Here is a 71,299-nt window from a genome sequence, read left to right as displayed (position 1 = left end):
AAATCTGTGGAGGGAGCTGAAGGTTCGAGTTGCCAAACGTCAGTCTCGAAACCTTAATGACTTGGAGAAGATCTGCAAAGAGGAGTGGGACAAAATCCCTCCTGAGATGTGTGCAAACGAGTACTATGTTGCCACCAAGTACTAAGTCATGTTTTGCAGAGGGGTCAAATACTTATTTCCCTCATTAAAATGCAAATACATTTATAACATTTTTGACATGCATTTTTCTGGATTTTTTTGTTGTTATTCTGTCTCTCACTGTTCAAATAAACCTACCATTAAAATCATAGACTGATCATGTCTTTGTCAGTGGGCAAACGTTCTGTGACGAGGTGTAGAAGGAGTCAGGCGCAGGAGATAAAATACCGAAGTCCAGAGTTTAATCCGTTTGCATAAATCAAACGCCCCAAGCGTCAAACAAAACTGAACAAGGGAAAACATCCACCTTGGTAATAACACAGTGAAATGTAGCTCAACCGGGCTACACGCTCTCACAACAAAACAATCACTAACAAAGAAAAGGGGAACACTTATACACATACTAATTAGGGGAATGAGCACCAGGTGTGTGTGATTGACAAGACATGACAAGTGGAGTGATAAGAATGGGATCGGCAGTAACTAGTACTCCGGTGACGACGAACGGCGAAGCCTGCCCGAACCAGGAGGGGGGGCAGCCTCGGCAGAAGTCGTGACAGTACCCCCCCACCCCCCCCGACGCGCGGCTCCAGCAGTGCGTAGACCCCGGCCTCGGGGACGACCAGGAGGACGCAGAGCAGGGCGAGTCGGGTGGCGATGGTGGAAATCCCTCAACAGGGAGGGATCGAGGATGTCCCACCTTGGGACCCAGCACCGTTCCTCCGGACCGTACCCCTCCCACTCCACGAGATACTGAAGGCCCCCCACCCGACAGCTCGAATCCAGGATGGAACGGACCGAGTACGCCGGGGCCACCTCAATGTCCAGAGGAGGTGGAGGAACCTCCCGTACCTCAGACTCCTGGAGCGGACCAGCTACCACCGGCCTGAGGAGAGACACATGAAACGAGGGGTTAATATGGTAATCAGGGGGGAGTAACAACCTGTATGTCACCTCGTTTATTCTCCTCAGGACTTTAAACGGCCCCACAAACCGCAGGCTCAGCTTCCGGCAGGGCAGGCGGAGGGGCAGATTCCGGGTCGAAAGCCAGACCCGATCCCCCGGTACGAACACCGGGGCCTCCCTGCGTGGGCAGTGTCCCAAGTCTCCTCCGCGCGCCTACAGCTTCTACCCGAAGGTTTATCACGCAATCCCCCTCCCGATGAGGTGGTAATTTAGTCGCTTGCGTCTTGGGAAACGCGAGTGCCAGATCATGGTATTCGGGGGGAATGCACACGGTGGGGGTACCGTCTGGACTTTCCACCGTGGTCGCACCAACGGAACTCACGCGACCACCCCGTAAAAACCCTCTGCGGCCATGAGAAATTGGGGTTGTGAAGGGCTAACCACGGGATACCCAAGACTACAGGGTAAGCAGGAGACTCAATAATCATAAAGGTGATCTGCTCAACATGTGTCTCCTGCATAATCATGGTGACTGGTACCGTAACTTCCTTAACCAACCCGGACCCTAATGGTCGACTATCTAGTGCTCTGATGGGGAGTGGAATGGTTAGGGGAACCAATGAAATGCCTTGACAGTGTGCAAATGCCCTGTCAATAAAGTTCCCAGCTGCGCCTGAATCGACTAGCGCCTTACACTGGGAACCTACCAAGTGATCGGGAAAGGAGATAGATAAAGTACAGTGCGCCGCAAAGGGCTCTGAACACGTTTGGGTGTTCGTTACCTGGGGTGATGTGTGAGTACCCTGCCTACCGCCTCCAGACCCAAAAGAACGTTGACTGCGACGTGAGGTGGATTGTCTCTTCGTGCCACCAGAGTGGCACTGTCGCTGTCCTCCTGTGCTCTCTCGACCAGCGGCTCCCCCAAGCTCCATCTGCTCCGGGTCAGAGTCGTCCGGAGTGGGAAAGGGCAGACCCCTACCAGGACGTCCTCTGGCTGCTAGCAGATTGTCCAGCCAGATGGCCATGTCCACCAGTTGGGAGAACGATAGCATGGCATCCCGGCAGGCTAGCTCCCGTCGGACGTCCTCCCTTAGGTGGCACCGGAAATGGTCTATCAGGGCCCGCTCGTTCCACCCGGACCCCGCTGCCAGCATCCGGAACTCCAGCGCGTAGTCCTGAGCGGTCCTCGTCCCCTGCCTCAGATGAACCAGTCGTTCGCCCGCCTCCTGACCCTCAGGCGGGTGATCAAAAACGGCCCGAAAGAGGCGAGCAAACTTCTCCAACGTGGTACCTCCCTCGTTCCACACCGCGTTGGCCCACTCCAGGGCTCTCCCACAAAGGCAGGAAACGAGGACGGATACCTTCTCCCGCTCCCGGGGCTCCGGCCTGATGCTGGAGAAATACAACTCCAGTTGGAGTAGGAATCCCTTACATTGCGCTGCAGTCCCGTCAAACGCCGGTGGCCGGGATATCTGGATCCCTCCAGGGGCTGGGGTGTAGGTGGCTGGATCCGGTTGACCAGCTGGTCTCGATAGATCGGATCCTGTCCTCTCCAGGCGTTCTACCACCTGAAGAACCCGATCCATTGCTTCCCCCGAGCTGGCCAACATCGAGGAATGCTCCTGGAACCTTGCCACAACTCCAGGCATGTGGTCTTCTCCTGCTGACTCCATATCAGATCAGGTGAGTGATTCTGTGACGAGGTGTGAAAGAAGGAGTCAGGCGCAGGAGGTAAAATACCGAAGTCCAGAGAATCTGTTTGCATAAATCAAACACCCCAAGCGTCAAACGAAACTGTACAAGGGAAAACATCCACCTTGGCAATAACACAGTGAAACGTAGCTCAACCGGGCTACACGCTCTCACAACAAAACAATCACTCACAAAGACAAGGGGAACAGAGGGAACACTTATACACATACTAATTAGGGGAATGAGCACCAGGTGTGTGTGATTGATAAGACATGACAAGTGGAGTGATGAGAATGGGATCGGCAGTTGCTAGTACTCCGGTGACGACGAACGCCGAAGCCTGCCCGAACCAGGAGGGGGGGGCAGCCTCTGCGGAAGTCGTGACACGTACAAAATCAGCAAGGGATCAAATACTTTTTTCCCTCACTGTAACTATCCAGTTGGACGATAGATGAGATTGCTCAATTGGACTAATTGTGACATTACAATGCAGTGCAGTGTCATGTAGTGCCGGTCCTCTCCTCCCTTTCTCTATACAGTACCTGTGTCACCACACCTTCGCTGCAGCACACACTCTTGGGGCGTTGCGCTTGATAAATCACAATGTTCCCAGGAGTCAGCCACTGGGAGGAGACAAACATTAATTATCCGAATGTCTCTGACTTCCATTCCCCTCTGCTGCAGGTGGCTCCCATTCCTCTATTCCTCACCACGTCTTAGCATTTCTCTAATGAGCTGTCTCCCACATTACAGCGGAAGTCTCTAATGAGCTGCCTCCCATATTACAGGGGAAATCTCTAACGAGCTGCCTCCCACATTACAGGGGAAGTCTTCAGCTCAGAGAGTGGGCGTATCAATATTCCTGAAAGAGAAAGGGATGCTGAAAGAGGCTGGAGTGAGTGTACTGTAGGTGCCTAAACCAAAGCCAAGAGTAGAGGAATTGGTAGTGCTTTGGGTCTGTGCTTTTGTTTAGCACTAACTGTTGTCAGTTTAGTTTCAATTAAGTTTTGATGCATCACCTTCAGTGCAAGAACCAGTGTTCTTGGGAAGATCATAGCTCATTCAGAGATTACATTTCCGAGTGCAACATTATGTCAAACTGCCTTTTCCCTTGACATACAGAGTGTTTGTACCAGTTTTCTTCAGTAAGGGATAAAATAACAAAAACAAAGCTAAAACATGACTTCATTTGACCTTTTTCTTTATTCCCTTTTGGAGAAAAAAAACTGGTGCTCAAACGCTTAGTAAATCTGTGTCACAGTGTCACTTATTCCTATACCAAGGAGTTGCCTGCCAATGAATACCAATTATGATGATGCACTTGTAAATGTAATTGCATTTATCAACAATTGCATAAGTACCACTGCCTTTGAAATACATTCAGATTATTATTTTACTTGCTACAAATTCAGTTGCCTTGAATACTTTCAAACCAGGTGCAGTTCAAAAGGATTCTGACCATACTCACTAGGCCATGGGTTAAGAGGGGAGTGATTGATAGGGAAATACGCCTTAACAGTAAGCTGAGCCCCTTCAATAAGACAAAGCGACAACCCCATCAAACCTGTTTAATCCAGTCGCTAAAATCAGTTAATGCTAGCGACATCACCTGTGCAAATCCAAAAGAGAGAAACTGGGCTCTGCTATGTGGATAGAGATCCCAGACGCTCAATAACGCTCTGGATAAGAGCGTCTGCTAAATGACGTAAATGTAAATGTAAAATAACGGTGGGGCACAGGTTCTGTTATTGAGAGCCTAGTTGAGAAATGACTGTCTGCACAGGAGAGTCAGGGTGCATTGGCACCGGTCCATAATATAACTCTCTCATTCTCTCACTTTCTCGCATTCACACTAAGACTGGCGTTCTACTGACAACAGGAGAGGCGGTGGGGGATGGTGCATTAGTCCTACCCGCCAATGGTATACACAATTCCATTATAAGACACCATCTCCACTCTTCGCAGGGAGGAGAAATATACCGCCAACACTGGCTACAATGGTTGGTGAACAAAGCGACTTGCTGGAATTGAAAGGCTGGAGAAAACGCATGCTCACATGCACACACAGACACTCTATTACATACCCACACATACACACACACATTTCTCTGTACCCACACACACACACATTTCTTTGTACCTTATCATGACATACATGGGCCTTCCCGTTTGAGGGTTCAGGATTTCCACCTCCATGTATCCCAACTTGTTTCCCCGCCCGAGGTGCAGTCCTTGGGGGCCTCCACTGTTGGCCACAACCTGTGGGAGTCCATGAAAGGTCCCGCTTGCATGCCATTGTATTGGAGGCAGGTTATTGGTCCTTTTTATCCACAGAAAGAACAAAAGGATATTATCCCCTTTAGCCGTCTTGTCCACTTATTGAGTATGTGTACGGACACTGTACGAGCTTGCAAACGAAAAGTAATTATCTTCAAAGCTTGGTGGTCCAAACTGTCTCAGGGGACGCAAAGTGACATGCCACGTTAAGTGGCATAATCGTAGCTGCCTAAACAGAGACAAATGTGCGGCTATATTTAAACCTCTCTGGTGGAACGCCTGTTTTTCTTTTCCACGCCTCAGTGTTTAGTTTTGCTACGAGGGAAACATGGCTGTCTGCTTATCTTGTTTGGCTGTTGAGGGCTTGGAGTGTTGGCAGTGGGAACTACCTCTCACAAACTGTCCCAAATGTTGGCAGGGGAGAGTTTATAAATGCATAACCCCTCTAATAAGAATGAATGTTGTGGTAGCAAATGGATGGATGGATGGATGGATGGATGACTTGTCTCAGAAATTGTGGAAAGCGTAAACGAGGTCATTATACAAACATTGGGCACGTGTAGAACATCATTGATCAGCGTGAGGCATCCATTGCCACAGGCAATATGTATTGATCAGAGAACCCAGTCAAACCTGAGGGCTTTCTTGGCAAACTCTTTTACAGTGCTGACATCAGATCAGAGACAGATCAGCAGTACAGAACAGAAGAGCCCAGGGTCTTAGTGAGGGCCTCATCTGGGTTTAAATTGTTTTTAAAACTAGGGCTTGTTATTGGGTTTATTTTTACGCCAAATGAGTTCTAGTGATGAATCAGGAGTACACTTACCTTAGCATCAGACTTGAGACTAAATTAAAGGGGAACTGCACAAGCTCATTTGGCCTCGTTTTTTTTGGCTTGCTCCTTAAGAAATGCTGGCGGCCATGACAGAGGCCAAGCGTGAGTTGGCTTGTTGGTGTGGTTTGATGTGGGTGTTTCTTGGGTGTGTCCTTGCCACCACCAAGAAACACCCATCTGTCAGAACCTTGCACATAGCCGTTTCCCCCCACCCAATCATAACAAACCTCCTGCAGGTCGATGCCACACATGCCGTTTTCAAAGGGATTAGTTGCTTTTTAGGGGCACTCGATCCCTAAAAGTCGAGTTAATAGCTCATAAGCACCCAAGGTTTGTTTTCAAGCTCTCTACAGTATGTGCCTAATTTGGTGAGTGTGAATAGTACTGCAGGCTCAGATTCTCCCGCAATAATAAAATGGCTTAAGTCATCAAGGTTAAGAAGTATTACATGATTTAACATTGATGTCACATCTTATGGCATTTCTCCACAGCAGACCTTACATTCAGAGCATGAACTGACTTTACAGAACTATCATGTGGTTGAGAATGGTCCAGGACTCTCCACCCTTGAAACACACAACTGATGATTGTGTTTTTTGCCGCTGCATGGATTCCAAATGCTTTGACCCTTCCTCAGCGCTAGCTCCACACAGTCTTAAGGAGGTGTTATTCACACACACACAGGAGCAGATGTTGCAAAGAAAACACAGTGTGACATGATTGTGATCGATGCACGCTGTCTCACCGAAATCTCAGCATAATTTGGCGGATGGCATCAGGATAAGAAAATGCATTAGCCAGAGACAGCTGTCGTCGTGGCGCCCGGGCAAAGGGGCTGCTACATTCTCCGCTTCTTATTTCAGATAGAGGTAGGACAGACAATTAGAGTGATTTACAGCTGGTGCCGAGACCACATTGAAGCCCATTCCCACACATGCAAAAACAAAGGCTAACTGGGGCATACGTGGGGATCCTATAGTATATGAAGACACTGTGAGAGATGTTAAGTCTTTGAGTCTGACAAACCTGTTAGTGGTAGCACCATGGTAGACATTTAAAAGTGTATGGGGTTTTCCTTTAATGAGCAAATGTAGCCTAACAGTGGTTATTTGCCACTGTCAGCTGTTGTTCCCATTGTTTCCTTTTGGAGATAGAGGTACAAGATCAAATAATATAATCTATACTAGATCTATAATAAACAATAGTAAACATAACGAATTGATCATTGGGTCATTCCACAAAAAGAGTGCCCTTTGATATTTTAAATAGAAATTGCGCACCAATATTGAATTTTAAAAGCCTGTTACATTAAATGAAGTGCCATTTAATATAGACCACATGGAGAATTCAATCAATCAGATTTGTAATATAAATAAAGTCTTGCTAAAGTGCCCTCCGTCAACCCTCTGTCAGTTGTTGTGATGGGTGATTTGAAGGAGTCAGGCGCAGGAGGGTAAATCACAGAATAACAGGATTTATTCCGGAATACAGAGTTACGCAGTAATGCGTCAAAACAGTCCAGTGCGCAAAACAGGTGCACTGGAACCAACAAGGCACACAGGGAAAATAACCCGGCAATACAAAATACAAGGAGCTGCACCGAGCTTCACTATCCTCACAATAAACAATCACACACAAAGACAAGGGGGCAGAGGGAACACTTATACAGGTACTGATGAGGGGATATGAACCAGGTGTGTGTAATAAACAAGACAAAACAAATGGAATGATGAGATGAGGAGCGGCAGTGGCTAGAAGGCCGGTGACGACGAACGCCGAAGCCTGCCCGAACCAGGAGAGGAGGCAGCTTCGGAGGAAGTCGTGACAGTACCCCTAATTGTCGACTGTCAAGTGCTCTGATGGGAAGTGGAATGGATAGGGGAACCAATGGAATGCCTAGACTATGTGAAAATGACCTGTCCATAAAGTTCCCAGCTGCGCCTGAATCGACCAGCGCCTTACACTGGGGAACTACATGTAATCAGGAAAGTGGATGGGTAGGGTACAGTGCGCAGCAGAGGGCTCTGAACGAGTGTGGGTGTTCGATACCTGGGGTGACGCGAGAGTGCCCTGTCTGCCGCCTACAGACCCAAAAGAGCGTTGATGACAGCGTGCCGTGAAATGTCCTCTCGTGCCACCAGAGTGACACTGGCACTGTCGTCCTCCGCTCTCCCGGATCGCCGCTCCATCAGCTTGTGATCCCGGTTTGGGGGGGTGGTACGGGCAGGCCTCCTCCAGGACGTCCTCTGGCCATGTCACCAGTTGAGTGAAGGACAACATGGTGTCCCGGCAGGCTAGCTCCCTTCGGACGTCCTCCCGTAGATGGCACCGGAAGTGGTCGATGAGGGGCCGCTCATTCCACCCGGATCCAGCTGCTAGAGTCTGGAACTCCTGCGCAGTCCTCGTCCCCTGCCTCAGGTGGACCAGCCGCTCACCAGCCTCTCTACCCTCGGGCGGGTGATCGAAGACAGCCCGAAAGAAGCGAGCAAACTCTCCGTAGTTGTCCAACGCAGCTCCTCCTTCATTCCAGACCGCGTTGGCCCACTCCAGGGCTTTCCCCGAGAGGCAGGAGATGAGGGCGGACACCTTCTCCCGCTCCGATGGGGCCGGGCTGATGTTAGAATAGTATAGCTCCAGTAGGAGGAGGAATCCCTGGCAGAGAGCAGCTGTCCCGTCGAAATCCCGTGGTCGGGATATATGGATCCCTCTGGGTGCTGGGGTGTGGGTTTCTGGATCCCGTTGCCCAGCTGGTGCCGACAGATCGAGTCCTCTCCTCTCCAGGCGTTGAACGACCTGGAGAACCCGATCCATCGCTTCTCCCAAGCTGGCTAGCATCGTTGAATGCTCCCGGACCCGTGCCACAACTCCAGGCATGTGCTCCTCTCCTGCTGACTCCATGGTGGGTGTGTGACTCTGTGATGGGTGATTTGAAGGAGTCAGGCGCAGGAGGGTAAATCACAGAATAACAGGATTTATTCCGGAATACAGAGTTACGCAGTAATGCGTCAAAACAGTCCAGTGCGCAAAAAAGGTGCACTGGAACCAACAAGGCACACAGGGAAAATAACCCGGCAATACAAAATACAAGGAGCTCAACCGAGCTTCACTATCCTCACAATAAACAATCACACACAAAGGCAAGGGGGCAGAGGGAACACTTATACAGGTACTGATGAGGGGATATGAACCAGGTGTGTGTAATAAACAAGACAAAACAAATGGAATGATGAGATGAGGAGCGGCAGTGGCAAGAAGGCCAGTGACGACGAACGCCGAAGCCTACCCGAACCAGGAGAGGAGGCAGCTTCGGAGGAAGTCATGACACTTGTAGCGAGATTTTAACCCACTTAATCCCAAAATGTCTCCAAATTTCACCATCATGGTAAAGCCCTATTTATTGTGTTGCTTTGACAAAGCCATTTCTGAAAATTATCATTTATTTCATGTGATAAGTGATTCATTTACATCTGTCCCTCATTTTAAGGTCAACCCGGTTATGTGAACGGAACTCTCGTTTTAATATGGTGAAACAATTCCTTTTAAATATTTTTTTTCAAAAGAAACATTAAACTAAAGATAACTAATGGTAAGTGCATGCAGCCAAGCAATCCCTTTTGCTTCAGAGCGTGTGTTCACTACAAGACATGAATAAGCATGCAGATCTCCTGCACTAAATGATGCCAGGTTAGAATGTGCCTTTCTCCACTGGGAGAGGACTGCAGATGGTTTATTATCAATGTATGAGCCATACATTGACATGTCGAGTCCAAAACGGGAGGTTTAACAAATAACGAGGTCATTTTCAATCTTCCATAGTTTCGCTTTAAGGTTAGAAGTATAGAGCTCCACAGTAGATGTGCCATAACACCCATAAAACCTAGCGGTCAAACAAGGAAATGGTTTCAATCGTTTTTCCACCATTCATTTTTCCCATAGGGAATTCTAGAAACACTTAAAATAAGGTCTGTGTTTCGTGTAGGCTTATCCTGGCATGACGTTTTGATAACCATGTAAATCTCTCGGTGACTCTCAAGGTGACTTTTATCAATATATTTGGCTCTATTTACTCTCAAATTCTAAAAGGCTAATTAGCATCAACATAGACATCATGCAAAACTACAAATCCCTGCAAGCTCCTGCACGTCATCTCTAGCTGACACCTTTGCTAGCAGGTATTGTGTCAATTTAAAACTTGCACAAAACAGTTCACAGAATTGTCAATTTAAAAGAAATGTAGCCAATGTATTCATTTCTAAATTTAGCTAACAATAGATCATTCTTACCTTTGCCTCAATTCGGCAGTCTCGTCGAAATCATAATGGCATTTGTAGTTCTTTATGATAGCCACATTAGCAGATAATTAGCTTTTCATTTTTGGGGGGTAAATACATGCAAAAATATTGATAAAAGTCACCTTGTCCTAGAGAGATTTACACAGTTATCAAAACATCACATCAAGGTAAGCCTACACGAAACACAGCCCTTGCTTTAAATGTTTCTAAAATCCCCTATGGGATTTTAAAAAAAAACAACATTTTAGTCATTTAGCAGACGCTCTTATCCAGAGCAACTTACAGTTAGTGAGTGCATACATTTTTCATACTGGTGTATGGTATGGTGGAAAAACTATTGGAACCATTTCCTTTTTTGACCGCTAGGTTTTATGGGTATTATGATTCATACTGTGTTACTCTATTAGAAAAGACAAAAGCAGTGGTCAAAAATTGTGAGAGTAGGATAGCACTAGATGGCAGCAAACAAGGACTACAGTAGATAAAACAGCAGAGGGCAACAGGGGAATATGTTCATTAGAAGACAGCAAAGGGACCACTAAAACTCAACAGGAATGGTGAGAAATCAATCTATTCATTTAAACTAGGGTAGCCTTCCTAGTTGCTAGCAGTTTGTAAATCCCAAAACTTTCCCTTTGGGAAACAAAGACTACCAGATGGCAAGGCACTACAAGTCCTTACACCATGGCAACCCTGCCTCCCTACAGGATATGGGTATTGATCATGCTCTGGCCTCAATAAGAAAAGGTGACAGCCTTAAACAGTTAAACCCCCAAAACATGTGACTGCACTGCACTGTACTGTCAGGCATAGTGGAGTCCTACAGACTGATATAACAACATTTCATTGTAAAAGTTTACCACAGACATCCAAAAGATACATGTAATTTATTTTCTTGATATTATTTCTTAATTATCCAAATGTTTTGTCTTCTCCATTCTGTTGAAGAATTATATTTCTAAATTGGTGTCCAAAGGTCATAGGCTATTTTTAGACTATGCAAGTGTAGAGACATTATCCTACTCATTGCAACTGTAGGAAATCGTAACTAGCAGACTATGATGACAGGGCACGACTCCATGACCCGACCCTTATGAACGGGGCATCCTCGTTTTACACTTTAAGATCAAAGTGACAGTGGAGATCTAGCACTTGTAGTCATCTTGTAGTCATTGCTAACTGAGTATAACCTGATTATTAACGCTTCACTTGCCTGCCAAGCCAAAGCCCATAGGCATTGACTCCAAAACAACTTTTCAGGTCTCAGGCAAGGTTACGCATCACACAAGCGTGGTCAGTCACCAAACCACCTCAGTTACAGTAACACAGTCATACGGCTGATTGATTGAGTCACCACGGGCCTGTTCATAATAATAATAATATAATATGCCATTTAGCAGACGCTTTTATCCAAAGCGACTTACAGTCGTGCGTGCACACATTTTTGTGTATGGGTGGTCCCGGGGATCGAACCCACTACCTTGGCGTTACAAGCGCCGTGCTCTACCAGCTGAGCTACAGAGGACCACCTGTTCAGGGGGATGTTACATTACAGAATGTTCAGATAGAAATGTATTGTGTAGATCAAATATGAGTGTCTGTGAGATAGAATAGGGAATCGTGTCTGTTCTATACATTATACTGGACTTATATCATAGATGCAGTGGGCATATAAATCATTTTCAATCAACTTGCGCCATTTAGTTCATAGAACCGCATTACGTGAGTAACCTCCGATAACTGCTAAATGCGGTTGTGTCAAACAGAGCGGGTTCAGTTTTCTTTGGCTCTAACTATTGGAGTTATCATTCGCTGTTATTGCCCGATCTTTGAACACCCATGTCTTCATTTTCCGTCTATGACGCTCACAAGCTGCGCAGGACACGTTAGAATGGACTGTGACAAAAAACGCATTTAAAAGCATTATGCACGCACACACTTATTACCAGATGAAACCATTAGCATTCTGACGCATTTAAGTCACTACAAACCATAACCCTTCAGATAAGGGCTATTTTACCAAGAAGGAGAGTGATGGAGTGCTGCATCAGATGACCTGGCCTCCACAATCACCCGACTTCAACCAAATTGAGATGGTTTGGGATGAGTGAAGGAAGAGCAGCCAACAAGTGCTAAGCATTTGTGGGAACTCCTTCAAGACTGTAGGAAAAGCATTCCAGGTGAAGCTGGTTGAGAGAATTCCAAGAGTGTGCAAAGCTGTCATCAAGGCAAAGGGTGGTTATTTGAAGAATCTCAAATATAAAATATATTTTGATTTGTTTAACACTTTTTTGGTTTCTACATGATTCCATATGTGTTATTTCATAGTTTTGATGTCTTCACTATTATTCTACAATGTAGAAAATAGTTTTAAAAAATAAGAAAAACCCTTGAATGAGTAGGAGTTCTAAAACTTTTGACCGGTAGTGTAGATCAACTGGCTTCATGCTACAGAAACGGAAGATAGGCTCCTTCCACTATGGACTGTTCTGCCTAGGACAAGTCTTACTTACTTAATGGATGCCTGGGCCATGTTATGTATAAGAGCAATTACAAACAGACTGCTGTAAGATGTCTGCTTGACAAGATGATAGGATGACCAACAGAGCATATTTGAATAGTCCTCTTCATGTAGAACTCAAAAAACAAAGAAGGGGTTTTTATGTTTTAATCTTATGTGTTGTATATAACGTGTAATATTGGGATGTAAACAAAAACGTAAATACATTTCAACTCGATATCTGACATGGTACGGGTGTGTTCTTCAATTTGAGCCAATAACCATATACAGTGGGGAGAACAAGTATTTGATACACTGCCGATTTTGCAGGTTTTCCTACTTACAAAGCATGTAGAGGTCTGTAATTTTTATCATAGGTACACTTCAACTGTGAGAGACGGAATATAAAACAAAAATCCAGAAAATCACATTGTATGATTTTTAAGTAATTAATTTGCATTTTATTGCATGACATAAGTATTTGATCACCTACCAACCAGTAAGAATTCCGGCTCTCACAGACCTGTTAGTTTTTCTTTAAGAAGCCCTCCTGTTCTCCACTCATTACCTGTATTAACTGCACCTGTTTGAACTCGTTACCTGTATAAAAGACACCTGTCCACACACTCAATCAAACAGACTCCAACCTCTCCACAATGGCCAAGACCAGAGAGCTGTGTAAGGACATCAGGGATAAAATTGTAGACCTGCACAAGGCTGGGATTGGCTACAGGACAATAGGCAAGCAGCTTGGTGAGAAGGCAACAACTGTTGGCGCAATTATTAGAAAACTGTATGTGTGAGGCGTATACTTTTGATACCATGAAGATTTGTAAGACTACCAAAATGAAACCTGTGTGACCCTGTTTTAGCCCATTGTGACGCAGTGGGTAAACACTATTTGGCAGTGGATACTATTTGGCATGACAGGAAACTGTGGGTGGCAAGTCAACAGAATGGAGGGTCCTTTAAAGGCTCTATGAAATGTAATTGGTAAATAAAATTCACAGCCGTTGTCTTTCCTATATTGTCCTTAAAAGTATACTTTTACTTATTAACTACATTGGCTATTATAATGAATGAGTAAACCACTTAAAGGTAAACTTGACTAAATAAGGCATCCTCTCAGTCACTTTTACAATAGGCCTTCCACAAAGCACTTGTGGCTGGAGTGGCAATTTTAATGTAAAGTTTGATAATTGTGCACCAGTGGCATTTTGCACTTCAGTTGTGTACACTTTCGATAAACTTAGGTACAAATATACTTAAAGTATACTAAATGCATACTGATTATACTTGCGATATGCTTAAGTATACTTAAATAATACTATAATTATATATGTAATACATTTAAAGTATACTTGTAACACATTCCAAGTACACTTTCAGTCAATATGAAGAAAGTGTCATACAATACAATATATGTCATTTAGCAGACACTTTTATCCAAAGCGATCTACAGTTATGCATGCATAATTTTTTTATGTATAGGTGTCTCTTAGTCGATTGAACTTGAGTGGAGTTGAGTGGCGTCTAGTGTGGGCGGACTGGAGCGCCAACATCACATAAAATGAACTTTTTATCAAAAACGACTGATGTCAGCACCCAAAGAATAGCCCACAATTACACTGTGTTCATGGCTTGAGTGAGGTCAGAGGAGGGAGGAGGTGGTCAAACGGGGAGAGCCGAGAGCAGGCATGCAGCAGGCAGCACGTTGTCATCACGGTGTCTCACCATCCACGCCATCTGTGGCTTCGTAGTAGGACTCAGTCAGATGAAGTTAGAGTTCCATACTAGCCACTGGACTTGCCGGTACTCTTCACTACTACCGAAATGCAGCACCCACAAGGCGCCAGAAAGCACATCACACAATAGTAATTCAGGATTAGCCTTATAACTTAGTCCATGACTCCATACATTCATGGTCATCTGTCATCTCTTTACACCTTTGCCTTCAGGCTTCTCTCCATCCTCAACCTCCGGACAGTTGGCATAATCAAATCGAAACATTGCTAGACAGCTAACATTAGTTAGCTAGCTAGCTAGCTAGCTAGCCAAAAACAAACCGCCAACTTCAGTCTTGAAAACACTCTGATTCAAACTATTCAGACTATAATAATAAGCTAAATCAATAGTTCATTCATAAAACAAAAAAATTGTAGGGGAAAAATGCTATAAAGACAATTCATTATTAGAAATATTTACAAAATGTACAGCAGCTCTCTAACTAGACGACCTCACAGTGCCATGGCAACCACGGAACTCATTAGGCCCCTCCTCTCTGGTGGATTGATCCACAGTCTAACAGTGTAATTAATACATTTTATATATGCTATCACAAAAATACTCATTTGGCTGTGTTTATGAAGGTCTTAGGTAACATTAGAATTTGAAAAAATATATATTTCAAATAACACAATAGCATTTTCATTAGTTTATGTTACTGTAGGCTAGATGTACAAAACAAAAAACACAAAAAAAACACAAATATTCAAGTGTTCAATCAATTTTATTCATGGAGAGTTTTTGTTACAACTATGAAACAGAAACAAGGTAACAGATTATTTTTATAACGACAAAATAAAAAAAATACCCCAGCAAGAAGTGCAGTTCAATTATGAAAACATCAGTAGCCTAAACATCATTATAAGAGCCAAGTGTGCTTGATAAATAGTGAAAATCAGCACAAAACCAATAATGGCACTGTAATGAACAGAGGGGGGTATGATTTAAAAAATGGCAGAGTAATATTTGTTTTCAATTCATGAGCAGTCAAATGACTGCTTTAGCGGTTCTAGTGTTAATGCACTGCTTTGGTGCCCTTCCCCTCTACACTCAGACAAATCCCAGACAGTCCTAGCTAAATTCTTTCTTGAAAAATTGTTTTTTTGCTAAAAAGCTATTTTTGGTTCTTTTTGACAATTTTCATGAAAAACTATTGCGGTAAGGTACAGGAAAAAGAGTGCAGAACACACCCCCGTTCACATCGACGGGGCTGTAGTGGAGCAGGTCAAGAGCTTCAAGTTCCTTGGTGTCCACATCACCAACAAACTATCATGGTCCAAACACACCAAGACAGTCGTAAAGAGAGCACGACAACACCTTTTCCCCCTCCAGAGACTGAAAAGATTTGGCATGGGTCCCCAGATCCTCAAAAAGTTATACAGCTGCACCGTCGAGAGCATCCTGACTGGTTGCATCACCACCTGGTATGGCAACTGCTTGGCATCCGACCGTAAGGCGCTACAGAGGGTAGTGCGTACGGCCCAGTACATCACTGGGGCAAGCTTCCTGCCACCCAGGACCTCTATACTAGGTGGTGTCAGAGGAAGGCCCAAAAAATTGTCAAAGACTCCAGTCACCCAAGTCATAGACTGTTCTCTCTGCTACCGCATGGCAAGCAAGCGGTACCGGAGCACCAAGTCTAGGTCCAAAAGGCTCCTTAACAGCTTCTATCCCCAAGCCATGAGACTGCTGAACAATTAATCAAATGGCCACCCTATTTGCATTGACCCCCCCCACCCCCCCACCCCCCTGCTGCTAATCGCTGTTTATTATCTATGCGTAGTCACTTTACCCTACCTACATGTACAAATTACCTCGACTAACCTGTACCCCCGCACATTGACTCGGTACCGGCACCCCCTGTATATAGCCTCGTTATTGTTATTTTATTGTGTTCCTTTTTTAGTAAATATTTTCTTAACTCTATTTTCTTAAAACTACATTGTTGGTTAAGGGTTTGTAAGTAAGCATTTCACGGTAAGGTCTACCTACACCTGTTGTATTCGGCGCATGCGTGTGACGAGTACTGAGGATACGAAGAGGCAGGACGCAGATGCAGGAATCAACAATGTGAAGATTTACTTAAACACTGAGCACAAGAACAACAACGAGCGAGTACACGACAAGACACTAACAATCACACACAACACAACACTGAACAGTCCAGGGCTACATAGGGGTGGTGATGAGATGATGAGGTGCAGGTGCGCTGGAGGTGATTAGGGTGCGTTGTGTTTCCATTCCGGTGTTGCCGAGGTGGTGCGCTCAGACCGGTGGCTCAGTAGACCGGCGAATCAGAGCGCCAGAGGGGAGCAACGGGAAGAGACGTGACAATGTGACAAATATATATATATATTTTTGGAATTGTTACCCTGAAATAATTTGATATTGAGATAAAAACGGCTGCATTGGACCTTTAAAATGCAGGAAATGCGTCTTCAAGTTTAACACATTTTCTGCGGGAGGAGGACCCCCTGCCCTAATTGGTCCCCCCAATGTTAAAATCACGTCTACGCCACTGATTTCTAGCAGAATGTTTCACATCACTGAATACGTCCCAGCTCTCCAATAAAGAAGGTCTGGTGAGTTGTGATCACAAATGGGTTGAGGTCGCAAATGGAGGGCCTAGGGGAAGGGGTGATTTGGGATTCAGCCTATGTCTCCATGAGAAGCCATCTTAACTGACTTCCTTGGCTTCAAATGCACTATTGAGTCTTCACATAGGAATGAATGGTGTCACGTGATTGATGGTTTTGAGGTGGAGGTTGTGACAGTACTCTAAGGACCCCACACAGGCTGTATTAGTCTGCCCAGTGGGATGCCTGTGGCCTGACATCCTCCCTCTCCTTTGGAAATGTTCATGAGTGCCGGACGTGAAATGAAGAAATTAGTCATCAGAACAACGCCGTCAGGAATGGTTAAACTTCCTGTGTTCAGTGACTGTTGGCATCTATCTTTGCTACCAGCTATTACTAATATTGTTGCCTACAGTGGGTTTTAATTCCCCATTCTTCCCCAGGATAGAAAACAAAAGAACTTCTGAAAGCTGAAGTATGACTCCAGCCAGGGCCACTGTTGGCAGAGTTCAGGTATCATTCTCATATCATGAATACCATGGCCCAGTCAACAAGTAGAGTAGAATACCGTAATGTCTGGGCCGGGGTAAAGTCTGGGACATTTGAGTTGTCAAACCAGGAGTTCACAGCAGTGAATAAACTACACACATAAACAAATTCTATCCCACATTTAGTTGTTTGAATATGCATTTGCATCTTTGCCCTTTGGCTAGATGAATGCTTACTTCTTCTGAGAACATGATGGTGTGTGGGGAAAAAAAGCTAGAGACTAGGAGGGGGCAGGGGGGGTTGAGGGGATGGTGGGCAGACCTTCCAATTAACATTTGAGTCATTAGCAGCTCTGTGTGGCGCATTAGGACCACACATCGCGCTGGATACACGCATCAGGGCTGGTGGGGCTAATCTCAACTGATGTACACCACCACTGGGCCTGGCTGAGAAGGATGTCAACCTCCAACCTCATCCGTTAGCGCCTTACACTGGACCAACACTAGACTGTGAATGAGTGCCAAATGGCACCCTATACTATTCCCAATAGGGTGCCATTTCAGACAGGGCCCTGGTCAAAGTAGTGCACTGTACAGCGAACAGGGTGCTATGTCATGCACACTTGACGCTTTTTTGAACACTTTCAATTTCATGTCACAACTTTGCAGATATTGGAAGTCGGATGAATGTACAATATTGTTTTTGTTCTTGTGACGGCGTCAAACCTCATTGTGACCTTCTCCACAGCTAGTTTCAAGACTGGTCATTCAACTGAGACTGCTCTTCTCTGTGTCACGGAGGCTCTCCGCACTGCTAAAGCTAACTCTCTCTCCTCTGCTCTTGTCCTTCTAGACCTGTCTGCTGCCTTTGATACTGTGAACCATCAGATCCTCCTCTCCACCCTCTCTGAGCTGGGCATCTCTGGCGCGGCTCACTCTTGGATTGCGTCCTACCTGACCGGTCGCTCCTACCAAGTGGCGTGGCGAGAAGCTGTCTCCGCACCACGTGCTCTCACCACTGGTGTCCCCCAGGGCTCAGTTCTAGGCACTCTCCTATTCTCGCTATACATCAAGTCACTTGGCTCTGTCATATCCTCACATGGCCTCTCCTATCATTGCTACGCAGACGACACACAACTAATCTTCTCCTTTCCCCCTTCTGATAACCAGGTGGCGAATTGCATCTCTGCATGTCTGGCAGACATATCAGTGTGGATGACGGATCACCACCTCAAGCTGAACCTTGGCAAGACGGAGCTGCTCTTCCTCCCGGGGAAGGACTGCCCGTTCCATGATCTCGCCATCACGGTTGACAACTCCGTTGTGTCCTCCTCCCAGAGTGCAAAGAGCCTTGGCGTGACCCTGGACAACACCCTGTCGTTCTCCGCTAACATCAAGGTCGGTGACCCGATCCTGTAGGTTCATGCTCTACAACATACGGAGAGTACGACTCTGCCTTACACAGGAAGTGGCACAGGTCCTAATCCAGGCACTTGTCATCTCCCTTCTGGATTACTGCAACTCGCTGTTGGCTGGGCTCCCTGCTTGTGCCATTAAACCCCTACAACTCATCCAGAATGCCGCAGCCCGTCTGGTGTTCAACCTTCCCAAGTTCTCTCACGTCACCCCGCTCCTCTGCACACTCCACTGGCTTCCAGTTGAAGCTTGCATCTGCTACAAGACCATGGTGCTTGCCTACGGAGCTGTGAGGGGAACGGCACCTCCGTACCTTCAGGCTCTGATCAGTCCCTACACCCAAACGAGGGCATTGCGTTCATCCACCTCTGGCCTGCTGGCTCCCCTACCTCTGCGGAAGCACAGATCCCGCTCAGCCCAGTCAAAACTGTCCGCTGCTCTGGCACCCCAATGGTGGAACAATCTCCCTCACGACAGCGGAGTCACTCACCACCTTCCGGAGACATTTGAAACCCCACCTCTTTAAGGAATACCTGGGATAGGATAAAGTAATCCTTCTACCCCCCCCCCCCCCCCAAAAAAAAAAAATAAACATTGTAAAGTGGTTATCCCACTGGCTATAAGGTGAATGCACCAATGTGTAAGTCGCTCTGGATAAGTTGCTCTGTCTCCTGAGTGGCGCAGTGGTCTAAGGCACTGCATCGCAGTGCTAGCTGTGCCACTAGAGATCCTGGTTCGAATCCAGGCTCTGTCGCAGCTGGCCGCGACCGGGAGTCTCATGGGCGGCGCACAATTGGCCTAGCGTTGTCCAGGGTAGGGGAGGGAATGGCCGGCAGGGATGTAGCTCAGTTGATAGAGCATGGCGTTTGCAACGCCAGGGTTGTGGGTTCGATTCCCACGGGGGACCAGTATGAAAAAATATATATGTATTCACTAACTGTAAGTCGCTCTGGATAAGAGCGTCTGCTAAAATGTAAATGTAAAATGATAAGAGCGTCTGCTAAATGACTTCAACAGGGCTGTGTTTTGCGTGTGGACCTAACAACCTTCTTCCTTCTCTCAGATCCAGCCGTTTGTTTTGTTTTCCACTATAGGCTAGTTATTGTTGGACATCCAGTCTAAGATTATTGCTGCTGAATATAGCATTGAAGGATACAATCGGTATACATTTGAATCAATAGCCAAACATACGGACAGGGTAGATGCTGTGTTCCCAACTACAGGAGTTACTGGTGGCTCTATCTGCTTCAGTGTTGCTGGCGAGGGTCAGCATCGCTCCACACAGAGACGTGCTAATTGAACTACAGAGAGCAGACACAACCAAGGGCAATAAAGTGAGTGGTCGACTGACTTGTGTCAATAGCCTAATTTATACCTGGTTCTAATATGAGTCCTTTGTTCTGATCTTATCCACATTCTGATTGTGCCTACATTATAGCCTTTGCATGACACATGGTGGTAAAATGTGTCTTATCCATCCACTGTGTCCGCATTGTGAACAAATGTCCGTGTCCCTCCCTGCATGCAAATTATTTTACATCCTTTCAAAGCCATATTTATTTTAAGACACATATTGATGCCAAACCTCAATTGTTTCACTGTCAAAATCCATCTACACTTGTAAGATATCCAGACACAATGGGTGCCTACTTCCTCTGGAGGTGGACAGGAAGATCTGATCACAATCAGATCACAATACATATTTTAATCATCTACACTTGTCTAAAAATGTGGGAACAATCAGAATGTGGACTAGATTAGGACAAAGAATGCATGTTTAGAACCAGGTATAAACTGGGCTAATGTGTATAGTGTTTTTATTCATTCTTGAAAGATATTCTGTAATATTCTCAACTCAAATGTTAAACAATTTCAAGAGACCTGGTCAGATTAAATGACCATAACTTCTACTTGTATGTTAAATGATTTGATGAAGCTTCTGATAATGTTTTGGTCCTTGAATAACTGACAGAAGTGGTCCCATGAAAACCATCATATTATGGAGTCTAGCAACAAAGAAGTTCAAAAATCCATGGTAACAGTCAGGTAGTTTTGTTTCTGTAGTTATATTTGATTATATTGTTTTGTACTCTATTCTGTTCCCTATAGGACCTCTCCCGCATCCTCCTGCTGAAGATGTCGGACCTGATGACCACAGCCGCGGGGGAGAACGAGGTACTACCGGACCTGGAGGAGGCACTCGGGGTGAGGTCAGAGGTGGTGCGCCAGCTACCCCTCTCCCAACGGGAACTGAAGTTAGGATGCCGTAACTTCTTTTGAAAGACCTTCACATCATGCTAGCGCGCCTCCTCACCATCACCAAGCAGCACCTCTTCTTCATGTTGGATCATTTAAAGACCTATTTCTTACAATGTCACACATGTAAATGCTAGTTACTTAATCTTTTGCATTGTTTAAGGCCTAGAATGTTGGCGCTTGCTTGATATGTCAAAGATCAAATAAACTTAAAGTCTACTAAGTATGCCGCTTTTTCCATAAGTTGTCATGTGTAATAACACTGAATAGATTTAGATTGGGATCTAGTACAGCGGTCTATCAAAAGACATTCACATGGTGTAGTTTGCTGAAAAAAAGGGATGGTTTATTGTATTGATCACGTACTACAATCGGCATTAGAGAAAAAAGGCAAATCATTTACACACACCTACTTCAAACTCAAGTGAAATTGTACAAACCACCTGCTCAGTCTATTCCTCGCATGGACAAATAAGATTGTTCTGCAGTACTTATCAATAGGATGCTGTGGAACATAAAACAAATACACACAGTGAAAACACGACAAAGTGATTACCCTTAACCTCAATATCACAGATAAACATTGACTTAGTAACAATAGGAGTACAACATGAGTTGAAATAAATAAAAAGTGGAAAATGCAACTCACAGGGCTCAACACAGGGACCTTCATATCATTGTGCTCATTGGCCTATACTCTGAGAAGAATCAAATACTGAAACAAAACATGATTCTGGACAAAGAAAACTATTGGTATTTTAAGGGTCTTATAGTTGGAAGAGAAGCTTCAAAACCTTCAAATCATACAAGCAGTTTTTACGTTACAAAGCAAATGAAGACAGCGGAACGAAGAAACACGGTCAAATTACATCAACACAATGTGTGAATAACTCCAATGTCCCAGAGTTACTTAAAACAGGTATTACCAACACAAATCAAACTTCTAAGGCTAAGCTTAAACAAAACCCCATAATGAACACAAGAGGACGTTTTTTCAGCCCACGTGGCAAGCATGGAGATCCCTGTTTCTCAGTAAGACAATGGCAAGCATTATACTTCATTGCACCTTCTTCATCTTCATTGCAAAGTATCAAAATCAACCTAAATGTTAAAAAGGAAAAATATATATCTAATAAGCACATTCACATTTTAAAGAGGGGGTTTGGAGTTTGGGGCTGGTATACAAGTAACACATTCTCTGAAATTCAGTACCAATTATCCTTCTACAAATCGCTGTTCTGTGGAATACAATATTGATGTTATGTTCTGACATGTAGTGAAAGATATCATTATTTAACATAGCCTACATACTGTATTAACATATAATGGGACCAAAGCATTGACTTTAGTGATCTTGTTCTCACTAACAAATCTTTATTTCCGTCTACTTTCTTAAACCTCTATTCTATTCACTGCACAAAGCACTCTGGCTCAGATACTTGCTCTCCAATCCATTCACTCCACAACCACCTGCAATATAAACTCAGTCACAGAAATCACTTGCATATGTGCACTTTGTTCATGAGGCAGTTCAGCACTGTTATTGACTTTAGTGGTATACAAAATATATGTTCCATTATCTGGACTGATCAGTTACCCCACAGCCAGGAAGATATTGTATTCCTCATCATCATGCTCCTCCTCAATATCACCTCATTTTCCTACTTATCATCCTCCTCAACATCGGCAATATCCATCAATCATTATTTTCCATAGAGCTCCTTCCATGTCCCACCTGTGTCTGGCAGGATAGTGTGCGAGACATAGTGTGTAACATGCAGGATAGGGTGTGAGATGAGAAGTGGTGAGGTCAAGGGGGGTAGTGCAGCCCCTGCTGCCTGCAGGTCAGGGGCTCTATCCAGTACTGGTATGGGACTGAGGGGTAGGAGATAGGGTATAGTGTAGTGGAAAGGGAGTAGGGGTAGAGGATAGAATATAGAGGATAGGTGATAGTGTAAAGCAGAAGATAAGGAATAGAGGATAGGTTAGTGTAAAGCAGAAGATAAGGAATAGAGGATAGGTGTTAGTGTAAAGCAGAAGATTAGGAATAGAGGATAGGTGATGGTGTAAAGCAGAAGATAAGGAATAGAAGATAGGTGTTAGTGTAAAGCAGAAGATTAGGAATAGAGGATAGGTGTTAGTGTAAAGCAGAAGATTAGGAATAGAGGATAGGTGATAGTGTAAAGCAGAAGATAAGGAATAGAGGATAGGTGATAGTGTAAAGCTGAAGATAAGGAATAGAGGATAGGTGATAGTGTAAAGCTGAAGATAAGGAATAGAGGATAGGTGATAGTGTAAAGCTGAAGATAAGGAATAGAGGATAGGTGATAGTGTAAAGCCGAAGATAAGGAATAGAGGATAGGTGATAGTGTAAAGCTGAAGATAAGGAATAGAGGATAGGTGATAGTGTAAAGCAGAAGATAAGGAATAGAGGATAGGTGATAGTGTAAAGCTGAAGATAAGGAATAGAGGATAGGTGACCTGTAATCCTGTACCAATAAACCTGGTCAAGTGAAATTAAATAATGACTTCATATTGAAGACTGTCAGACAGTTTGAGGTTAAATAGTAGGCCTACTACTATTAATTCCACATATTTGGGCATCTGAAGAATAAAGACAGGCTATGAGAGGATGAAAGTGAAAGGGGATGAAGTTGTAGTTAAGGTTACGAGTCAGAGAGGGGTAAAACTGATTCCAGATCTGTTCCTTAGGCCAACTAAATACCCCAGAGCAGGTGAAAGTAATGGAAGGGTTGAGGGGTCATAGGTTAAAGGTCAGAGGTGATTTCCCCTAGTTGGTTAGCAGTCAGTGGAGATTTTGGCAGAGAGGTCCTGGATGCGGCGGGCGCTGCAGCCCTTACACAGGATGTGACCATCCAGGGGGTAACAGCCTCGCCCCTCACCCTCAGAGGACAGGAGCAGACCACACTCCTGGAGGTGACAGAACACACACACAGGGTCAATCCAGGAACACTGATTGGGTTCAACTGATTGGGCTGTGTACATCTGATGTGATAGCCTGACAAACTGTAAACATCATTCAACTTGTTTTACTAACACACACTCGTGCACACACACACAGTGACCACTCACCTCACACACATAGCAGTTGACGTGGAAGCTGCGGTCCAGCGCCACTATTCTGACCGTCTCCTCCTGGCCCGGCTCGGGCATGATGGCCTGGCCACACACTGAACAGCGAGGGGCAAACTTCCTGTGTAGGACAGGAAGCAGGAAGTACCAGCGTCAACACTAACAGAGCTCAGGGGGTGGAAAACGAACAACACAATCAGATATAATAATATGTCCAATAGACTCATGTCTAAAACTTGAAAACTCGTAATTCAAAGTTTAATTGATCAATGGGAGACTTGTGCTAGTGTTCCAGTTGAATTCATTGTCTAAAGTACAGTCAGTATCTGGCCCGGGTAAGTATGTTCTATCCGTGTTGCTGACCTGTGGAAGTCGTCTATGCAGTGGATCTGGGAGGTGGCGTCCACGGTGAAGGGCACTCCGTCCAGGCAGCAGCCACACACCACGCAGTTGAAGCAGCGTGGGTGGTAGGCTTTGCCCATGGCCCGCAGGATACGGTCCAGGATGGGCTTGGAGCACTTGGAGCAGCGCGCTAGGGTACTCTAAGGGGGAGGGAGAGGGGCAGCACAGGTTCAGACAGAATAGTGTGGGTGTGTGAGAGAATCCAATAGATATGGAGAAAGACGGCAAGAAAGAGCGAAAGAGAAGGAGAGATCAACTGATGAACTGAGAGAATACTGCTAAAAATAAATGTAGAACATAAAGAGAGGAAGAAGAGCATTCTCAATACAAAGAGAGGACAGTCAGTGACAGCCACTCACAATGTAACAGCTCTCGCAGTAGCTCTTCTTGTCCAGGGCGTAGAACGGTTGCCCCCGGAGACGGGCGTGGCAGGTGATGCAGGTGAAACACTCCACGTGGAACACCTGCTCCATGGCGATACAGCCGCTGCCGTCGCCAAGGACGTTGTCGCCGCAACGTGCACAGTGACCTGGTAGTATGGAGGGAAAGGGGGAGGGGAGAAGAGGTGAGACAAATGGGAGGGATAGGAGATTTTTACTCAGAAGGAACATCATGTTGAATTGAAATGAACTTGGTCGCCCAAGGGGAAATTAAGATGTAAATAACAGTCAACACAAAGGACATCCAATTTTATTAGAAAAAAAGCGGGACGTACCAAAGTATTCCTCTGTAGGGGGATGATTCATGTCATACACCAACTTCTTGGTGAGCCGGTCCAACTCCTCCTCTTGCCTCGGAGCTGCTGACCCCTGCTGGACAAATATATGAACATTTTCCAAAAACATCAGCATATTAGAGATTTTACTTTCCCATTTAGATCAGTGAAACCAAGAGACTGATGATACAAGTATTCAAAAAGGACCATAGTTTACCTTAAAAAAAGAGGCACCACATAGTGTAGTTGACCTTTGAACTCCACACTCACCTTACTGGGCTGATAGGTGGAGCTTGGTGCTGAGCCTGACCCTGATTGGTGAGTCTCTGGGCCTCTATTTGGCGTGGGACACTGGTTGGCTCTCCCTCCAGACCCTGCAGCACTCCCCTTGTAGCCCCCCTCAGAGTGCAGCTCCTGGGCTTGGGAAGCGGGGTGGGGAGGGTACCAGCCCTGGGGGCCAGTCTGATTCTGGGGCAGGGGCCGCGAGGCGTGCTGGCGGTGTGGGGGAGGGGTGTAAGCCTGCTCGGCTTGCCTACCAGTCTGGGAGTAGGTTACAGGCTGTGCTGTTTTGACCTGGACGCTGAACCTCGGGCCAGTAGGGGTGGAGGCAGTAGTGTAGGAGGCAGGGACAGGCTGGGGGTAGGGTTTGGAGACCTGGGCGTAGGTGTAGTCTGGCTGGGGGAAGTACTGGGGACTCTGGTGGGGATCGCTGGGGTATGGGGGTGCAGGATGGTACTGGGACTGGGGTTGGGGGTGAGGGGGGAAACCCATGGACGGCCTGCCCTGAGAGGGTGCTCCTGGCTGGGCTGAGGGTTTGTAGCGGTCCCCTGAGATGTGTTTGTTGTAAGGCACATTGTCGTACAGCTGCGAAATAATGGAAAGGGACCATACATTTTAAAAAATTATGCATTCCTTACATGTAACTAACAACCAAGGCCTAAATATCCAGAGGAACCAGTGATACACTTTCAGCCAGATATGAAAACAATAAACAAAGTCAGATATGTTTCTGTATTAAGTTTCGGAGGAATCCTTTATTCCTCGCAGTCCCATGTAGTCAGTCAGGTAGCCTACCTGTGTGCTGTTCTGTGGATGGCTGTCCAGATCGGCCAGCATACAGGAGAGCGAGTCAATCTCTGCATCGATGTTGGAGTGGTGTCCAATCGGCTTCTCAGGAGGTCCACGGGGCTGAAAGAATTTAGCAGGATCACATGATAAAGATGGGTGCCTTTATAAAATGTCACAACAGGAGGAGATAGATAGGTAGAGCAAATGTAGAAATGTGCAAATGTGTTCGTCCTTTGTCCCTATACATTTTTTTTTGTGAATATTATGAGCAATTTCTTGCTTCATAACAAAATTACATTACTACAAACCTTTGCCTAGAAACCACACTGAACACCATGGTGAAATGGAGCAAAAATCAGTGGGAATTCCAGGCTACAGAAGCAATTACAACATTTACGTCTCATTGCGAGCTCACAGAACAGGGCTCCGGGCAGCCGAGCGGAAATGGAGGAAAACTAGACTACCTGCGGACCTGGCATCTTTTCACTCCCTCCTCTCTACATTTTCTTCATCCGTTTCTGCTGCTAAAGCCACTTTCTACCACTCTAAATTCCAAGCATCTGCCTCTAACCCTAGGAAGCTCTTTGCCACCTTCTACAACCTACCATCAGCTCGTAGCTATCCATGTGAGGGATCCAGGAGTGGTCTTCTTTGAGCCCGTGTTGAGGTGGTTGGTAGTAGTGGTCGTTAGATTTAGGGTGAAACCCCAGGTCCTCTTGGTGCTGGTGCTGCATGGGCCCACCTGTAGAACACATACAAAACAGTGCACTTTACATTTACAAACAAGACTTAATAACCATAGGGTACACCTTTTACATTAACCACATGACACAAACACATTTCTTACATCAAGACTGTGCAAGTGCTAACCAAGAAAGCTGTTGGTGTCCGCGATCTTGTGTCAGGTCCAACACTCTACTCCAAGGCTTGAGCTACAGAGTAACGGACTTCTGATTTTCACAATAGTCCATCACAAGTTCTCATTATAGCAAGGTTTCACACAAGACAAGCCCAGTGTGATGTGAGGCCCACCCCCATTTTTTTTTACCTGTGGGTCCGGTAGCCATGTACCTAGTGGCCATTCCTCCTCCTCCCCCTCCTCCGTTCTGGTCATAGACCACATACTTGTGCTGGGGGTCCGAGGAGACCTTTTTGAGCGGCTGTCTGTACACGGCTGGTCCAGAGTGGGACATCTGGGGGACGGGTCTCTCTGGGCTACCCAGAGTCCTCGGAGGCAGCCAGGTAGGACCGGACATGTCAGGGTTCTGAAAAAAATAAGGTTGACGTGATTAGACTGTTATATTTTAAAACTATAACAAAACTTACATTTTTGTATAAATAAGGTTCTTATAAAAAAACAGGTGCACTGTCCTATTTTGGCAAGATTTTCAGACACTGCCACATATTAATGTCACAGGTAAGCACTGGAAACCCAGAGATGCTTCAACCTGGGTTTCCTATGCCAACTCGCATACGTGGTTTAACAATAGGCTTATCTTTGAGAAGCAGGAAGATATAGCCATTCCTAACCATAAGGAGAATTCCAGCAGACAGAGACACTACAGGGGAATACTACAAAGCAGGATCAATGAGTTAGCCATCTAACTTGCCTAAATATTCAGAAATAACTATTGGAAAGATAAACTTGAAATGGCCTAATTCAGGGTTTCCCAAACTCGGTCCTGAGGCCCCCTCTGGGTGCACGTTTTTGTTTTTGCCCTAGCACTACACAGCTGTTTCAAATAACCAAAGATTGATGATAAAATTGTTATTTGAATCAGCTGTGTAGTGCTAGGGCAAAAAGCCCAGGACCAAGTTTGGGAAACCCTGGTAATTAATTAAACAACCAAAAACACATACCTAAGTTTAACTTTCTTAATGAACCAGAAAATCTATATTTATTTCTGGTCGTTTATCAAAATCAAAAAATAATTAGCTGGCTAACTCATTGATCCCGCTATGTAGTATCCCACTCTGTTCCACAGAGTGCGCCAACACACACACTCAAAAAATAAACACATGCACAAATCCCACAGGTGCGAGACCTATGGCTTGTCCCTCTATTACCCATGGGTCTGTATCCACTACAATAGTTATTGTCTCTGATGTTTACACTCAACTCTAAATGATCCCAAATGAAGTTGCAGTGACAAAAACAACAGAGGAAATGTTGTGCAATGATGCGTCTCTGCTTAGGCACCTGGACCTGGTTCATAACAATATACACATTACACAAGGCAGTGGAAAAAATAAAACCACTGACTGGTAGGGTATAGCTGTAAAGATGGGACTGTAATTAGGCCTCCAGTCTGATTATTAGGCTACAAGATATTATTCACAAAACTTTGACAATGACAGCCCCTATGGTGATCACTAATCTACCTTACATTTCGTAGTTTATAAATATGAGTTGTATCTAACGTAGATTGCATTATTATGTTAACTATAAGTCTATGGCTGGAGTCACTGTCTATATGCCATGGAGTAGCTGTCCCTACTCCCACCGACCTGATTTAAACCTTCTAAATCCGGCTGAGCACACACTCAAATCCGAGGATTGGTGGGCCGGAAAATTTAGCACAGCGGCTTTATCATTCTGTGATTAAAAGCAATTTGTTTTAGATGTACAGAGGATTGCAAGACCACTAACCACATTCACTTATAGACTATAACAACAACGAGCCAACTTGATATCAGTTGCCTAATAATGATAGCCGCACTTATGATTTGAGCGAACTGTCAAACGTCAATTGAATGGGAGAGCTGGAGCGCGCTAGAGTTGATTTCATTGTTGCTAGAGTTGATACATTGTTGCAATTCTAGCCTACTAAACTTCCGCAATGAAAGCAATAACACGACTACTGCGATTGGGACGTAGGTATTGTAGGCTACGAAGAATAGGCTAGAATTCAGATTTCCTACCTCTTAAAATCCCGAAGCCTTGTGTCTCCTCGTCTTCATACTCATTTACAAACGAAAAACATTTCACAGTGAAGCGACAATTGAGGCTATTTGGGTCAATAGCCAGATCACATCCAAGCAATGTTAAATCTTATAGCCTACTTGCACCGCACCTTTCTAAAAGATCAAACTTAGAATATATTGCTTTGTCAAGTTACGCTGCGGAAAATACCATGTGTATGCTAGTTAGTAGGCTAACCTATTTATGTCTAGAAAATGATCAACTTTTTCCGTTTCAATTTTGTTCCTGCAGCGTCAATGTAGCCTAGGGATATCAAACGGGCAGTTACACTGACGTCTACATGCGAGATAATGCAGGGAAAATTACAACAATTAATTTAATTATGTTTGTTTACTTGTTTGTTTAGAGATAGCTGTTTGGGCTACAGCGACTCGACTAGGCTACACATGAAGGATAGCCTACACTTGTTGAACACAAACACGCGAAATTAAACTTTCATTTGAGTTATTCCGAGTAGAATAAAAGTAGCTCTTAAAAGTAGGCTTTTTGGGGGTCTAAATTCTGTAACCTACTTTCTCATGGATCCTGCGTTTGTCACAGGCCTTCAGCTGCCCTAGTCATCATGGCATTTTAAATGTGTGACGTAGCCTTAGCTTAGTGGTCGTGAACTTCGTGGTGAACCATGATTGTATTGATTTATTATTGTTAATAAAAAAACAATTAATAGAAAGCGTGGTGGACCATGAGCACATGCCTGAGATTAAATTGTAAGTGAGCATTTAAGAACACAATACTATGCTTTCTTGAATGTATTCACAGATGGATCTAAGGACCCTAAAACAGTGAGGACAGGTGCAGCTTTTAGTGTTCCTGAGTTTAAGGTGACAGTGCGGAAAAGAGCAACGCATCATTTATCTGTTTACACAATGGAGTTGTTGGCCATACTATTGGCTGCAGAGTGGGTGGAGGAGGTGTGGCCAGACAGGGTAGTCATCTGCTCTGACTCCTGTGCAGCACTGATGAGCTTAAATTCATGTGTGTCTCAGAGCAGACAGGATGTATTGTATGAGGTTTTGCAGTGCTTGAATAGGGTGACACAGATGGGGATATTTGTTATGTTCCTCTGGGTACCAGCTCATGTGGGAGTAGAGGGGAATGAGGAAGTGGATATTATTGCCAAACATCCTAATGTTGAGATGGAATTGTCAGTCAGTAAAGCAGAAGCCAAGGTGTTAATATGTGGCAAGAGTTGTGGAACAGGGAGAGAAAGGGAAGACACCTGTATAAGATTCAGGAAAAGGTGGGGGCAGGGAGGTCCTCAGGCCGAGAGAGAAGGGAGGAAAGTGTAGTCACAAGGCTGAGACTGGGACACACAAGGCTAAATAGTATATTGAAATTAGTGGGGAAACATCCTACTGGGAGGTGTGATCATTGTCGGGAGGAGATGGAGACAGTGGAACATGTTCTATTTCAGTGCCAGAAATATGTGAGAGAAAGGGAGCCATTTTTATTAGATTCATGGGGTTAAAGAGCCAGGATTAAGTGAACTGCTGGGGAAATCGATGTAGAATTTAATTATGTATTTCGTTTCCTTAGGAAGATGAGATTATTGGGTAGGATTTAGACCTTCACTGTCTCTGGTCCACACTCCAGTTCAGTTGGTGGCAGTAATGCACCTTAAAGTTGGTTGCCAACCGCCATATAAAATCCACAGAAGAAGAAGAAGAGGAGGAAGAAGAAGAGCACATGCCTGAAGTAGAAGGATGGTATGATGCGCTGCATGTTGTACTGTACGTTACAGAGGGATCAGTCAATTGTGAAGAAGAAAATGGATTATGTCAAATGGAGATTGCTTCTATGGCGCTGCCCATGCTGTCACAGACGCTATAATAGCACAGACACAAAGATGAGTCCTCTATCTATCTCTATGGCACAGGGACAGTCTTTGATCAGTTATGGCCCATGTCAAGACAGATTTGGGCATGTCCATTTTGTTAGCTGAGATGGCTTTAGAACATCCCTCTCTTACTCCAAAAAATGACTCAGAAAACGTGTGAGTCGATTCAGATTCTTAGAATCTGATTCAAATTCTTAGTCCTACAGCTGCACCTGATAGGCTTCTGGGAATTTGGAATTGACAAACAATGTTCTTCGTGTTGGTAGAAGCCGATGCGAATGCAAAAAAAAGTTTTTTGACCATATTTGTTGACAATTTTAAAGATTTGATCATTATAAAGAATAATCCACTGGATTATCCACATTCTGACCTGATTTGACCTGAGATCTGTAGAGCTAGACATAATGGAATCTCTTGAATCTAGAATCAACTCCCACCCCTGGCGGTTCTCTTTGGGGTTCTTGGCCCTCTCCAGAGTCTCTTGGAAGACTTCTACCAAGAAGCACGCTGAGACGACACTCATTAACCTGCCTACCACCTACTAGGGATTCTATGAAAATTGGTCTTGATATCAGCTATACAAGGCAAAGTAGGTTAGTTACAATAGATCAATAGATACTGTAGGTCTTCTTGCACCAGTCAATATAGAAAAACAGCATTTTCAGGTACTAAATCATTATAAATGTTATATTTTTACATATTCTGCTATGAAAAATCTATAAAAAGTTATTTTAACTGGTGGGTCTACCTATGAAAACTAAATGTCAAGTCAAGAGGGTTCATCCTCATACCCAGAGATCATACAGAGCCTTGTCACACTATTGGGTCTATTATTAACTTGTGTTTCTATTATGAAAGAGGACTTTGACCTCACATACCTCACTCCATGTCTGCCGTGTCACCCTCTTTTAGCAATAGATGATTTAACCAAACCTCTTAACCTGATTACTGCACAGTTGGGTCATATAAGGACTTGAGTAGCTGAAGGCTCATATACCACAGCTTGGCATTCCTTCATTTCATTCAAGACTAGAGATTATTTGAAATTCCACAACTCAAGAAAGAATCAAGAAGTGCCAGGGTTTTTTCCATTCTTAAAGTGGAATTTTAATTGACTTCCTGAATTGAAACAGAATTCCCCTTCAACCCCTGATTGCTACTGCAGCAATACCCTCTTCTTCTCCACAATCTGCAATATTGCAGTATTTTCTAATATTAGCCAATTAATGTTGATTTATGAGTGTTTTCCACTTTTCCCAAATGAGTGTCCAGAACACTGCTCCCCTGCCAGGAAATAGTTTTCCTCCCTTGCACACCTTCCTAATTTAAGGCCCCGGATAGGAACCTCTCTCGCTCTCTCTGTCTCGCCCACTTGCCTATTTCCCCAGACAGTGCTTCAAAGGAAGCTCTTTTTCAATATGTTTTGCTTTATTGTTTTTCATTGCACCGGTTTTCTGTTATTTAAAAAAAAATAATCCTGCCCCCTAGCACCATCTAAAGGAGACAAACAAGTAGACCCCCCCCCCAGACTCCCCAGACTCCCCTACCACCCCTCTCTCCCTCCCTCCCTCCCTCCCCATCCTCTATTCTCCTCTGTCCGGATAGTGCTTACAGCTTGCCCTTATATGTCCAGAATGCTCGGCAAGCACAGGAAGACACAGTTTATGTGAATCTGTGTTATTGTTTCAGGCACTTGTTGTCAACACTTTTGCATCAGCTATTGAATTAGACTGTCGGTGATTGAGTATCAGTAATTGCCTTTTAAGGTATGCAGTTAAGTAGTTACCCAAGCAACACAGTGACAGCCCAATCAAGGGTTTCCCGGAATTGCATTTGTTGTGCTTTTGAAGCAGAAGCCAAATAGGAAATATAGTCTATTTGTAAATATATAACTTGGAAGAATTCATTGTCAAATGCATTATGAAAAATATGCTTAGTCAAAAAAGCAAAGTATTTTAGTATTCTTTAACTTTAAATTGTACTCTTTAACTCTGTCTTGTTTTATTTTATTTTAAAAGATTATTGACCTTTGCCCTCGATTATATAACCACAATGTTACTGTACAGAGTTGATGTTTCACCCAACCAGTCTCTAGTCCTGTACAGTATCAGAACGATAACCATAGCACACTACAATAACTACAACACTGCAAATGAAAGTTTTGATAAAGCTCCTAACATTTACATGGGCATGGCAGTGGACACTGACAGATTGGGTGAACAAGGGGAAGTCTCCATTAGCTTAGCAGAGCCTTGCCAACTGGACAGACTGAATGGCTTCCGCTCATTGGCGAACCTGTTTAGTAATGTTCTCACTTTTCCTCAACCGCCCCCCTCTTCCGTTCCTCTCACAATGCCTGGAAGTATCCTAGACCTAGGCTACATCTCCTTCTCTGTTTTCTTAAATGTTGTTTTTCGTTCATCTTTTTTTTTTTTTTTTTTCCTTTTTATAAGACACAATTGATCCGGCCTCCATCAAAACAAATACAAGCACAAGGACACACGCACTCAACACCCCTCGCAAAACACTTTGCTTCCGACTCACATTTACACCATGGGTTTATACCCAAACATGGCCATATTGGTTGATTTGTCGTTGTTTGCAGCTTGTACACATATATTTCAACTCCTACTAAATTATCTTACAGTATGCACTGACAGAAAAACAGGATTAATATTATTATCCTTTTTAAAGTTAAGTATTTTTCTCGTATTTGATTTGGGTTGGCTTCAACAGTCAATGAAATAAGTCTAATTTGTTGTTTCATGCATAATAGCTTTAACACCCTATTACATTTTACAGTGATTCAATAATAGGATTCAGGGAGTATTATCTGTATCATCATGACAGATTCAAAGCTTGTTTTCCTTAAATGGTGGAAACCTGCCCTCTCTCAGTCACTGCCTATAAAACCACAAAACCTGCCCCTTCTCAGTCACTGCCTATAAAACCACAAAACGATTAAAAGAAAAACACATTCAACAGAAATGTAAATCTCAGGTTTGCAGTTTGCATCATCCCTGTGGACTCTGTTGTTTCTGCAAGGGCGGGCCTCTCTAGACTCTTATCTCCTTCTGGTCTTGACCGACCGACAGATGCCTTGAAGCTCGTTCAAGGTCCTCCAGTTCTGTCAGATTTCTTTTATCTAAAGGAAATGCAAGTTCATGGTGCACTGAAGCAGCCCCTCTTAGGTCTGTGTATTGTAATGTCCTGCACCTCTTTGTGAACCAAGGCTGTGCTTAAGGTGAGGTCACTTTTCCACTTGTTTTTTAGTTATTGGTGACCTTTGACACTTTGTCCCCCCTCGCATCCCTCCTTCGTCCCCCCTCGTGTCTCCTGCTTCACTTATTATTGACGGATGTCCTGCGCAGGCGTTTTCATCCTCTTCTCGGTGCGCCTCAAAGGATGCATTCATAGATGGTGTGTGTGTGTGTGTGTGTGTGTGTTCAGCAGTTCCTGCACATCTGTCCTCTACATTTCTATCAGTCTTGGTGGTTGTTGTTTTGCAAGCCAGGGAGAGAGTATCTGCCACCCTCCTCCCCACACTCTCCCGTTTCCTTCCTCCAAGTGCCCATAACACGTTGGCCCCTCCCCTCAGGCAGCAGGCCAGAAGCTTCCGGAATACTTTATGGAGCGCTCATAACATTACATTCACCTGGATCTGTCATCTCAGAAATATACTCTTTATGACTGCATGACTAAGAGGTACAAATTATTATATGTTATTTAGAGCGTCTGTCTGTAAAATAGCACAGATTTCGCTGCATGCTCACCCTAAGTTACAGTGAGTTGAGTAAGGATACTATATGCGTCTGGTGTGAAAGACAATGTTCCAGCCTGATCTATGTGGCAGTGCAATGTTAAATCCATCAAGTCAATGGCTTCTGCTCTTTCTATATCATGTTACATTTCACGAATGTTCCCTTCTCTGATATCTGAAGAGCCTCAGTCCCCACGGGGCAGGTTTTGAGTTTGAAACAAGGTTTGTTTATCTAACGTAGGTATTCTTCAACTTCCTCTCAGTCAGTTTCCTCTGTCCTGGAGAGGGTTCAGGGGGAGGAAGGCGTTGGTGGTGGAGGATGGAGGATGGTCTTCTCTGACCCTAAGGTTCAACTCCTGGATAGCCTCACCCTCACCACCATAATCCCTATTCCCTTAGGATCCTCATATATATTTGTTCTACTCACACCACTTTCCTGCCATTACATTGTTTGCAGAGACTATGGGGTTAGAAAAACTAATAGTCCACTAAAAATACCCTGCCGGCCGGCCTTTTCCTGCAAGCAGCACAGCTTCCAGGGTACGTGTGGGCCGCTGAGGAAAGAGGAAAGGAGCGGTGCTGGTCTGCATGGGGCTTCCTGCGCTACGTTATAAAGACTCCCCTCCCTCCGGCTAACCTCGACAGTCTTGCTCGGACAACTGTGGTAGGTTATATCTTAGCCTAGCTATATTGAGGAACCTGATAGTTGAACTGAGGGTCGTGAGGTCAGCATTGAGCACATTGGTTCTCGTCCCTGCTGGTCGGGGTGAGTGGTTAACTAGATGTTTTGTAGATGTTATTTAAGGGTTCGATCATGTTTTATAATGTTTAATAACATTTAGGGGTTGCCTGGATTGGTGTGATTGAAACTGGCGACAGGGATGTTCATTCATGTACCATCTTATACCTCTTTTCTGTCTAAGTGTTCATTTTTTCAACATGGCTTCACCTGGAGGGTGAATTATGTGTGGATAAGAATCTATTTTGTGGCTAAATTTTTCCTACAACATGACAGATATTTAGTTATATAAATGGGGATGTATTGACATTTCAAAGGTATTTTTCATTATGTAATGAGATCCGTGTGTTGTGCATAAAGGAATGACATTGTGTTTCATAATGTTGCATTATATTTCAGTGTCGTCATGTTTTGCTTCTTGCAGGTACGAGTAGGGAGCTGGTCTCACCTAACAGAGGCGTCCAGGAGACTGCCCTCTATTTATTCTCTAGTTGGTGTCTTCCTCAACAAGGTAGGTCAACGTGAGGGAGCAACACTTTGACTGGGACAGTATATTGTACATTTTAGAAACTTCTATAAAATACCAGTATGTTTTTTTCCTTCCTCTCCCAAACAAAAGATGAGCAAGATCCAGGTGGAGGGATACCAGGTTGGAGGAAGGCGTGAGGTGATGGGGTCTGATGCGGCTGCTGCGGAGGGATATGTGAAGGAGTTTACGCGCCACTCCAACGACGTCCTGCTGAATCTGAATGAGCTGAGGCACCGGAACATTCTGACCGATGCCACCCTCATGGTGGGCACTGCCCGGCTGCAGGCACACTGTGCTGTGCTCATTGCCTGCAGGTCAGCTCAGAGGATAATATGCATTGTCATTCTTGTTATTTTTCTTCTTGTTCTTGTACTAAATTGTGCATTCTCTCTCTCTCTCTCTCTCTCTCTCTCTCTCTCTCTCTCTCTCTCTCTCTCTCTCTCTCTCTCTCTCTCTCTCGCTCTCTCTCTCGCTTCCTCAGTGGGTTCTTCTACTCCCTGTACTCCAGTCGTGTGTCCTCCACCGTACGGAGTGGTGCTGGTGCTGGAGGCCAGGCCCTGACCCTGTCTCTCCCTGACTCCCTGGACCCCTCCAGCGTCTCCTTGCTCCTGGATTTCATGTACACCTCCCGGCTGCCCCTCACATCACGCACCGTCCCCGGGGTGCTCTCCGTCGCCACCTACCTGCAGATGGACCATGTGGCCGACACCTGCAGGGCTTTCATGTTACACAGGTGAGCCCCTTTTTTCTAGAAGTCTATGGGTGAGCCTTGGGGGGTGGGAGGGGAGAGAGTGGTGATGCTAGCTAACAGGATTAACTAAAATCACCCATGGGAAAATGAATTTACTGAAAGACTATGTCAGCTAGAGACTTTGGGGTAGACTTGAATAGGCAGTTAGCTGTAAATGTTTTAAGCTTTAAATAGGCTTCAAAGTCTCTCCGACAGGCGCCATGGCTGCTGGTCGAAACTATGTTAAAGAATCATTTACCTATGGTCTACAGTTAATTGGTTTTGACTGGCAATACCTGACAGTTCCTTTTGTTTCCCCATACAGTGAGAGGATGAGAGGGACGCCCCCTCAAGTGGAGCTGGACTCCACGGTGTCTGCAGTGTCTGTAGCACTCTCAGGGGGAGTTCCTCCCAATCCCCCCCTCAATGGAAGACCCCGCCCGTCTGTTCTCGCTGTCTCCACCCCCTCACAGCCCGCAGCGGTGGCTGAGGGACGTATTTACCCTATCTCGGCCAGGTGAGAGAGAGATAGAGAGAGGGAGGGTGGGTGTGTGTGTGTGTGTGTGTGTGTGTCTTTCTCTTTGCCAGTACCATGTGTGTGTTTGTCTCTATGTGCCATTGTCTATGTTCAGTTTTCTCATTACATGAGTTCCTTTTTTTCTCCTTCAGGGTCCCTGGAGACATCCAGGCCTCTCTGCAGCCAGGGACTTTCCTGACCCATAAGCCCAGGTCAAAGGAACTAAAGCTGGAGCCTGAATCGCCCCTCCCCACCCCCTCTCCAGAAAGCCCATCCCGCTCCAGCTGCCAGCCCAACTCTCCCGCTGAGTCCAACACCTGTAACCTGGGTGAACCCAAGCGCAGCCCTGACCCTAAGGCTTGCAACTGGAAGAAATACAAGTACATCGTCCTCAACCCTCTCTGTGCCGTAACCACGGTGAAGGGAGAGGAGCCTGAGGAGGTCCAGCAGCAGCTTGGGCACAACCCCACCTCTGATAGGATGGAGGTTACATTGAAGCCAGCTATAGAGGTGTGGCCAGGGGAAGGATCCGGCCAAAATGACAGGTGTGTTGTCAATATTATGCATATTATGCAATACAGGTATTTTAAAACCTTTTTCTAAACCAACAAGTCACATTGACAAAATAAACTTTCTAAGGAATACCTTGTCTGTCCAAGGAGATAGTTTAAGTTGGCACTGATGTTGACAACATGACTATGTTCTGTCTTCCAGGCAAGGGCAGGCCTCCTGCTATGATGTCCCTGGCCGTAGCCCTCCTCTGGTGCCCCACATAGGGCTGCCAGCCCACCATGTGGACCACCCCATGGAGCCCCCCACCCACAAGGAAGGAAGAGGTACTACAACTTTACTACCTCGGCAGCAGCAAATATGACATATAGAACATTTATTTTCTCCATCTAAACAGTGAGAGATCATAATTGTGTTATATGCTTACAATATACATACATTGATATGTGTCATATGTAAATATATGAGATACGTATTGGTATATATTCTCTGCCCCTCCCTCTCAGCCTCGCCTTGCTATCTGGCACCCCGCCCATTGGAGCCAGAAGCCGCCCATCACTGCCAACACCCAATCAAGCACGAGAATTACAGCTTGCCATTCTGTTACTCTGGCAACCTGAGCGTGATAAAGGCTGTCTGCACAGGTGAGGCAGTTAACCAATCACATCTGATGATGTGGTCATTTGACACACACACCTCCATGACATGATGTTTGAGTGCCATTTATCATCATAGTAACGAACGGAGGGATTGCAGCAGTTTGGACAGTTAGGCATTATGATAATGGCCCCTGATTACAGTTGATTATCGCCACAGGTAGTTGATGTGTGTGTGTTTCATTGAACTTCTCTTTCCCTTCTTTTCCAGCCCCCGCTGCAGGCGACAAGCCATACCGCTGCAACGTGTGTGGCGCCCAGTTCAACCGGCCCGCCAACTTGAAGACTCACTCCCGCATACACTCTGGAGAGAAGCCCTACCACTGTGATACTTGCGGGGCCCGATTCGTTCAGGTGAGGACCCACCACTGATGAGGGAAAGGGGTTGAACAGAGGATGTGTGGCAGGGAAGGAATCTGTGTGTATGTGTGTGTGTGTGTGTGTGTGTGTGTGCAGGAACAAAGTGTAACGTCAAAGTAAAATTGACAGTTTATGTTATAGCTATGCCATGTTATGTTATGTTATACGTTATTTATCAATGTTCATTTGGCTGACCTGTGCGTGTGTGTTATCCTACAGGTGGCCCACCTGCGGGCCCATGTTCTGATTCACACAGGGGAGAAGCCCTATCCCTGTCACACCTGTGGCACTCGCTTCCGTCACCTGCAGACCCTGAAGAGCCACCTGCGTATTCACACTGGCGAGAAGCCTTACACTGTGAGTATATTACTCACACATTACAAAGAACTGCATTGTTGGTTAAGGGCTCGTAAGTAAGCATTTCACAGTAAGGTCTACACCTGTTGTATTGAATTTGATTTGACACACATACGTGTGCAGACACAGGCACACACATGCACGCAGGCACGCACACCTCTTGTGTTTGACCTCTTGCAATACAAACAGTTGTTCCATGATGAAATAGATTGTTTGTCTGTTTAGAACCATCAACAACATTATGATGCCATGACCTTGCCCTCTCCCCTCCCCTCTCTCTCCCAGTGTGAGAAGTGTGACCTGCACGTCCGCCACAAGAGCCAGCTGCGTCTCCACCTGAGGCAGAAGCACGGCGCCGTCACCAACACCAAGATCCGCTACAAGGTCCTTGCCGACCCCTACCAGCCCATCCTGCAGGCCTGTTAAAGGTCCTCCCTGTGAACCCAGACCTTTAACCTCTAACCCCAAACCCAATAGATACCAGCCATGACCCCAACATTTCTGTCAATCAAATCATGATTGTTTCTGTTTCCACCCTAGTTTCTCTTGTGTTATTATGGTCCATGGTTGCGTCTCAAATGGCACCCTATACTTTATATAGTGGACTTCTTTTGACCAGGGTTAATAGGGCCAATAGGGAATAGGGTGCCGTTCGAGACTGCCTGTCTGTATTTTTCTCAAGTATGTTTCACCCACTGGCTAGGAAGACCATTATAACACCTACACATAATTTGGAAGTACATGTGTCCTGTATGTGAAGCCAATCAAGCCATGATGTTCTAATATGATTTGGGAAAGACGGCAGGACCAGAGATTTGAGCTGATATGTAGATAGCATGCTGATGCCTCTTCTCTACATGCTGTCAGTGAGGTATTGGGCTGCAGGCTGTCTCAGGTCCATATGCGTTAGGTCAGTATGATGTGGATCTTGTCAAGAGAGCTGACGAGAGTTACTCGGAGTAGTATGGTATGTTGTATCCCATCAGTTATTTTGGAGTTGAAAGAAATTCACGAATTTTGAGGGTATGAGTAGAGAGAGAGAGAGACAAAGAGAGAGAGAGAGAGAGAGAGATACAGAGAGAGAGAGGAAGGGAGAGAAGGATTAAGGGGTGTAGCTAGAAGAGTTTAGGAGAATTTGACAGTTGATAATATGAAATTGGGATTTGACTGTATTGGAGTGATAAAGAGAATGATATAGTAAGTTGCTATGAGGTCGGTAGCAGTAGAGAATAATAGAGCAAGTGAAAGAACGTTTTCTGTGCCATTGTTTTATTTATTTTCCAGTCCCACAGCTATTTGTAGGGACTGGGACACGTTGAGTATTTTGAAGGGATACTACAAAGACGCCATTGCATAACAATATAGACAGAGATAGGTTAAAGGTCATAATGCCCCAAGCACTAATGTGTGAATAGACCACCCCGATTGTGTCAGCTTTAAATAGCTTTTTAACATTTACATTTTAGTCATTTAGCAGACGCTCTTATCCAGAACGACTTATCCAGAACGACTTACAGTTAGTTAGTTTCCATACCCGCCCCGTGGGAATCGAACCCACAACCCTGGCGTTGCAAACGCCATGCTCTACGAACTGAGCTAATGTTTATTTTTTACATACCTGGGGCCTGGGGCCTTTGTATATTGTATAATGACGTGTCATATTGGATCAGATATTTTGGCTGTTACATCCTTTCTGTGTTTTTCTAAAGCTTTTTATTTAAATGGAAGATTATAACTTGTCATCGGTGCTTAATGATGATTTTATTTCGGAGTCCAAGCAGGCAAAGGACTTCCGTCTCTTGTATATGAAGGTATATGTGCTCTCAGAGCATAAAAGCTAGATAATGCGACTGTAAAAAATGGAGGAGAGATGATATTGATATTTGAAATTGTATGGTGTTATTTTGCTGGACAAAGACAAGGACTGTTTTATACAAATTAAATTAAATTGATTGCCATTAACTACAAATGAGTTGTATCTTCTTAAGTTATACTGAATGTGTTGAACGTGTGGACTAAATAATATACCTCCTGGAGATGGCTTGTGTAAGTACCTGTAATGTATTTAGGGAAATGGATGCAATCTAAATATTCAATATCATTCTGGACTCAGCATTCTACCTGCCATACTGATATTGAGAGATTTAGGATTTAGTGATTTAGGACTTTCCAAATCCACACACATTTGTTTCACTATCCTTGTGGGGATCAAACAATTGATTCCCATTTAAAATCTTATTTTCCCTAAACCTAAACCTAACCCCTAACCTAATTGTAACCCTAAACCTAACCCCTAAGTCTAAAGCAGCCTTTTTCCTTGTGGGGACCGGCAAAATGTTTTACCATCCTTGTAAGGACTTCTGGTCCCCACAAGGATAGTAAAACCAAACACACACACACACACATCTCCTCCCTAGACTTCCTTCCTCTCATTAACTCACCCTTCAAACCCCCACGACTCACTTCTTGTGCAGAGGAGCCAACAATGCCTAAAACCACTCTCTGGGTCCGGGTGTTGGTGAGGGAAGGAACAATGGAGTCCCGGGCACCTGTTTCCGGCAGGGCTTTAATGCGGAGTGCACACTGTCATCCACTATGTGTTAGCATACTGCTTCCTGTGGTGAAGGGGGCAGTGGCTCCTGCTGAACTCTCCCACCCTCTGTCACCCTCAGTTCCTGCTCTGTGATGGGCTTGTGGCAGGCAGAAGGACCTTATGATCTCATCATTTGTGGCACCCTTTTCCTATACAGTGCACTACTTTTGACCAAGCCCTAGTTTGACCAGAGCCCTGGTCAAAAGTAGTGCACTATAGGGGATGGAGCGCTATTTCGGATGCAACCTGTGTCTGAAAACTGAATACTAGCTGTCCAATCCTTTTTTCCGCCTTCCTTGATTCCTCTAAAAGCTCATTGGAGGACGAGGTCTGACGGAGGGACCTTAGATCCACTCCTCCAATGCGCTCCTTTGAGAGTAATTGAGGAAACATGGATGGAGGATGCATTACGTTTGCAGACACAGCCATTGTCTGTGAGGGAACGGTGGCGAGGAGAAGAGGCAGTTAGAGAAACGTTGGAAATGAGAGGGGACTTTCTAACCCCTCCCCCCAGCCTTTCCATAAACGAGATAATCACTGACATGACATGGCCTACCGTCTGTAAATCAACAGACATTTCATCTGGTGACCCATATTAGTTCTTGACACTGTCAGCATCCTCACACATGTCAGTGCTTGTATCACACGTTACAGGCTATCTATCAATTCATCATTCATTCTATGCTCCATAGCCAGCGCTGACTATTCTGTTACACATGTTTTCTATCACTTTGACACATTTTTCAGATGTAAGTGGTATATTTAAAAAACTCTAAGTACAAAATTCTAAACTGATAACACTACCCACTGTGCAAAAACTGGTTTAATCAACGTTGTTTCCATGTCATTTCAACAAAAGAATCTATGTGATGATGTTGAATCAATGTGGAAAACTGATTGGATTTGCAAAAAGGTCATACATTTAAGGGAATTTTGTATTTTTTTCACCCAACTTTTAACCTAAATCCAATGACATGGTGACCAACTGTAAATCAAAATTAGACGTTGAACTGACGTCTGTGCCCAGTGGGTAGTAATGTCCCCTATATTATGATCAGAACCTTTAATTGTGCATTTATTGGGGTTTCACACATCTTTAACCCCTGAGACATACTGTGCATACAAAAAAGTTGTCCATGAAGTACCATGAGCACATTTTGTTTAGTCGCCAATACATCATCACCATTTAGTCATTCTTTCTACCATTTAATCAATAGCAAAAAAAGATATACATTTCAAAACTGTTCTTTTTGAAGTGCTGAAAAAAAAAAATAGTAGATGGTAAATAAAATTGTCCATACCGTATTTGACTAGAACTTGACATGCAATTTTTTTATATAATTCTATCCAATGGCAGGTTGTGTGCATGTTGAGAAATATGTCAGTCTTACAGTTTCATTATCCTTATACAGTACATATGTAGGACAAATATTGTAGAAATGTAAAAAGATTATGTAGCACAGCGTTGTATGCCATTTCTGCCCCATGCAACATTGTACAAGATCACTTTTTTTTTACTTGACTTGTCAACTGATACAGTATTGCCTGTCTCTCTGCTTGAAATTCATCAGCTTACAGTGTATGAAATTCAGATAATAAGTGGAAAATATTGTTATATACAACCCAGGTATTTCACCAGTGCATTTGTACACTACACTATAATTATAAATGGTAGCACATAGAGTGACACTTTCCAGTTTGTCCTATTGAAGCACACTGAGTGATGGAGAATGGGAATGTATGATTAGGTTTTACCTTCCAACATAAATTAATGTCAAATTGATACATATAGATAAAATATAAAAATGAACACTATTCAGCAGTACCCTTTTAGTCAGTCAACTTCGGTCTAACATGCTATGGGGAGCCGCACTCTCGCGACTTCGGTTGAAGGAACTACAACTCACGCCTTACAAGGCCAATGAAATCCGTGCCTTGCTGGAAGCCCTGCCTTCCACAGGTGATAAGCGTGAGGCTCAGATCAATTCTTTCAATTTATTCCACTCTTTACCTCGGTGTGAACAGGAACGATTCACGCTACTAAAACAAACAATTGGAAACGAGACACTGGGCGAAAAGGGTCCATATCAGGGGATATCGTTACATGACAGGTTTTTGATATTCTAGAGAATACAGACCATTTCCAACGCATATTTTGTGGATTTGCGCCATATCCTGACAAATTCTGAATCCAGATGTGTCTTTAAGACAAACATTCCCTGGACAGTTTATTAGGTACACCCTTCTAGTCACGGGTCGGATCCCCCTTTGCCTCCAGAACAGACAGAATTCTTTGGGACATTGATTCTACAAGGTGTCGGAAACGTTCGTTGCTCAATTGGTATCAAGGGACCTAACGTGTGCCTGGAAAACATTCCCCACACCAGTACACCACCATGGACTCATGCTGCTTATGCCAAATCTTGACTCTGTCATCAGCATGACGCAACAGGAACCAGGATTCGTCAGACCAGGCAATATTTTCCCATCCTAAATGTTCCAGTGTTGGAAATCGCGTGCCCAGTGGAGCCGCTTCTTCTTGTTTTTAGCTGATAGGAGTGGAACACGGTATGGTCGTCTGCTGCAGTAGCCCATTTGTGACTAGGATCGACGAGATGTGCGTTCCGAGATGCCGTTCTGCACACCACTGTTGTATTGCGCCGTTATTTGTGTGTTTCTGGCTGGCCTGTTAGCTTGCACAATTCTTGACATTATCCTTCAACCTCTCTTATCAACGAGCTGTTTTCTCCCACTGGATGTTTTTTTGTTTTTACATTCTCGGTAATCCCTAGACACTGTCGTACATGAAAAGCCCAGGAGGGAAGCCGTTTCTCAGATACTGGATCTGGCGTGCCTGGCACCGACGATCATACAACGCTGAAAGCTTCGGTCACTTGTTTTTCCTATTCTAACGTTCAATCAAACAATAACTGAATGCCTCGATGCCTGTCTGCTTGCTCTATATAGCAAGCTACGGCCACATGGCTCACTGTCTGTAGGAGCGATCAACTTTCGTGAAGGGGTGGTGTACCTAATAAAATGGCTGGTGTGTATATGATATTGGGGTTACTCTGAATATCACACATGGACATTTACTATGGCCGGATATGGACTCATTCAATATCCTGAGATATGTGACATCCTGTTTTCTCTCTTCATGTTGACAAATACTGACTGTATACATCGCATATCTGTGTTTTTTTCAGCACATTCAAGATATGAAGCTATATTGATTCCAGATATGCTTCTCTTGGCTGAGGTCCATATCTGGATCTTGATATGCGTTTTGATATGAAATCAAATATGAAATCAATATTTTTCTTTCATGCACAAGCATTTTTGGATTCCCTCTGGATATCATAGATGGTATGGCAAGATATTGACTCATTAGATATCCTGAGATAGGCCTATGTGGACATCTTATTTTCTCTATAGACATACACATATGCTCTTGACTGAGGTCCATATCAGGATCTTGATATGCATTTTTATATACTAAATAAGGACAATTTCTGATTTTTATTTAAGTTCAGGACATGCTCAATAATTTGACAAATATTAAATACATATCATTCTTTTAGACACTAGCTATAATTGTTGTATTCCCTCTGGAGAAAGGCGCATGAAAACCGCAAGCTAAAAGCACTGTAACTGGTAGCCTAGCAACAAGAATGACCTATTTTCCAACTGTCATTTTTTTATTTGGGCGCCACAAATGAGTGTCTAAACAGTGTGTGGTCGAACTGACAACTGGAGAAACACAGAAGTGAGAAGCTGTTCAGAAAATACCAACATAAATGAATGCTAAAGTGAGTAGCTAATTTGAGATGTTTTATTTATCTTAGTAACTAGAATCAAGAACGGAAGCTAATTTGGCCAGCAGCCAGTAGGGCTAGCTAGCTAAGCTTGATAGGGGGGTAAAAGCTAACGGGTAGCCTAGTTAGCTAACAAATAACGAAATTGCCTTCCCTCCAGGGATTTATGTTTTACCCCCATCAAGCCTCAAGGTGACAGCTAATGTTTCAAAACGTTTAGGCATATTTTGTATTACTAGTTAATATAAGATAGCTTGCGAACTAACTTAGCTTGTTCCAGTTAGTCGTCATGAATTAAGCATGTAGAGTAGCGGTAGTGGTATGGTTATGTGAAATAATAATATTTTCTTGCAATATCAACACAATTTTGATTAATGATTTATGCATTGACAGTTTGGAGTGGATCAATGACCAACACTACCACCACATTGGGTCTGGACTGCGAGGGACCGCCGTTGATGACCCAATCTACACCCATCGCATCCATCGTCCCTAACAAACAGCGCAGGCAGGGGTATTGATGGTGTGCAACTTCTATTTTCTGTTAAATAAATTAAATACATTTTTAGCAAAGATTGGCCTACGTTTGCATCTTTACAGAAAACGTGTTGTGATTGGAGCTCTGGCACATACTGCGTACAAACTCCCTGGAAAGACGTGTAGCATTCTTGAGGAAGCTTGGAATTACCGATGGCGACATCCCTTTCCCGGAATGCCGGTACCTTGGCTGGGACCGAGGTGCAGAAAGCGGAAATGGATTAGGTGGTCGTAGCAAATGTCTTGTCTGCCTGGGCGTGGGGTATGCGGTGGCTGCATGCGCCCAACCCGGCTCCTGTGCGCTCTGTAGCTGGTTACGAGAGGCTACTTGAAGAGAGAGGGCGGCCAGGTTTGGTGGGTACCCCCCGCTGCCTATGTCTGCCTAAGCACCGCTTGCCTCTCTTCCCAGACTTGTTGATGAAGGGTCCAGTCCCATCTCAGTGATATGGTCCTACGTGGAATTTCGGGACCAGGCTAGCTAAATGAGTGCTGCATAGCGTGCTAGCCAGGTTGGCTAACTCGCCGAGGTGAGCTAGCTATTGCTAGCTATTCCTGCCTCCCCACGGTGGAGTTGCTGGGGTAGCTCTCTTGTTTAGTATATGTAGCGTTAGGTTGCTTGGTTATTCTAAATGGACCATGCTGTGGTCAAAGAGGCTAGCTAGCCTATACGAAAAAGCCACCTGGCTAACGTCGGCTAGCATGCTTAGCTTCTGGCCAGTGAAACTCACTAGCTTTCCCCCACCGTTATGGCAACCCCATTCCTATTTTCAGTTCCTGGAGTTGGAGGGAGTGAAGGAAACAGGGTTTGCGTGCACCTCTGATGAAGAAGTCACCCCCCAAGCACTTGGCTGGGGTAACCAGTGTGCCCCTCCGCAAAAACATTACTGTGACAACAGTGCCCCCACATTTGGCAAACCGGGTTCTACGTCAGCCATTGCCAGAACTTCCTGTGCCCCTAAAGGGGCCGGGCTTCATGCAAGCTATACAGTCTCGCAGAAGCACAAGGTACGTTGGAAGCTTGTCCATGTTTAATGTTGCCTCCTCTGTTACTCCACATTCCACGGTGTTCACAGGGTTCAAGGGGTATATCAATCTCCCCAGGGTGAAAGTGACAAGTTGGGTCACTGTCCACAAGGGGGCACCCCTCCCTCATATCCCCCATAGGTGGCTCAGTACTGGGATTCTTTGCTGATTCCTACCTGTAGCTCAGTAGTTCCTATGAGGTGTCTAGTGATACAGGTTATGGGCTCTATAGGCGATGACTTGTTGTTACCGGAGTCGAGGGAACGAGCAGGGTTGGACACGACCACGCTATCATCCCACACGCAGTCTCTATGGTTCAAATGAGCCCCCAAATGAGCTGTCTGTGTTCATCTCAACGCTTTTCATTCCTGGTAATTAGATTCAATTACGAATTGCCCATGTCTGTTACAACAGAAGGGGTCCATTTTTCAGAGTTGTCTGTCCCATTCCCAGCTAGGTTACAAGGCGCTTTGTCGCCAGTACCTATGACTGGTCGGTAGGGTAACCTCCACGATAACGTTTTGTCCACGGTCCAGTGCTGTGTGCCAGCCAGTTACCGGAACACATCTTACTGCTGAGTTCCACAGTGTTCACGGGTGTTAAAAGTGTTGTGTCCTGTATGTGAGTTCGATGAAAAGTGTTCCTTCTCCACACACGGTTGTCAAGAGTGGTGGAAATGGAAGAAGAACGAATCTCTCCCAGTCCACAAGGTGGCATCCCGCCCTTTCAGATGGCACTTCACGGGAGTCTCGCTGTCTGCTCCGACCAATAGCACGCATGAGCAATGTCGCCCTGAATCATGCCAACAGTGATGTCAGGGTACAGGCTACAATTTGTTGTGTCCCCCACACTTCTGCAGCTTCATCACGCTGACTGTTACCGAGACCTCAGTGCCCATTTTGAGGGAGGAATATCCTCCCGTATCCAGTAGCAGGCAATCCGAGTGGTTCCTATGTCAAAAATCCGTGACTGCTGGATCTTCGACTTTGCCTCCCATTCTAGACTCAGCAAGCACCTCAGTCTACAAATTCAGAATGCTCAAGAGCCGTTGGTGGCAGTGGAGTCAAGGGGGCAAGCAGTGTTACACACATCCATACTACTGTCCCATATTCAGACTCTAGGCTTCATAAGAAACCAGAAAAAGAGCCGTCTGACTCTCAGCGCATTCCGTTTCTGGGTCTGGAGCTAGACTCACTCGCGTATCACGCTTTTCTATCCCCACGGAGGGTGTCCGGGTTCGGGATCTGCTTTGCCAAATTTTGTCTGGGTCACACAATGCTTTATCGCCAGTGCCTATGCCTACTAGGGATGATGGCTTCTGTGAAGGAAGTCGTTCCCGTGGGACTATTGTTGATATGGCCCTTCCAACGCTAGCCACTCACCTGGACACATCTCACAGTCTACGTCGGTCACTTCGGGTGTCCCTGTCAGGCCTACGGGCCATGGCCCAGTGGTGGGACCCTCTGCTATTGTCAGGGGGCTCCCATGGGCTGAGTTGTATCCTGCAAGGTGATCACGACAGACGCATCCCCCCCGAGGGTAGGGTGCGCTGTACGAAGGCAACTCAATTTGGGTGGTTTGGATACTGGTGAGGAGCGCACCATATTTCAATTACCCAGAATATCTGGTGCTCAAGCGCTTCCCCCTGTTTTTGTAGGGCCGGCTTGTGCTGGTCAGAACCAACAATATGTCAGTGGTGGCGAGTATCAACAGATGGGGAGAGACTGTCTTTCTCCCTCCTAACCTTGACTCGCTCCCTATCGCTGGGCAGCAGTGCGCACATGCTTTTGCTTTGGGCAACGCATGACCCCGGTTGCCTCAACTCGGATGCAGATATTTTAACCAGGTGGGACCCTCTCTCTCAGGAGTGGAGGCTCTCCCAGATATTTGAAATGTTCTGCAGGGCCAAAGTAGATCTCTTTGCGTCAAAATAAAATGTGCTGTCTATTTCTCTGGATGAGGGACCCGAGTGCCCCGTTGGGAATGGACACTGGCGATTCTTGTGGCTCCCCATTGGCCCAGGCAGCCTTGGTTAGCGCAGATCATTCACATTTTAGGCGGGGACCCATGGAAACTCCCTTGCACAGGGATCTGTTGTCCCAGGCACACGGCAGGTTTGGCAAGCGAGGCCAGAGGTTCCTATGGGCCTGGCCCCTAAAAGGGCCAATCTGATGACTAGAGGTTTACCTCCAAATGTTATTGCTACCATTCAGTCTGCAAGGGCGTCCTCCATGAGAGGGCTGTATGCGTATAAGTGGCAAGCGTTTGAGCTCTGGTGCCAAGATATAGGACTTGTTCCTTTTCAGTGCTCTGTGTATTCTCCACTTTAAAAGTGTACATGGCTGCATCTCAGCGAGTCATGTTGAAATTGACTGAACCTCACCGGGGGCTCACCCCCTGGTGGTGTGGTTCCTGAAAGGTCTACATCCTATCCCAGGAATACCTGGGATAGGATAAAGTAATCCTTCTACCCCCCCCCCCCCCCCCAAAAATTGTAAAGTGGTTATCCCACTGCCTATAGGGTGAATGCACCAATTTGTGAGTCGCTCTGTTTAAGAGCGTCTGCTAAATGACGTAAATGTGCCCTTGAGCAAGGCACTTAACCCTAATTGCTCCTGTAAGTCGCTCTGGATAAGAGCGTCTGCTAAATGACTAAAATGTAATGTAAATGTACATCATCTCAGACTGGTCTCTAAACCTATTGCGCCCACATGGGACTTGTCGCTGGTTTTGGAGGCACTGTGTGCTTCCCCCTTTCAGCCTCTGGAGTCGGTGGATCTGAAGATCCTCTCCTACAAAACTTCACTGCTCAGCACTGTGGTCTCGACTAAACGTGTTGGCGACCTCCACGCGTTATCCGTACACCCTTCCTTTACTCAATTCGCCCCAGGTGACTATGGTGACGTTGTGTCCAAATGCGGCCTTCACCCCGAAAGTCATGGCTATGTCCTACAAGTCCTTAGCTTTTGAGCTATTTCCCTTTTGAAGAGCAACAGAGGATACATGCCTTGTGTCTGATGCAAGTTTTACCCACGTACACTACCGGTCAAAAGTTTTACAACACCTACTCATTCAAGGGTTTTTCTTTATTTTTACTATTTTCTACATTGTAGAATAATAGTGAAGACATCAAAACTATGAAATAACCCATATGGAATCATGTAGTAACCAAAGAAGTGTTAAACAAATTAAAATAGATTTTATATTTGAGATTCTTCAAATAGCCACCCTTTGCCTTAATGACAGCTTTGCACACTCTTGGCATTCTCTCAACCAGCTTCATGGAATGCATTTCAATTAACAGGCCTTCTTAAAGTTAATTTGTGGAATTTCTTTCCTTGTTAATGCGTTTGAGCCAATCAGTTGTGTTGTGACAAGGTAGTGGGGTATACAGAAGATAGCCCTATTTGGTAAAAGACCAAGTCCAAATTTTGGCAAGAACAGCTCAAATAAGCAAAGAGAAATGACAGTCCATCATTACTTTAAGACATGAAGGTCAGTCAATACGGAACATTTCAAGAACTTTGAAAATTTCTTCAAGTGCAGTTGCAAAACCCATCAAGCGCTATGATGAAACTGGCTCTCATGAGGACCGCCACAGGAAAGGAAGACCCAGAGTTACCTCTGCTGCAGAGGATAAGTTCATTAGAGTTACCAGCCTCAGAAATTGCAGGCCAAATAAATGCTTCACAGAGTTCAAGTAACAGACACATCTCAACATCAACTGTTCAGAGGAGACTGCGTGAAGCAGGCCTTCATGGTCGAATTGCTGCAAAGAAACCACTACTAAAGGACACCAATAAGAAGAAGAGACTTGCTTGGGCCAAGAAACAGGTTTAGTAGTTATCAGTTTTGTGCAGTTTGATGAAGTGATAGTGAATTGTGTGTTAACAAATTACAAGAAAATCAAAAGCCAAGTGAATATATAATTTTTAAAAGCAGATACTTATATTGAATATCTATTCAAATTGAAAGACTGATTTGGCACAGTGAATTTGTTTGTTGTACTTAGTCAATTGAAAATGTGCTCAGAGTTTTGAAACATGAGCCATTTTGATGATGTGTTTGTATTTTTGTGCTTAGAGTTTTGAAATGTACCACATCCCAGCAAAAATTAAACAAACAAAAAACGGATAGAAAAAAATATAGAAAAAACTGTAATTGCACTGCTCATTGTATTGCCAGTCCGATAGAGTTGAGGTTGGGGCCAATTGGCATAGGTGAAAATGTACATTATTTTTCTGGGAGGCAAATCAACTTGTTGGTTGTGATGTTGTAGAAGTGTGTGTGTGTGTGTGTGTGTGTGTGTACCCAATAGCACAGGACACAATGGGCTGAGTTACCTGCAACATGAGTTCAAGTGTGCTTTCACTTCCCTCTAGCGTTGGTTTCAGTTTGTTGGTAAAACTGCACTTTAAAGTCACAACTAAACTCGGTTAACCCCATAGAGAATGATAGAGGACTGTAGTGCCCAAAAGCCTGTTTTAACATGGGCAGCGTCATTGAGGAATTTCACCATTTTTAAGTAGTCAACTGGGTGGGACTTCCTATGGGTTAAGGAAGGATCACATAATTCCATCCAGGTCATCAGGAGCGATCAGCCAATGAATTATACTAATGGGCAAAGATTACACAACTGCAGTTGGCAGTAAATAGCCAATCTTGGCTTTATACCTGTTCAAACAACACACTCCAGGTGGCAGTATGCACCCTTTCAGTTTGTTTACCAACTCATAGAGGTAGTAGAAAAATAGAATGGACTACTTAAAAATGGAGATGGCCTCAATCAATGGTGCTGCCCGTGTGCTCACAGATGCCATAATAGGACTAATACAATGATGAGTCCTCTATCATTCTTTATTGTTAACCCAGAACTAAAGTGGTTCCTCTGGTTGGTTGGCCATTCCTATGGGGGAAATTAATGTGGAAAGAATGGGGTTTTGGGATATACGCCGAAAATAAGGTCTGAGGTTAAGGCTTAGGATATATTATTTGTTTTGTTCTATAAGATAATATCAGTCAGTTAACATGACCTTTATAAATTATGAAGCCTTTTTGTGCTTGTTTTGATTACATGTTAGCTGATGAAGATTATATCATAGAACAAAATATATAAGATCTAAGGTGGGATTCTTACCAACTTCAATGACTAATTTATCCGATCAGGGGAAAAAACATCACAAAATTAACTGGGAATACATTACATAGGATGAAGAAACAATACTCCGAGCCGCAGCTCCATACTACTTGTCAGACATAGGGAGTTGATACTATACTATATACTCGTTAGGTACTATATTTATTGAATATTATATGAATCCTATAAATTAAAATGGGCAATTTGGGTGCAATCGATTCGTTTAATTTCTCAGAGATCAAATTACATTTCAACAAAATAATGTTGCAGGAATGCTAATCTTATCTGTTTCTAACAACAGAAACAATTTCAGAACAATCTGAGATGGTGGGTGTCAAAATCCTTTCTTGTTATTTTTTAGGTGGAATGACCCTGCAGTATTTTACTTTATGAGGGGTTAAGTGCTTGGCTCAAGGCCACAGCAGCAGGAGGTACAATACATTGGACCAGAGACCAGCAGCCCTCCGTTGTCAATACCAGTGATAATAATGAATTGTATTTTGTGAAGTGGTTCCTTGCATCATAGAACAGTGACTTGAGCTGTCAGACAAGTAAAAAGATCAGTCCTACTTCTCAGACTAATGGCTGAAAAAGTTAATGTCAAGCCCTGAACAATGTTTCTAGCCACAGCTCAGCCACAAGCAGCGACCCAGTAGGACTTGACAGAAGCCTACCATTGGGATCCCAACCCACCATTGGATTCAAGCCCACCATCGGATCCCAACCCACCATTGGATCCCAGCCCACCATTGCAGAAACAATATTCTAAACCCAGCACCACGTCCAGAAAAACTCACCGTAAGGAACTCTTAACCGATTAAAATGAATATACAGATTCACACGGGAGAGAAATCCTTTAGCTGTGGTGACTGTGGGAAAAGTTTCAATCAGAAGGGACACCTGAACTTGCACATATGGATTCACACAGGAGAGAAACCCTTTAGCTGTGATGACTGTGGGAAAAGCTTCAGTCAGAAAGGGTATCTGCTGAAGCATGTGAGTAAAGTCCACAAAGAAAGAAAACAGAATGAAAACTGAAAGAAAGAAAATTAGGACAAAGAGATGTTCTGTCAGAAGGACTAAAAGGGCAGGATGTGGATTTTGATTTGATTTGATTTGATTTATTAGGATCCCCATTAGCCGACGCCAACGGCGACAGCTAGTTTTACTGGGGTCCCACACATAACGAAAAAGACATTACAGACAACAGACTACAATTTACATATATTTAAAAACATTAACATGTAGTGTGTGTGTGTGTGTGTGTGTGTGTGTGTGTGTGTGTGTGTGTGTGTGTGTGTGTTTGCGTCTATCGGTTACAAATGTCAGTACATACACACAACAAGTAGGTCACATGGGGGAGAGGCGTTGTGCCGTGAGGTGTTGCTCTATTTGTTTTTTGAAACCAGGTTTGCAGTTCACTTGCGCTACATAAAATGGAAGGGAGTTCTGTGCACTCATGGCTCTGTATAATACTGTACGTTTCCTTGAATTTGTTCTGGACCTGGGGACTGTGAAAAGACCCCTGGTGGCATGTCTGGTGGGGTAAGTGTGTATCAGTGCCGTGTGTATGTTGACTATGCAAACAATTTGGAATTTCCAACACATTAATCTTTCTTATAAAAACAAGAAGTGATGCAGTCAGTCTTTCCTCAATTCTTAGCCAAGAGAGACTGGCATGCATAGTATTAATATTAGCCCACTGATTACAATGAAGAGCAAGACGTGCCGCTCTGTTCTGGGCCAGCTGCAGCTTAACTAGGTATTTATTTGCAGCACTTGACCATATGAATTGACAATAATCAAGATAAGATTAAACTAGAGCTTGCAGGACTTAATTTGTGGATTGTGGTGTCAAAAAAGCAGAGCATCTCTTTATTACAGACAGACCTCTCCCCATCTTTACAACCATTGAATCTGTATATTTTGACCATAACAGTTTACAATCTAAGGTAACACCAAGTAATTTAGTCTCCTCAACTTGTTCAACAGCCACACCATTCACTACCAGATTCAGCTGAAGTCTAGAATTCAGGGAATGATTTGTACAAAATACAATGCTCTTAGTTTTAGAGATGTTCTGGACCAGTTTATTACTGGCCACGCATTCCAAAACAGACTGCAACTCTTTGTTAAGGGTTTCAGTGACTTCATTTGCTGTGGTTGCTGATGCGTATATGCCTATATGGTTTTGGAATGTCTCTCAGGGTGATGAGAGAATGGTCTGACTGATGTTATTGATAAATTCAAAATATACTTTCCAGAAAATATCTCCTTGCATTTGTGTTCAGTGTTTCTGAAATGTGTTGACCTAATGCTGCTCATTCATGATATTTATTTAATAATTTAGGAAGTAATGATATACAGTTCACTCCTGACGAATAATTAATTATCCCAGATCATCCTATATTTATGATAACCACCGTTTGTCTGCTTGTTTCTTTCTGATGGTCTGTAAGCTACCTTGCACAGCAGTAAACCCCTATCCACCTGGTGGCGCTGTTCTGTGTTTCTGTGTTCGCCACCACGACAACACGGAAGTAGAATCGGAGACGACTTTGATTTTGCGTTCCTTGTGTGGAGTAAAGACCCACTGACCGAACTGAATACAGTATCCAACTTTCATTCGACTAAAAATGTCTAAACTACAGTCGTTTCGTGTGTTTTTAAATGAGTACTTAGCTACGGCTTTTGTGAAGATTTTCGGGGCAGTTGAGAAAACGGTGGGGGAGTACCAGGAGGAGAATGATCGGCTACGGAGACTGCTGCGGTTCATACCGGAGATACAACTATGTAGAATAGGTTTGTATGTACAGCAAGGTTCTTATGTAGAACAATGAAGCTTCTAGCTGCGAATGTGTAGCTTATATAAGCTATGAGATTAAATAAACCATTGAATAAATTACAAATTCTTAGGTATGAATAAAGGCGCTCTGTAGAGGAGTCATAGGTAACTGAATATTTAAGTATATCGTCCCAGTCGGTATTACATGTTGACTACGGGCACGCGCATATTGATTTTGTCCATCCACACCAGATGCGATCAGGACACAGCAGGTTCAAATATAAAAACGAACTTTGAACCAACTATTTTAATTTGGGGACATTTAGCTACCTAGAGTGCTGTTGCTAACTAATTTGACCTGGGATATGAACATTAGGTTGTTAATTTACCTGAAATGGACTTGGGCTATACATGGAGTGTGTCTGAAAGTGGGCATGGCGAAATAAGAGGGTGGATCAACTGAAGTGGGTGTATGGAAAGCGAATCAGCAGATTTGTTGCCTCAAGTAAGACCATTTTGCGTGGCTGATTGGGCTGCAGGAGGAATCGGTAAGCCGGTGTAGCATTTTAGCTAAACCGCCCTAACCCTTTTCTATGTGAGGAACGCTCAACTCCCTTCACTTATATTGAGGCGGAGTTGAGTATTCATAAGTTGTCGCGCGATTTCTAGCAACAACATTGAGTCACCATCAGTCGATACTTGTAAAAATGTCAATTCTGAAAACATGTTTTTAGACATTTTAGCAAATCTATTGAAAATGAAATAAAAAAATATTCATTTACATAAGTATTCACAACCCTGAGTCAACTTTGTAGAAGCACCTTAGGCAGCGATTACAGCTGTGAGACTTTCTGGGTTAGTCTCTAAGAGCTTTCCACAGCTGGATTGTGCAACATTTGCCCATTATTCTTTTGAAAGTTCTTCAAGCTCTGTCAAATTTGGTTGTTGATCCGGTACACAATTGGCCCAGCGTCGTCCGGGTTAGGGGAGGGTTTGGCCTGCTGGGATGTCCTTGTCCCATCGCGCTCTAGTGACTCCTTGTGGCGGGCCGGGCGCATGCACACTGACTTCAGTCACCAGCTGTATGATGTTTCCTCTGACACATTGGTGCGGCTGGCTTCCAGGTTAAGCGAGCAGTGTGTCAAGAAGCAGTGCGGCTTGGTAGGGTCGTGTTTCGGAGGACGCATAGAACTCGACCTTTGCCTCTCCCGAGTCTGTATGGGAGTTGCAGCGATGGGACAAGACTGTAACTACCAATTGGATATCACGAAATTGGGGTAGAAAAAATCGTTGCTAGACAACCATTTTCAGGTCTTGCCCTAGATTTAAGTCAAAACTGTTACTCGGCCATTCAGGAACATTCACAGTCTTCTTGGTAAGCAACTCAAGTGTAGATTTGGCCTTGTACTTTATGTTATTGTCTTGCTGAAAGGTGAATTCATGATGCAGCCACCACTATGCTTGAAAATATGGAGAGTGGTAATCAGTAATGTGTTGTATTGAATTTGCCCAAACATAACACTTTATATTCAGAACAAAAAGCTTTGCAACATTTTTTGCAGTATTACTTTAGTGCCTTGTTGCAAACAGGATGCATGTTTTGGAATATGTGTATTCTGTACAGGCTTCCTTCTTTTCACTCTGTCATTTAGGTTAGTATTGTGGAGTAACTACTATATTGTTGATCCATCCTCCGTTTTCTCCTATCACAGCCATTAAACTCTGTAACTGTTTTAAAGTCACCATTGGCCTCATGGTGAAATCCCTGAGCGGTTTCCTTCCCTCTCCGGCAACTGAGTTAGGAAGGACGCCTGTATCTTTGAAGGGACTGGGTGTATTGATACACCATCCAAAGTTAATTAATAACTTCACTATGCTCAAAGGGATATTCAATGTTTGCTTTTTTTATGTTTACCCATCTACCAATAGGTGCCCTTTTTTGCGAAGCATTGGAAAACCTCCCTGGTCTTTGTGGTTGAACCTGTGTTTGAAATTCACTGCTCGACTGAGGGACCTTACTGATAATTGTATGTATGGGGTACAGAGATGAGATAGCCATTCAATAATCATGTTAAACACTATTATTGCACACAGTGAGTCCATGCAACTTATTATGTGACTTGTTAAGCACATTTCTACACCTGAACTTATTTAGGCTTGCCATAACAAGGGGGTTGAATACTTATTTACTCAATACATTTCAGCTTTTCATTTTCATTTTTTTTTTTTTTTTAATAATCTAAAACCATAATTCCACTTTGACATCATGGGATATTGTGTGTGACCGAAAATCTAAATGTAATCCATTTTAAATTCAGACTGTAACAACAAAATGTGGAAAAAGTCAAGGGGTGTGAATACATTCTGAAGGCATTGTAAGTGATTGATAGTTGGGATTCAGCCTTATTTACTTTGAAGAACTATTGAAATAGGGATTTGATCAGACAGCATTGTCATTAGTTCTATAGAGATGAGATGATGACTTGGAATTACACAATAGACATCAAATAAAACAAATGTAATATACACAACAACTGAAGTATTTTATTAAAGTAAGGTGATGTGAATAAAGAAGTAATGGGCCATCATGGGACTTTTATTAATTGCTTTATTCTGTGTTGTTACAGCATTCAACCTACATAATGCATAGTGTATTTAACGTAAAAAAATATAACCAAAATCGAAAACGGTGATTTTTTTTCTTCCATAATCGAGCCGAAATCAAACCGACCTCAAAAAGCACTAATCGCTCAGCACTATGACTTACTGACTTAAATTGTTGTGCATCATGGGAAAGCTCTGGGTAGAATCCTGCACGGGTCAGTTTTCTGTAGCCGCACCCGCCTCATGCCGGCCACATCAATTCCGAGCGCCACCAGACATCAGGACAGATTTTTCTCCGCAACCTGACCCACCTGCATAGAATTGTTCTGAGAGCTGATCTATGACCCGCCAAATAACATACATTTATTTAATAGTTTTTATGACTTCAGAGTAGTAGGTATTGTTCCCCTCCCTGCATGAATACATTTGTCTGCGTGTCTATTCAACATTTTTATAAAAGGAAACCATGCCATGAATTAAGAACAATACATTTTTTATGAGATGCAGCACAATCACTCTAGAAAAAAATGGCCTTCTAATTACCCTTCTTACCTAATGAAAGCCTATAGCCGACAAAACAAAACCTTTACATTCAATATTGTTTAGATAATCAAATCGTTTAACTGAAACTTAAATAAACAATTCCCAATTCAATATAGGTTGCAGAAATACACTTATTTCGTAGACTATAGGCATACTGAAACTTTTTTTACCAGCCTATGGTCTAAATGAACGAAAGCCTGAATTAACGTAATAATTAACTGATAATAAATTGAATTAGCCTATTGTCAACAACTAACTGCTTGCACTTTTTGCAGGCTGTGTATCTATCTACTGGGTTGTTGTCCTTGTCCACAATGACTCCAAAATCCTTCCACACCAAACCGGGGATTTCACTCGCGCAGCACCTGTTTCCACTATGGTGTATTTCATAGCCTTTATTTTTATTTCTCCGGTTACATTAGCCATTTTCACTTGAGCTAGGCTATCCAGGGAAAGTAGGTTAGACTTGGCAACATATTCTTAGGTGGGGGGATGAAACAAGTTTCAACACCACACAAATAATGGAGAGTTCTCTGATCCACTGGGTGCGTGGCTGGTAGCCTATATGTCTGCCTCACCGCTCACAGAATGGAATTCGCAACACAACAAGCTCCTCGGTTTGTAAAAAATATATTATCTTGATCGAAAACCTTTCCGACCCGCAATATAATTGTTCTGAACCGCAAGCCGACCCGCGGGTTGAAAAAATTATTTAATTCCACCCGCCAGCGGATTTATTTGCAGGTAAACCGCAGGGAACCTTAGATATCCAACCCGATGCAGGACTCTAGCTCTGTGCATCATCTTTCAGGTTAATTTTTCTCTGTTGTGGGCCTTTAAATAGTTGTCTGCGTCACACACGCAAAAAAAGGGTAATTGTTCACTCAGGCATGTCTAAAGACTGTATAAAGGTAACCTCTGTTCCTCCTCTCCTACCCTCCAGACTCCCTCCAGTCCTCTCTCGCTGTCTCTGGAGAGGAGGTTCCCCCTGAGCAGCAGCACTGTGAGCAGGAGGGGAGCCCCAGTCTGGGGCAGGAGGACCCAGAGCCCACACAGATTAAAGAGGAACAGGAGGAACTTGAGACCAGTCAGGAGGAAGAGCGGCTTCAAGGGCTCTTAGATACCAAAGACTCCATATTCACTCCTTCCTGTGTGAAAAGTGAATGTGATCAGGAGGACCCACTTCACGAAGCCGTACTAACTGATTACCCCCCTCTCAGTCGACTGAAAATGTCAAAACTACAGTCGTTTCATGTGTTTTTAAATGAGCGTTTAACGGCGTCTGCTGCTGTGGAGATTTTCGGGGCAGTTGAGAAAACGGTAGCGGAGTACCAGGAGGAGAATGATTGGCTAAGGAGACTGCTGCGGATCAAACCGGAGATAAAATTATGTAGAATAGGTTTGTATTTACACTGGGTGGCCAGTTTATTAGGTACACCCTCTAGAACAGCGTCTGACCCCGTTTGCCTTTTTGTTTGTCGCACCATTCTCGGTAAACTCTAGACACTGTCATGCGTGAAAAGTCTAGGAGGCCAGCTGTTTCTGAGATACTGGCACCGGTACGCCTGGCACTGACGATCATACCACGCTCGAAGTTGCCTAGGTCTCGTTTTGCCCATTCTAACGTTCAATTGAACACTAACTGAATGCCTGTCTGCCTGCTTTATTTAGCAAGCCACGGCCACGTGACTCACTGTCTGTAGGAGCTAACCATTTTCATGAATGGGGTGGTGTACCTAATAAACTGGCCACTGAGTATCTAGCTACATTTCTACTCAATTAATAAACTGTTTAGGCTTTCTGTGATCACCATTTAAACAATTTTAAGAAGTAGTTTTTTAACGCTTACCGTGAATGGATGAAAATAGCACCGATTTGCCAATGCTTTCCCTTGCTTGGACAGCAGCGTCAAACATTTTTCCATTGACAAATGTTGAATAAAATTATATTTGAATTTACTCTGATTATTTTCCGGAAAGTTGGTCCTTATGTTGCCCTTCTGACTCCACTGTATTTTGGGGTGATATGAAAAAGTAAAGTTTCGAAGGTTTCCAAAACCGTATGGAAAGTAAGGATTATTAACAGTTAGAGAGAGTATCGGGACTTTTATACACATTGGCTTACATAGTATGGAATTGACATGAGAACCCAAGCCTGAGAGTGCGTGTGTGAATGACAGCCAATACAATAGCTAGATATCTGCACTCAGGCATGTCTAAAGGCTGTATAGATGCATGAATATAATTCAAGTGTTCTATTTAATTCTCTGGTATAAAGGTAACCTCTGTTCCTCCTCTGCTACCCTCCAGACTCCCTCCAGTCCTCTCTCGCTGTCTCTGGAGAGGAGCTTCCCCCTGAGCAGCAGCACTGTGAGCAGGAGTGGAGCCCCAGTCTGGGGCAGGAGGACCCAGAGCCCACACAGATTAAAGAGGAACAGGAGGAACTTGAGACCAGTCAGGAGGAAGAGCGGCTTCAAGGGCTCGTAGATACCAAAGACTCCATATTCACTCCTTCCTGTGTGAAAAGTGAATGTGATCAGGAGGACCCACTTTGGTCCTTGACTCTTCCCCAAACCCAGACTGTGGAGAACAGAGAGAGTGACTCTAAACCAGTAGATCTTAAACCTTTTGGCACTTTGACTCATCTAAAGGGTCTCAACATTCCCTGTGACCCTCCAGATAATCAAAACAATGTCTCTAGCCACAGCTCAGCCGTAAGCAGCGACCCAGTAGGACTGGACAACAGCCCACCATTGGATCACAACCCACCATTGGATCACAACCCACCATTGGATCCCAGCCCACCATTGCAGAAACATTGTTTGAAACCCAGCATCACATCTAGAAAAATTCACAGCTGCCATGACTGTGGTGAAACATTTGATTTGAAAGCTGACATGCAGAGACATGTGACTCTCACCAAGAAGAGACTCATTGAATGCCACAAAAAATGCTACAACTCCACCTGTAAACGGAATCCCGTGGAGAAATCCTGTACCTGCCCCGTTTGTTGCAAGACCTTGAATTACAAAAGATATCTGTCCAAACACATAAAGAATAACACAGGAGAGAAACCATTTAGCTGTGGTGACTGTGGGAAAATCTTCAAACGAAGGTGGAACCTAACCATGCACGAACTGACTCACACAGTTGAGAAACCATTTAGTTGTGGTGACTGTGGGATAAGCTTCAAACGGAAGGGGCACCTAACCAGGCATAAACTGATTCACACAGGTGAGAAACGTTTTAGCTGTGATGACTGTGGGATAAGCTTCAGTCTCAAGGATAACTTAACCAGGCATAAACTGATTCACACAGGAGAGAACCCTTTACGCTGTGATGACTGTGGGAAAAGCTTCAGTTTCAAGAAGAATCTAACAATGCATAAACTGATTCACACAGGAGAGAACCCATTTAGCTGTAATGACTGTGGGAAAAGCTTCAGTCTCATGAAGAATCTATCCATGCATAAACTGATTCACACAGGAGAGAACCCATTTAGCTGTGATGACTGTGGGATTAGCTTCAGTCTCAAAAAGAATTTAGTCAGGCATAAACGGATTCACACAGGAGAGAAACCATATAGCTGTGATGACTGCGGGAAAAGCTTCAGTCGGAAAGGAGACCTAGGGAAGCATGTACGGACTCACACAGGAGAGAAACCATTTATCTGTGGTGATTGCGGGAAAAGCTTCAGTCAGAATGGAGACCTACGGAAGCATGAACGGATTCACACAGGAGAGAAACAATTTAGCTGTGGTGATTGTGGGAAGTGCTTCAATCAGAAGGGAAACCTAACCAATCATATTCGGACTCACACAGGAGAGAAACCGTTTAGCTGTGGTGACTGTGGGAAAAGCTTCAATGTCAGGGGGAACCTAAATGCTCATAAACTGACTCACACAGAAGAGAAACAACATGGCCGCTCAGTCTGGTGAAAGTTTCACTAAGAAGACTAATCTGCTGAACATTGTTACATTTTAAAAGCATGTAAAAACAACATCCACAAAGAAAGAAAACAAGACAAATAAAGAAATGTTGTACACAGACACAGAGAGTGGACTAAGCAGAGAAAAATGGCATTGTGAGTGCAGCTGAACGCTTTTTGAGACTCAGTGATTTTACAGCAGAGGCCTTGGAATGTTCCGCCCTCACAGGCCCCTGAGTCTGTAGGGATGTGATTTGAATTGGAATGTGAGAAGTGGGATGGTTTTTTAATGTCTTTTTTTTTTTACTGTCGTTTTTTCTATTGTTCACTACCCTGTAAAGTAGCTGGCAGCAATATACAGTGCGTTCGGAAAGTATTCAGACCTCTTGACTTTTCCACATTTTGTTACGTTACAGCCTTATTCTAAAATGTATTAAATTATTTTTCCCCCTCGTCATCTACATACCCCATAGTGACAAAGCGAAAACAGGTTTTTAGAAGTTTTTGCAAACGTATTCAGACCCTTTGTTATGAGACTCGAAATTGAACTCAGGTGCATCCTGTTTCCATTGATCATCCTTGATGTTTCTACAACTTGATTGGCGTCCACCTGTGGTAAATTCTATAGAAATAGAATGACAATTTAAATTTGAAATATTTGCATCACAATACCTGGCAGCCATTGCAGGTGTACCATAACGAGGGTTTCCTGTGTTTGCAGGAATTGCAGGCACAATTCTAAAAACTGGTTTTTGCTTTGTCATTATGGGGTATTGTGTGGAGATTGGGGGGGAAACAATTTAATCAATTTTAGAATAAGGCTGTAACGTACAGTGGGGAAAAAAAGTATTTAGTCATCCACCAATTGTGCAAGTTCTCCCACTTAAAAAGATGAGAGAGGCCTGTAATTTTCATCATAGGTACACGTCAACTATGACAGACAAATTGAGATTTTTTTTCTCCAGAAAATCACATTGTAGGATTTTTAATGAATTTATTTGCAAATTATGGTGGAAAATAAGTATTTGGTCACCTACAAACAAGCAAGATTTCTGGCTCTCACAGACCTGTAACTTCTTCTTTAAGAGGCTCCTCTGTCCTCCACTCGTTACCTGTATTAATGGCACCTGTTTGAACTTGTTATCAGTATAAAAGACACCTGTCCACAACCTCAAACAGTCACACTCCAAACTCCACTATGGCCAAGACCAAAGAGCTGTCAAAGGACACCAGAAACAAAATTGTAGACCTGCACCAGGCTGGGAAGACTGAATCTGCAATAGGTAAGCAGCTTGGTTTGAAGAAATCAACTGTGGGAGCAATTATTAGGAAATGGAAGACATACAAGACCACTGATAATCTCCCTCGATCTGGGGCTCCACGCAAGATCTCACCCCGTGGGGTCAAAATGATCACAAGAACGGTGAGCAAAAATCCCAGAACCACACGGGGGGACCTAGTGAATGACCTGCAGAGAGCTGGGACCAAAGTAACAAAGCCTACCATCAGTAATACACTACGCCGCCAGGGACTCAAATCCTGCAGTGTGAGACGTGTCCCCCTGCTTAAGCCAGTACATGTCCAGGCCCGTCTGAAGTTTGCTAGAGTGCATTTGGATGATCCAGAAGAGGATTGGGAGAATGTCATATGGTCAGATGAAACCAAAATAGAACTTTTTGGTAAAAACTCAACTCGTCGTGTTTGGAGGACAAAGAATGCTGAGTTGCATCCAAAGAACACCATACCTACTGTGAAGCATGGGGGTGGAAACATCATGCTTTGGGGCTGTTTTTCTGCAAAGGGACCAGGACGACTGATTCATGTAAAGGAAAGAATGAATGGGGCCATGTATCGTGAGATTTTGAGTGAAAACCTCCTTCCATCAGCAAGGGCATTGAAGATGAAACGTGGCTGGGTCTTTCAGCATGACAATGATCCCAAACACACCGCCCGGGCATCGAAGGAGTGGCTTCGTAAGAAGCATTTCAAGGTCCTGGAGTGGCCTAGCCAGTCTCCAGATCTCAACCCCATAGAACATCTTTGGAGGGAGTTGAAAGTCTGTGTTGCTCAGCGACAGCCCCAAAACATCACTGCTCTAGAGGAGATCTGCATGGAGGAATGGGCCAAAATACCAGCAACAGTGTGTGAAAACCTTGTGAAGACTTACAGAAAACGTTTGACCTGTGTCATTGCCAACAAAGGGTATATAACAAAGTATTGAGAAACTTTTGTTATTGACCAAATACTTATTTTCCACCATAATTTGCAAATAAATTCATTAAAAATCCTACAATGTGATTTTCTGGAAAAAATTTTCTCCTTTTGTCTGTCATAGTTGACGTGTACCTATGATGAAAATTACAGGCCTCTCTCATCTTTTTAAGTGGGAGAAACTTGCACAATTGGTGGCTGACTAAATACTTTTTTTCCCCACTGTAACAAAATGTGTAAAAAGTCAAGGGGTCTGAATACTTTATGAATGCACTGTAACTATGTCTGGATTTGATTAGAACTTTGATCGGCATGAAAATTCAAACCTGATGCTACCTGAGCCATACATTATAATACATTTCATGAGCCCAAATGATTGTGCCGTTATCTAATACATAGCCTATGATATATAGGCTACCTACCGTACATTACACAAGACAGAATAACACATAAGCCCATACAGTAGATCACAGGAGGCTGCTGAGGGGAGGACGGCTCATAATAATGGCTGGAACGGAGTGAATGGTATCAAACTCATGGAGACCATGTGTTTGTGTTCGATACAATTCAATTTATTCCGTTCCAGCCATTACTATGAGCCCGTCCTCCCCAAATAAGGTGCCACCGGCCTCCTGTGCAGTAGATGTAGCTATATGCTCTCTTGGGTACATAAATGAAAGAAGCTCCAGTAGGCTAATATTTTTGAGTGTGGATTGTATTACTGTACCATATTGTATTATGCTGTGTTATATGGAGTGGAATTACGCACCTCGTTCAAACCATGAAGCTGGGAGAGAACATGTGATGCTGGTGCATGGGGCCTACAAAGTTACAATTATAGGATTGCGAATTTGATTTAAATATTGAAATATAATAGGGCCTATTTTATACTGAACAAAAAAATAAAAATGCAACGTGCAACAATTTCAAAGATTTTACCGATTTACATTTCATAGAAGGAAATCAGTCAATTGAAATGAATTCATTAGGCCCTAATCTATGGATTCCACATGACTAGGCAGGGGCACAGTCATGGGTGGGCCTAGGAGGACATAAGCCCACTCACTTGGGAGCCAGGCCCAGCCAATCAGAATTCGTTTTTACCCACAAAAGGGCTTGATTACAGACAGAAATACTCCTCAGCTCCTCTTTTATTTCAGCTCATGAAACATGGGACCAACACTTTACATGGTGTGTTTATATTTGTAAAGTTTACATTTGTATAATTAGTATGCTGACATATATATATATATATATATATATATATATATACATATATATATATATATACATACATACAGTGGGGAGAACAAGTATTTGATACACTGCCGATTTTGCAGGTTTTCCTACTTACAAAGCATGTAGAGGTCTGTAATTTTTATCATAGGTACACTTCAACTGTGAGAGACGGAATCTAAAACAAAAATCCAGAAAATCACATTGTATGATTTTTAAGTAATTAATTTGCATCTGGTCAGATGAGACTAAAATTGAGCTTTTTGGCCATCAAGGAAAACGCTATGTCTGGCACAAACCCAACACCTCTCATCACCCCGAGAACACCATCCCCACAGTGAAGTATGGTGGTGGCAGCATCATGCTGTGGGGATGGTTTTCATCGGCAGGGACTGGTAAACTGGTCAGAATTGAAGGAATGATGGATGGCGCTAAATACAGGGAAATTCTTGAGGGAAACCTGTTTCAGTCTTCCAGAGATTTGAGACTGGGACGGAGTTTCACCTTCCAGCAGGACAATGACCCTAAGCATACTGCTAAAGCAACACTTGAGTGGTTTAAGGGGAAACATTTAAATGTCTTGGAATGGCCTAGTCAAAGCCCAGACCTCAATCCAATTGAGAATCTGTGGTATGACTTAAAGATTGCTGTACACCATCGGAACCCATCCAACTTGAAGGAACTGGAGCAGTTTTGCCTTGAAAAATCCCAGTGGCTAGATGTGTCAGCTTATAGAGACATACCCCAAGAGACTTGCAGCTGTAATTGCTGCAAAAGGTGGCTCTACAAAGTATTGACTTTGGGGGGGGGGGGGGGGGGTGAATAGTTATGCACGCTCAAATTTTCAGTTTTTTGTTTCACAATAACAAATGTTTTGCATCTTCAAAGTGGTAGGCATGTTGTGTAAATCAAATGATACAAACCCCCCAAAAATCCATTTAATTCCAGGTTGTAAGGCAGCAATATAGGAAAAATGCCAAGGGGGGTGAATACTTTTGCAAGCCACTGTGTGTGTATGTATATATATATATATACAGTTGAAGTCGGAAGTTTACATACACTTAGGTTGGAGTCATTAAACCTTGTTTTTCAACCATTGCACAAATTTCTTGTTAACAAACTATCGTTTTGGCAAGTCGGTTAGGACATCTATTGTTTACAGACAGATTATTTCACTTATAATTCACTGTATCACAATTCCAGTGGGTCAGAAGTTTACATACACTAAGTTGACTGTGCCTTTAAACAGCTTGGAAAATTCCAGAAAATTATGTCATGGCTTTAGAAGCTTCATTTGAGTCAATTGGAGGTGTACCTTTGGATGTATTTCAAGGCCTATCTTCAACCTCAGTGCCTCTTTGCTTGACATCATGGGAAAATCAAAAGAAATCAGCCAAGACCTCAGAAAATAAATTGTAGACCTCCACAAGTCTGGTTCATCCTTGGGAGCAATTTCCAAACGCCTGAAGGTACTACGTTCATCTGTACAAACAATAGTACTCAAGTATAAACACCATGGGACCACTCAGCCGTCATAACGCTCAGGAAGGAGACGTGTTCTGTCTCCTAGAGATGAACGTACTTTGGTGCGAAAAGTGCAAATCAATCCCAGAACAACAGCAAAGGACCTTGATGCTGGAGGAAACAGGTACAAAAGTATCTATATCCACAGTAAAACTGCTCCAAAACTGCCATAAAAAAGCCAGACTACGGTTTGCAACTGCACATGGGGACAAAGATCGTACTTTTTTGAGAAATGTCCTCTGGTCTGATGAAACAAAAATAGAACTGTTTGGCCATAATGACCATCGTTATGTTTGGAGGAAAAAGGGGAACGCTTGCAAGCCGAAGAACACCATCCCAACCGTGAAGCACGGGGGTGGCAACATCATGCTGTGGGGGTGCTTTGCTGCAGGAGGGACTGGTGCACTTCACAAAATAGATGGCATCATGAGGAAGGAAAATGATGTGGATATATTGAAGCAACATCTCAAGACATCAGTCAGGAAGTTAAAGCTTGGTCGCAAATAGTCTTCCAAATGGACAATGACCCCAAGCATACTTCCAAAGTTGTGGCAAAATGGCTTAAGGACAACAAAGCCAAGTTATTGGAATGGCCATCACAAAGCCCTGACCTCAATCCTATAGAAAATATGTGGGCAGAACTGAAAAAGCGTGTGCGAGCAAGGACGCCTACAAACCTGACTCAGTTACACCAGCTCTGTCAGGAGGAATGGGCCAAAATTCACCCAACTTATTGTGGGAAGCTTGTGGAAGGCTACCCGAAACGTTTGACCCAAGTTAAACAATTTAAAGGCAATGCTACCAAATACTAATTGAGTGTATGTAAACTTCTGACCCACTGGGAATGTGATGAAAGAAATAAAACTTGAAATAAATCATTCTCTCTACTATTATTCTAACATTTCACATTCTTAAAATAAAGTGGTGATCCTAACTGACCTAAGACAGGGTATTTTTACTAGGATTAAATGTCAGGAATTGTGAAAAACTGAGTTTAAATGTACTTGGCTAAGGTGTATGTAAACTTCCGACTTCAACTGTATGTATGTGTATGTATATATACACTGCTCAAAAAAATAAAGGGAACACTTAAACAACACAATGTAACTCCAAGTCAATCACACTTCTGTGAAGTCAAACTGTCCACTTAGGAAGCAACACTGATTGACAATAAATTTCACATGCTATTGTGCAAATGGGATAGACAACAGGTGGAAATTATAGGCAATTAGCAAGACACCCCCAATAAAGGACTGGTTTTGCAGGTGGTGACCACAGACCACTTCTCAGTTCCTATGCTTCCTGGCTAATGTTTTGGTCACTTTTGAATGCTGGCGGTGCTTTCACTCTAGTGGTAGCATGAGAAGGAGTCTACAACCCACACAAGTGGCTCAGGTAGTGCAGCTCATCCAGGATGGCACATCAATGCGAGCTGTGGCAAGAAGGTTTGCTGTGTCTGTCAGCGTAGTGTCCAGAGCATGGAGGCGCTACCAGGAGACAGGCCAGTACATCAGGAGACGTGGAGGAGGCCGTAGGAGGGCAACAACCCAGCAGCAGGACTGCTACCTCCGCCTTTGTGCAAGGAGGAGCAGGAGGAGCACTGCCAGAGCCCTGCAAAATGACCTCCAGCAGGCCACAAATGTGCATGTGTCTGCTCAAACGGTCAGAAACAGACTCCATGAGGGTGGTATGAGGGCCCGACGTCCACAGGTGGGAGTTGTGCTTACAGCCCAACACCGTGCAGGACGTTTGGCATTTGCCAGGGAACACCAAGATTGGCAAATTCGCCACTGGCGCCCTGTGCTCTTCACAGATGAAAGCAGGTTCACACTGAGCACATGTGACAGACGTGACAGAGTCTGGAGACGCTGTGGAGAACGTTATGCTGCCTGCAACATCCTCCAGCATGACCGGTTTGGCGGTGGGTCAGTCATGGTGTGGGGTGGCATTTCTTTGGGGGGCCGCACAGCCCTCCATGTGCTCGCCAGAGGTAGCCTGACTGCCATTAGGTACCGAGATGAGATCCTCAGACCCCTTGTGAGACCATATGCTGGTGCGGTTGGCCCTGGGTTCCTCCTAATGCAAGACAATGCTAGACCTCATGTGGCTGGAGTGTGTCAGCAGTTCCTGAAAGAGGAAAGCATTGATGCTATGGACTGGCCTGCACGTTCCCCAGACCTGAATCCAATTGGGACATCATGTCTCGCTCCATCCACCAACGCCACGTTGCACCACAGACTGTCCAGGAGTTGGCGGATGCTTTAGTCCAGGTCTGGGAGGAGATCCCTCAGGAGACCATCCGCCACCTCATCAGGAGCATGCCCAGGCGTTGTAGGGAGGTCATACAGGCACGTGGAGGCCACACACACTACTGAGCCTCATTTTGACTTGTTTTAAGGACATTACATCAAAGTTGGATCAGCCTGTAGTGTGTTTTTCCACTTTAATTTTAAGGGTGACTCCAAATCCAGACCTCCATGGGTTGATACATTTTATTTCCATTGATAATTTTTGTGTAATTTTGTTGTCAGCACATTCAACTATGTAAAGAAAAAAGTATTTAATAAGATTATTTCATTCATTCAGATGAATGTGTTATTTTAGTGTTCCCTTTATTTTTTTGAGCAGTGTATATTTGCAGAAAAAAACATTGGAAGTGATCTGCAATATTAAAGCTGATCTACCCCCTAAAAAAAATAAAAGGGTGGCTATTTGAAGAATCTCAAATATACAATATATTTTGATTTGTTTAACACTTCTTTGGTTACTACATGATTCCATATGTGTTATTTCATAGTTTTGACATCTTCACTATTATTCTACAATGTAGAAAATAGTAAAAATAAAGAAAAACCCTTGAATGAGTAGGTGTTGTAAAACTTTTGACCGGTAGTGTAAATCCATATTTGACAAATTATACTGTGTTGTACGGCTTGTTATACTTATAATAACACTACTTGTGTTATACTGCATGTTATATTTAGGTCCATTGAATGACTTTACACAGAAACTTAAATTAACTGGTATTTTAATTGTCCGCAAGAAATACAGCTCTGGTACCTCACGCAGCCAATAGAAAACCCCACAAATAAACATGATATACAAAGAAACATCACATCCGAAATGATGAAGAAAAGTACAAGAGCACATACAACAATTTTACCCTTTGCTTCAAACATCTCCCTCCTTTTCTTTTGTCACAACTTACAGTACATTGAGAAGGCTCAACAAAAAGCAATACAACAATTAAAATGGCACTTTTTTTGTTCTACAGTAGTTGTGGGAAACATAGCCTTAAAGTCGAGTTTACGAGATGAGATCAGGTCAGATGGCATCGCTAGACTAAATTAAATTAGGAAATGAATCATTTAATGGGAAGTTATTACTGTATTCTCTGTCATTATTAGGCTGTAAATCTGGTTCCATCTCCTCCAACAAGTGTTTCATGTAGCCACTTAGCCTGAGTGTTCTCCTCTAGCATCCAAACACAAAGAGATTACTGTTGGACCGGAGCCTCTACTAGAGTAATCACCAGCTGAGCAATGACCTAACGCAGAGCAGGTGGCCAGCAAATGTGTGTTTGTCATTTGTCTGTGTCGGCGTGTGTGTGACAAAAAAAAGAAGGAAAACAGCATAACAACAGCATACATAAGAAACAGCAGTCAGGTAGCTCAAGTCTTATAGTCTGTGCTGCGCCGTTTGAGTTTCTCCGGGTTGTTAGAGGCCATGTGAGAGAAGTCCCTGAAGATGTCCTGGTACGTTTCATCACCTTAGGAAAACAAGACATGAGAAGAACATTCAGGAAGAGAGCATGAAGACATTTTTACGTTAATGTAATTTGTTTAATTTCGGGGGGGGGGGGGAGTATTGTCTGTACAGTACATTTCTGTCCTTAGCCGCCCTATTTTCTCTCTCTCAATTTGTCCACATTAAACTACTACTATAAA

At 43.9% G+C, this 71,299-nt stretch overlaps 5 protein-coding genes across 9 annotated transcripts in view; 3 read left to right on the top strand and 2 right to left on the bottom strand.

Annotated features, from left to right (window-relative positions):
* Positions 1 to 20,107: 20,107 nt before the first annotated feature.
* Positions 20,108 to 21,185, top strand: LOC311131710 (uncharacterized protein; the record flags this gene model as incomplete). Its single annotated transcript, XM_084164816.1, has 2 exons — positions 20,108 to 20,239; positions 21,015 to 21,185. 2 exons carry the CDS (start codon positions 20,108 to 20,110, stop codon positions 21,183 to 21,185), a joined length of 303 nt encoding a protein of 100 aa, XP_084020942.1.
* A 305-nt stretch (positions 21,186 to 21,490) lies between these two features.
* Positions 21,491 to 29,998, bottom strand: LOC311132129 (thyroid receptor-interacting protein 6-like). 4 transcript variants are annotated; one of them, XM_084165337.1, is made up of 11 exons: positions 29,935 to 29,970; positions 29,362 to 29,401; positions 27,488 to 27,704; positions 27,045 to 27,181; positions 26,446 to 26,559; positions 25,642 to 26,235; positions 25,372 to 25,468; positions 25,016 to 25,185; positions 24,618 to 24,796; positions 24,255 to 24,375; positions 21,491 to 24,092 (listed from the first exon to the last, which is right to left on the bottom strand). In XM_084165337.1, exons 3-11 carry the CDS (start codon positions 27,693 to 27,695, stop codon positions 23,961 to 23,963), a joined length of 1,752 nt encoding a protein of 583 aa, XP_084021463.1. In that variant the 5' UTR covers positions 27,696 to 27,704; positions 29,362 to 29,401; positions 29,935 to 29,970; the 3' UTR covers positions 21,491 to 23,960. The 4 variants fall into 4 exon arrangements, with proteins under 4 accessions (XP_084021463.1, XP_084021464.1, XP_084021462.1 ...); XM_084165338.1 differs by lacking the exon at positions 29,362 to 29,401 and having other exon boundaries at positions 29,935 to 29,998; XM_084165336.1 differs by lacking the exon at positions 29,935 to 29,970 and having other exon boundaries at positions 29,362 to 29,647.
* A 5,708-nt stretch (positions 29,999 to 35,706) lies between these two features.
* Positions 35,707 to 41,383, top strand: LOC311132863 (B-cell CLL/lymphoma 6 member B protein-like). Of its 2 annotated transcripts, XM_084166219.1 has the most exons (11): positions 35,707 to 35,785; positions 36,183 to 36,269; positions 36,378 to 36,601; positions 36,769 to 37,020; positions 37,343 to 37,534; positions 37,687 to 38,079; positions 38,249 to 38,370; positions 38,551 to 38,688; positions 38,912 to 39,054; positions 39,280 to 39,417; positions 39,703 to 41,383. In XM_084166219.1, exons 3-11 carry the CDS (start codon positions 36,378 to 36,380, stop codon positions 39,841 to 39,843), a joined length of 1,743 nt encoding a protein of 580 aa, XP_084022345.1. In that variant the 5' UTR covers positions 35,707 to 35,785; positions 36,183 to 36,269; the 3' UTR covers positions 39,844 to 41,383. The 2 variants fall into 2 exon arrangements, with proteins under 2 accessions (XP_084022345.1, XP_084022344.1); XM_084166218.1 differs by lacking the exon at positions 35,707 to 35,785 and having other exon boundaries at positions 36,127 to 36,269.
* Positions 41,384 to 55,073: 13,690 nt separating this feature from the next.
* LOC311132345 (uncharacterized protein) lies at positions 55,074 to 62,502 on the top strand. The gene is made up of 3 exons (XM_084165590.1): positions 55,074 to 55,324; positions 59,398 to 59,853; positions 60,764 to 62,502. Exons 1-3 carry the CDS (start codon positions 55,159 to 55,161, stop codon positions 62,389 to 62,391), a joined length of 2,250 nt encoding a protein of 749 aa, XP_084021716.1. The 5' UTR covers positions 55,074 to 55,158; the 3' UTR covers positions 62,392 to 62,502.
* A 7,862-nt stretch (positions 62,503 to 70,364) lies between these two features.
* LOC311132895 (arf-GAP with coiled-coil, ANK repeat and PH domain-containing protein 1-like) overlaps positions 70,365 to 71,299 on the bottom strand; it is a 27,368-nt gene continuing 26,433 nt past the window's right edge. Inside the window, exon 23 of the mRNA XM_084166262.1 lies at positions 70,365 to 71,121. Coding sequence (XP_084022388.1) covers positions 71,024 to 71,121 — 98 coding nt within the window. The 3' untranslated portion in view covers positions 70,365 to 71,023. The remainder of the gene's footprint in view (positions 71,122 to 71,299) is intronic.

Source organism: Coregonus lavaretus (assembly GCF_964263955.1).
Source record: "Coregonus lavaretus genome assembly, chromosome: 7".
Taxonomy (NCBI): domain Eukaryota; kingdom Metazoa; phylum Chordata; class Actinopteri; order Salmoniformes; family Salmonidae; genus Coregonus; species Coregonus lavaretus.
This window is presented reverse-complemented; position numbering and strand designations above follow the sequence as displayed.

Excerpts from the sequence above, each read along its gene's own strand:
- LOC311132129 (XM_084165338.1), bottom strand. The coding sequence starts at position 27,695 with ATGTCCGGTCCTACCTGGCTGCCTCCGAGGACTCTGGGTAGCCCAGAG. Across the intron at positions 25,186-25,371 it reads CCCTACAGAGGAATACTTTG|GTCACTGTGCACGTTGCGGC; the intron begins GTACGTCCCGCT and ends CCATACTACCAG. Across the intron at positions 24,797-25,015 it reads ACTGCGAGAGCTGTTACATT|AGTACCCTAGCGCGCTGCTC; the intron begins GTGAGTGGCTGT and ends CCTCCCCCTTAG.
- LOC311132345 (XM_084165590.1), top strand. The coding sequence starts at position 55,159 with ATGTCTAAACTACAGTCGTTTCGTGTGTTTTTAAATGAGTACTTAGCT. Across the intron at positions 55,325-59,397 it reads GATACAACTATGTAGAATAG|ACTCCCTCCAGTCCTCTCTC; the intron begins GTTTGTATGTAC and ends CCTACCCTCCAG. Across the intron at positions 59,854-60,763 it reads GATAAAATTATGTAGAATAG|ACTCCCTCCAGTCCTCTCTC; the intron begins GTTTGTATTTAC and ends GCTACCCTCCAG.
- LOC311132863 (XM_084166218.1), top strand. The coding sequence starts at position 36,165 with ATGTTTTGCTTCTTGCAGGTACGAGTAGGGAGCTGGTCTCACCTAACA. Across the intron at positions 36,270-36,377 it reads TTGGTGTCTTCCTCAACAAG|ATGAGCAAGATCCAGGTGGA; the intron begins GTAGGTCAACGT and ends CCCAAACAAAAG. Across the intron at positions 37,535-37,686 it reads ATTTACCCTATCTCGGCCAG|GGTCCCTGGAGACATCCAGG; the intron begins GTGAGAGAGAGA and ends TTTCTCCTTCAG.